The following is a 69,767-nucleotide window of genomic DNA, read 5'->3' as shown; positions in this document are numbered from 1 at the left end:
GCGAGGTTGTGTTGAAGCTCTGCACTTAATTAAATTGCAGCGAATAGATCTTCCATTTGGGCCATGTATGCCACCAGCTCTTCTCCGTCAGCTCAGTGTTTCTTTGATCTTGCTATAATGGAGCTTGTCTTCCTTTTCTTTCAGTCTGGGGAGGTTGCTAAATAGCTAGCCATTTTTCATTGACCACTTACTGCGTCACAATCTGAATTATGCATGTGCACCAGGCTTGGAAGCACAAATATCTTACCATAGTAACCTGAAATACAGGTTGGGAAAATTGGGAATTCATTTTTGAACCTATAATATACGATTATAATATTAATTACTAATATTAAATAATCACAACAACAGGAGCACATCAGGGCAAAGTGAATATTGATAAGTCACTGCTTATCATCACCCAGTGTGCAGGTCAATGTTCTCTCTTTGGTAGTGCAAATTATACCATAATATTCTTTCAGTAACTGAAGTGTCCTGGTCAGAGACACAGTGGATCCGGGAACTACAGGGCATGATGCTTGTAAAGCTATCGCAGGACACCATGCACACTCACACAATGCACACAATTTACCTTCTAATTCAATTCATACTTCTAGTTTTTGGGAGGTGGAAAGATAAAGAATAGGAAAGAGGATGAGTGTGAGAACTTTAATATATGGTTTATGCTAGTTCTTGAAGGAAACTGGAAAGTTTCAGGAACATAAAAAAAAGTAGAATTTTGGGTTGTGAATGTATGCATGCATCTAAGAACTAAGCTGCATTATACTGCATTATAATATGCTCTCTTGATGGGCCCCAATACCATAGGCTCTTTTTTTAACCCCTATTTCTACCAAGCACTAACCATATTTATTTTCAATACACACTCACAGAGCAGTTTATTAGGAACACCTGTACACCTACACATTTAGGCAATTATCTAATTAGCCAATCATGTGGCAGCAGTGCAATGCATAACATCGTGCAGATACTGTACGGGCCAGCAGTTTTGGGTAATGTTCACATCAACCACCAGAATGTGGAAAAACATGTGATCTGAGTGATGAGTGAGGCATGGTTGTTGGTGTCAGATGGGCTCGTTTGCTGATCCAGTCACTGGATCCACCAGAACAGTTGGTCACCATCACAGGCAACTGTGTATTGTTTATTAAAATGGCCAAGGGATAACTTACCAAGGACGGGGAATAAAAGAAGGTTTCCATGACCTGGAAATCGATGCTTCCCATCTTTCTCACTGTATTTTGTTAAAGCTTTTGCATTGACTAAAGAAAAAAATGGTTTGTACGGAGAGAGAGAGAGAGAGAGAGAGAGAGAGAGAGAGAGAGAGAGAGAGAGAGAGAGAGAGAGAGAGAGAGAGAGAGATGATCTCTAACATATGTATATTTGTTTTTTACCTCCTGCCCTCCAGCCCATACATTTACTATCAGATCTATAAATAAGGATCAGAAGAGACGATAAAACAGAAGAATTGTCTTTCTTTTATCAGATGAAAACTGCTGATAAGTCAAGAAGCTCAGAGCACTTTAAGGACTGCGGGCAGGTTGGGCACATGACGTCATTCAGTAGGGCTTCTGTTCGGCGTTGACTCTATGCTGCAGGAGCTGAATGAAGTTGACAGGCAGCCAGTGTTCAGTGTTCAGTGTTCAACCTTCACGGTGGTGTTAAACAGCGCTGTGTCTCATTTCTTATCATGCTCACACGGATGAGATCCGCCGTTTCCAACATGATCGGCGGCATCATGGCTTCTGGTGGTGGTGGTGTTGGTGGTGTTGGTGCAAACCAGGAGAATGACGACGTGGGCAATGAGCTACCGCTGAGATTCCCGTACTCTCGACCCGAGTTCCTCGACCTGTGTGTGGATGAGCTGCAGTGCGCCACTGACCACATCACCAGACCGATCGTGAACGCCAAGGAGAGCAGCCGACTGCCCTGGTCCACTGGCTACGCAGAGTAAGCAGACGCGTTCTCTTTCCTTCAGCATTCCAGGTTGTAATGTTTTGTCTGCAGTGCACCTTACGCTAACGAAGATGATGATGATGATGATGGTTAGCACGTTTGTCTCGTATCTCCGGGATTTTGATTACCGGCTCCACCCAGTGCGCATGGAGCATGGAGTTGGCATGATCTTCCTGTGCTTTTAGTGTTTTTCCTAGGTTCAGAGACATCTTGTGTGTGTGTGTGTGTGTGTGTGTGTGTGTGTGTGTGTGTGTGTGTGTGTGTCCTGCTATGGGTTGGGACCCTGAGCACCAAATTCCCTGAGATAGTCTCCAGGCTATCTGCCATCCAAGATAAAGTGGTTCTGGATGATGATCCTTGATTATTATTATTATTATTATTATTATTATTATTATTATTATTAAAATGTGCTCCAGCTTGTATTGATTCTATATGCAGGTTGTTCAGGCCTGGTGCCCATTGTTGTGCTTTGCTTACTTTGTTATTCACACACACACACACACACACACACACACACACACACACACACACACACACACACACACACACACAGATATCCCCTATGACTTTGTTTACTTGTTATCATAATCTAGTCTTTATTTTTATTTTTTTTTTACATTCAGATTTTTACCTATTGATACACGTGACAGGTCGAAGTTTAGAGATCTGAGCTTACATTTACTGCACATGGCTACATGGTGTTAGTCTGCATCGCGGTTAAGAGGCTATACATCAGACGAACATGCCATTGCATGCGTTCTCAGCTTGTAAGCAGCTGTTCTCTCTGCCACACCAAAACCCCATGTGGGTGGAGAATATCTCTACTACAAACGCCACGTTGCTTTAATAGAGCCATTAGTGGATGGAACGATCAATATATTGACAGACTTGATGCTAGCAAATCCTTAAAAGCTACAAATGCATACATACTGAAGCATTTTTTAGAAAGGGGTGGTGGTGGGGGTGGGGGCGGATGGGTGTTGGATTAATAATAAAAAAAATAGATAAAATTTAACTGTAAAGAGTCACTGCAAAGCTAACACTACATAGTATAGTTAGTGCTCTCTTCCGGAATGACATAGCACTGAACCAAAGGCCACGAATGTCCGTTAGATTGTCTAACGAGTCTCAACCCAGTAGAAGACCTGATATTTTAGACACTTTATATTGTTTTTTCCTTTAATTTGTCACCCATTTCTATGCTAGCAGCTTTCTCAGTCACACGTGGTTGGTCCAGTTTACTGTTTATGTAACGTGTCAACACCAAAAAACACAGTTAAAATTTTAATAACAAAATCCTCCTTCACACTGGATTCGTACAATGTTTATGTGATGCAATATGTTCATGTCTTCAGTCTCATCCTTCGCTCCAGTCTGGAGCCAAGAAAGCTTTAGATCTTTAGTCGGTTATGTAATCTGACCTGCGTTGCCAGTAATAATGAAATCAAGATGAGTTTGTAAAGTGAAGAGAGCCTAGTCAATAGGGTTTTTTTTTCTCCTTCAGGGTCCTAAGAGATGGGGGCTTTTATGCATTACTCCAAAGTAACTGGGTCATTGATCGATGAACGGTTAGGGGGAGGAATAGCTCTAGTTCCGTTCCGGTGTAAGTCGGATATACTGTAAAAGAACAGAAGATGTTTGTAGAATGTAAAGAATCGGATAAACAAATCAGATCAGCTTTGTCTATTATTATTATTATTATTATTATTATTATTATTATTATTATTATTATTATTATTATTATTATTTAATATTTTAATTAAACACAATAGATGTTATTAACAGTTATTAAGCACTACCTCTACATAAAAGGGGTGCCCATATATTTTTTTCATAGCTGATACATTAATAGATTTAATTAAATACACATTATCACAGTATTTTGAAGTGGACATTAAATAATGATGGGGTTGGGGTCAGTGTACAGGGTCAGTGCTGGGGCTTGTACACACAACCTCCTGAGAAATAACCCAGAACCTTATTAGTTTAGATGCCACTGCATCTTTGAAGGTGTGGTCAGAGAAATAAAATGGCTTTTGGATTTGACCTAAATTTGTTAGCACCATAATCTAGGACTGTAAGTCGGAAGGAATTATTGAAAAGATTTGGTTTATTATATTTCTGTAGTGAAGCTGTGGGAAGGTTCTCATCTCTGTCTGCTAGCTGCTTTTGGACCTGGGGCTTTATGGGCACACCTGACTTTAAAACAACCAAGTTTTAAACTCTTATTTTAATTTATGAGCATAAAGGAATAACCAACTCATTTTAATGAAAGATAATTTGTAAAACTCGGTCCTAATGACAGAAACACAGAATTACTGGAACTATTACGTTGCAGGTATCGATCATGATATTATAACTGCAAAAAAACCCCACAATGTCAATGTGCTGTGTTCCTGGTAGTTATTGTTGTATCTGTTTAGGGTGATTAATGCTGGTAAAAGTGCTCTGAATGAAGACCAGGCCTGCTGTGAGGTGGTGGAGCTGAGGAAAAGACCTGCGGATCCCGCTAGCCCAAGCTACACTCCCACCAGCAGGAGGCGAGCTTCACTACCAACCAGAGAATCTCTGGAGTCTACAGAGGACTCTGTCATTCAGGAGAGCTCAGTGAGTGGCTTAGTCGCCTCGGCTCCATCGGTATTACACCTACTCTCTTCCAGCATGCAACAAGTTAACATAAACTTTTCTTTTTAGTTAATCCCATCATAAGTGAAAACCAAGCCAGAAGTGAAGACACACATAATGCTTCGATTAATGATAAAAAAAAATGATAGAATTATACACTGCTGAATCATCTATTCATTTTAATTAATGATTTCATATCGAATAATTACATCTTATTATAATTTATTACATTATTAGATTTTAAATATCTTAAATGTATGGGTTTGTGACAAGGCTAAACCAGAATTTTTATTTTTATTTATTTTATTTTTTATTTTTAACAAAGATTTTGAACATCTAAACCTCACAACACTCAGTAAAGTACACTTGGGAAATCCTGACGTCCCTTACATAGTCACTGAGTCGTCTTTTTCTAGTGCAGGGATTTAAGACGTTTGGTTAGCAGAAATATCGGCTGTGTTTAAATATACTGCAGATCTGACTTAAATAATAAGGTAAAGGATGGAAGCTAAAGCGACGGGCCGAGGATTGTACACTAAACACACACAGGTGTGATGGTGACAAAATCTGGCTCTTGATTATCTGGGACACGTTTATAAGACTCTGGAAGGTCAGTCGAGATGTTATTGTGCTGGAATAAGATAGAATGGATGTTGGATGTTCCTCTATGTAAAAGTGAACCAAGCTAAATATACAGTAAAGGGGAAAGTTATTTAGAGACATATAAATTCCTTGAATGCTGCAACTGCTGCTATAATCATCACTGATCACACTATAAACCTGTCTTTAGCTTCCATGTATCTTTTACTCCTTTCTTGTATATTACAATTATTATCTTGAGACCTGCGGCGTATTTTATAAAGGTATATAAGTGACGTGACATACGGCTAAGTACAGTGACCCAGAGTCAGAGTTAGTTCTCTGCATTTAACCCATCCAAAGTACACACACACACACACACACACACACACACACACACACACACACACACAGCAGTGAACACACACACACACACACACACACAGCAGTGAACACACAGCAGTGAACACACACACACACACACACACACACACACACACACACACACACACACACAGCAGTGAACACACACACACACACACAAACACACACACACACACACACACACACAGCAGTGAACATATACATACATACACACACACACACACACACACACACACACACAGCAGTGAACACACACACACACACACACAAACACACACACAGCAGTGAACACACACACACACACACACACACACACACACACACACACACACACACACACACACTTTCACAGTACAATACAGAACAACCAACAGGACCGTATACCTTTGATGAGTGTTGGATATAGACATATTTCACCGTATGTATTAATATATGTGTTTACGTTCTTGTATTAAGCATGAAGAGGAAGAGCTGTATTTTCACTACTGGGCACTTTTTGATGGCCACGCTGGCTCCGGTGCTGCCGTCTTTGCGTCTAAGCTCCTGCACCTGCACGTCGAGGAACAGCTGCAGAGTGTGCTGGAAATCCTTCAAAAGCCTTCACTGCAGCCTCCTACATGTCTCGGCGAGGAGAGCAGCTTGCATGTTCGCCCGTCAGCCTCATCACAGCGAGCGCTATCCAGAGCCGCATCACTGAGGGGTGCTGCAGGAGCTCCAGGTTCACCCAACACACCAACACCACGCTTCTTCATGGAGAAGAAAGTGAAGCAGGAGAGTTTGGTGATCGGTGCAATTGAGAATGCTTTCAAAGAGATGGTAAGTTTTGAAGGAACGGACAGACCTACTGTAAGGTCACGGACAACGTGGAGGTGTTTAAATGTTGGTTAAGAACATTATGAGGAATTACTACTGTATATACCAGCAGCCACTAGATGGTAGACATACTGTAGTCTGCAAAGAATTTTGCTAGAACTGTAGTATTAACTAATATTTTTACTTTTATTATATTTTGTACCTACAGGACAAACATATCGGCAGAGAGAGAAGTGTGTATGATATCTCTGGAGGGTGCACAGCTTTAGTGGTGATCTGCTTGTTGGGAAAGCTTTATGTGGCCAATGCAGGAGACAGCAGGTAAATCTCTGATCTCTGATCTGAGACCAGTAAAATCTAACGCATTGCTTCATGCAATCCTGAGAGATTTGTTCAAATTTGTTAGTCCTTTCATACGTCAGTGACAAGCATGAAGCCAAATGATAGTAAACTCCATCGTAGCAACTGCTGACATGTTTAGCTACAATAATCGCATGATATTGCAAGGTGTGGAGACTGAAACACTCATTCGTGTACACATTCTCATCCTGTACAGTACATCATGCACCACATGATGTTACCACATGACCTTGATTTATTTATTTATCTCAGTTTACCACGAGCCAGAGTAAGCGGTCGGGTGTCGTAGAAGTCGAGCTAGTCCTATGTCACAATACTCACACACACATACACTCAGAGTAGGAAAGGAACATCCAGATGTTCAACGTTCAGTTCTCACTCACACTAAAGTAGGTTGAGTGACCTTTCAGATGAAGCTTTTAAATGTTCCCCAAGGCACAGTTGTGTTTTCTGTTTTCTCTGCCAGGGCCATAATTCTGCGTAGTGGGGAAATCATCCCAATGTCAAGTGCCTTCACTCCAGAGTCAGAGAGACAGAGACTTCAGTGTTTGGTAAGACTGAAAGAGAAGTCAGATGTTATAAGACACAGTAATGTACTTTGTGGGATTTGATTGTCTTTTCTTTATACCACTAGTAATAGGAAGCTTTGAATAAACCTTAGAATGGTAAGATTTTTATTTTTTATTTTAATTTACTTTTATTTACTTACCGCTTTAAATAATGGAAATCGCCACTAAGTGGATTTACTTAAATATATAAATAAAGTCACAACAGAAATAATAATTACATATAAGTGTCTTATACTGAAAATATTACAACCAAACACATCTGTTCCCATTGACCTAAACTAGTCTCAGTCCCACAACTAGTTCGTAGATTAATGCAAATTTGTCTGTCTGACAACAAGAGAAGATAACAATCCATGACTTTTATGCTTTTATATACTTTTCCCATTCAGGCTTATATGCAGCCTCACTTGTTGGGAAATGAGTTCACGCATTTGGAGTTCCCTAGAACGGTTTGCAAGAAGGAGGTGGGGAAGAGGATGTTGTACAGAGACTACAGCATGAAAGGCTGGTAAGAGGAAATGTCTGTGGAAACCTGGATGCTTTCAGTGTCTTTATTGTTTTAATGAATATATTACGTGTATATCGGGCGACCGGACGGTCGGTCGGCTTTACGTAACAAACGTACCGATTTCTAACGATATTTTAAAGACGTTTAAATCTGGATCTGACGAGAAGACGTCGGCTTTGTTTAAAGTTTAATGGCGAGATACTACAGATAAAAACTCACTCAGCACAATCTATTCATATCCTTGTAAAGCTTGTTTTCTAAAAATATGCTGATAAATCGGCCAGATTATACTTATTAGTGTAAGAAACGTTTGCCTCGCACCTCTGGGGAGGGTGGTTTGATTTTTGCCTCCGGACACAGAGTTTGCGTGTTCTCCCCATGCCTTGATGGTTTCCTCTTTGTACCCTGGTGACCTCCATCCAGTCCAAAGTCATGCGCTGTAGGCTGATTGCAATCTCTCATTTGTGCTCTGTGATGGGAGTCTGTCCCCTGTCTTTTGCCTCAGTAGTGCCCTGGGATAGGCTCTGGATTTTCAGAGACCCTGTGAAGGATAAGCAGTTCAGAAAATGAATGAATCAGTGGGTGGAATTTCAATTAGATTTGTGAAGGATTTTATGCTAAAACTGTCCACAGCCTTATACATTCCACATCGAGTCGACCAGAGTGCTTCATGTACAACTGTTAGCACTTAATAGACGTGTAACGTCATGTCCGGCTGAAAGGCCATATTCTAGGGACAGCCTGAGTAGTAGGTCACTGTGGGGTCTGTATGCAGCACAGAACATCTTATTAAAATAGCAAAATAAGGATGCAAGGGAAAGACAGATGGATATGCTGCTTATACTGACAAAATATCTCTGCTTAATGCAAATATAACATGTAAGTTATAAGTAAGCATATAGTATATAAGTCATTTAGCTTTTTAGCTTTAAATGTTATGGTGTTATGTCAACACATTATCCTGTGCACTGGCAGCCAAGTGCTCTCAATAAAGTGCTCTTTCTTTGTGTAGGGCATATAAAACTCTACAGGAGGAGGACCTGAGGTTTCCACTGGTTTTTGGAGAAGGGAAGAAGGTATGAGACGTATTTATGACAAATCTATAGATCTGTACTTGTATTAAATCAAAAATATGGATCTAATAACAGGGACATGAATTAACTGCATGTCTGAATGAGATTGTCCTGGAACTATACAGTAGCTAGACCTACTGTAAAGCTGGAACTATAGCTGGAACTATAGCTAGACCTACTGTAAAGCTGGAACTATAGCTAGACCTACTGTAAAGCAGGAACTATAGCTGGAACTATAGCTAGACCTACTGTAAAGCTGGAACTATAGCTAGACCTACTGTAAAGCTGGAACTATAGCTGGAACTATAGCTAGACCTACTGTAAAGCTGGAACTATAGCTAGACCTACTGTAAAGCAGGAACTACAGCTGGAACTATACAGTAGCTAGACCTACTGTAAAGCTGGAACTATAGCTGGAACTATAGCTAGACCTACTGTAAAGCTGGAACTATAGCTGGACCTACTGTAAAGCTGGAACTACAGCTGGAACTATAGCTAGACCTACTGCAAAGCTGGAACTATAGCTGGAACTATAGCTAGACCTACTGTAAAGCTGGAACTATAGCTAGACCTACTGTAAAGCTGGAACTATAGCTGGAACTATAGCTAGACCTACTGTAAAGCTGGAACTATAGCTAGACCTACTGTAAAGCAGGAACTACAGCTGGAACTATAGCTAGACCTACTGTAAAGCAGGAACTACAGCTGGAACTATACAGTAGCTAGACCTACTGTAAAGCTGGAACTATAGCTGGAACTATAGCTAGACCTACTGTAAAGCTGGAACTATAGCTGGACCTACTGTAAAGCTGGAACTACAGCTGGAACTATAGCTAGACCTACTGCAAAGCTGGAACTATAGCTGGAACTATAGCTAGACCTACTGTAAAGCTGGAACTATAGCTAGACCTACTGTAAAGCTGGAACTACAACTGGAACTATAGCTAGACCTACTGTAAAGCTGGAACTACAGCTGGAACTATAGCTAGACCTACTGTAAAGCTGGAACTATAGCTGGAACTATAGCTAGACCTACTGTAAAGCAGGAACTACAGCTGGAACTATACAGTAGCTAGACCTACTGTAAAGCTGGAACTATAGCTGGAACTATAGCTAGACCTACTGTAAAGCTGGAACTATAGCTGGACCTACTGTAAAGCTGGAACTACAGCTGGAACTATAGCTAGACCTACTGCAAAGCTGGAACTATAGCTGGAACTATAGCTAGACCTACTGTAAAGCTGGAACTATAGCTAGACCTACTGTAAAGCTGGAACTATAGCTGGAACTATAGCTAGACCTACTGTAAAGCTGGAACTATAGCTAGACCTACTGTAAAGCAGGAACTACAGCTGGAACTATAGCTAGACCTACTGTAAAGCAGGAACTACAGCTGGAACTATACAGTAGCTAGACCTACTGTAAAGCTGGAACTATAGCTGGAACTATAGCTAGACCTACTGTAAAGCTGGAACTATAGCTGGACCTACTGTAAAGCTGGAACTACAGCTGGAACTATAGCTAGACCTACTGCAAAGCTGGAACTATAGCTGGAACTATAGCTAGACCTACTGTAAAGCTGGAACTATAGCTAGACCTACTGTAAAGCTGGAACTACAACTGGAACTATAGCTAGACCTACTGTAAAGCTGGAACTACAGCTGGAACTATAGCTAGACCTACTGTAAAGCTGGAACTATAGCTGGAACTATAGCTAGACCTACTGTAAAGCTGGAACTATAGCTAGACCTACTGTAAAGCTGGAACTACAACTGGAACTATAGCTAGACCTACTGTAAAGCTGGAACTATAGCTGGAACTATAGCTAGACCTACTGTAAAGCTGGAACTATAGCTGGAACTATAGCTAGACCTACTGTAAAGCTGGAACTATAGCTGGAACTATAGCTAGACCTAATGTAAAGCTGGAACTATAGCTAGACCTACTGTAAAGCTGGAACTACAGCTGGAACTATAGCTAGACCTACTGTAAAGCTGGAACTACAGCTGGAACTATAGCTAGACCTACTGCAAAGCTGGAACTATAGCTGGAACTATAGCTAGACCTACTGTAAAGCTGGAACTATAGCTAGACCTACTGTAAAGCTGGAACTACAGCTGGAACTATAGCTAGACCTACTGTAAAGCTGGAACTATAGCTGGAACTATAGCTAGACCTACTGTAAAGCTGGAACTATAGCTGGAACTATAGCTAGACCTACTGTAAAGCTGGAACTATAGCTGGAACTATAGCTAGACCTACTGTAAAGCTGGAACTATAGCTAGACCTACTGTAAAGCTGGAACTATAGCTGGAACTATAGCTAGACCTACTGTAAAGCTGGAACTATAGCTGGACCTACTGTAAAGCTGGAACTATAGCTGGACCTACTGTAAAGCTGGAACTATAGCTGGAACTATAGCTAGACCTACTGTAAAGCTGGAACTACAGCTGGAACTATAGCTAGACCTACTGTAAAGCTGGAACTATAGCTGGACCTACTGTAAAGCTGGAACTATAGCTGGAACTATAGCTAGACCTACTGTAAAGCTGGAACTACAGCTGGAACTATAGCTAGACCTACTGCAAAGCTGGAACTATAGCTGGAACTATAGCTAGACCTACTGTAAAGCTGGAACTATAGCTGGACCTACTGTAAAGCTGGAACTATAGCTGGACCTACTGTAAAGCTGGAACTATAGCTGGAACTATAGCTAGACCTACTGTAAAGCTGGAACTATAGCTGGACCTACTGTAAAGCTGGAACTATAGCTGGAACTATAGCTGAATTTATAGCTGGATCTATAGTTATTGCATTTGTAATGCAGCAGAGAAGGTAGATGAATATTCTAGATATAAAAAGCACAACTGCAAAAAAATATATGTTCTTATTAACTTAAGAACATCTCCTAGAATGGAACATCAGGTTTAATCTGACCATTCACAAACTACACGTTCTTCTGCCTGAGACTGCCGAAATTTATATCATTATATTACTCAAAGTTGTCAAGAAGTCATAAGACATTAGATTAGATTAGATTAGATTAGATTAGATTCAACCTTATTGTCATTGTTCAAGGTACATGTACAGAGCCAATGAAATGCAGTTAGCATCTAACCAGAAGCGTCGGTCAGTCAGCTATAGACAAGCCGGTCAGAGCCAGGTGAAACCTCAGACATTCAGTGCCAAAGTCTTATGAATGGTACGAACTAATGAGTTGCATTTTACTAGTTATAACATAATGTAATAACATAATGTACTGTATATAATATACTGTATGTGTATCTTCTACTAGAGATTTAGAGGTAATGTTAGTTCATTTGCATAAATCTAAATGATGTAAATCGCAGGACAGTGATGTTGAGTTGAATTGTGAGCGTTCTTCTGGTGTCGCAGGCCCGGGTGATGGCCACTATCGGAGTGACCAGAGGACTCGGTGATCATGACCTGAAGGTGCATGGCACTGATATCTGCATTAAACCTTTTCTCTCCTGCAGTCCAGAGGTAATTACTTTACCTTTAATACACTCAATACTGAACATAATATATGAGATAAGATACGTTAATCCATCTAAAATGAATGCTAAGTATATTTCTGTACTTTTCATAGTCTGTTGGTAACCAGGAAGTCAGAATTATGTCCTTGATAACATTGAGATCTTTTTTTTTTTTTTAATGCCTTTGAAACACATTTAATTTTAAGCAGATGTGAACCTAACCGTGAGAAGCTGGACTTCTCTGGAGGCGCTGTAGTTCCTGACAGCATGGTGTACTCTCTGTTCTCCGCTCGCACTGTCTGTCTATCTGAATAGCTTTTGATCTTCCAATTGCAAATGGGCATGAGTTCAACCAAAGTTCATCTCCACAAACACAAGCAAGACTCAGATTCTGTGCTTCTGTGATTCTGCCTGTTAGCCTGGGCTAAAACTATGCATGGAAAAATACTCACTTGATACCACGTTTATCTTGCATTGGGGTTGTGCGATGGAATTTGAAACTAACTTTGATTTTGATATGAGAGCTTTTTTGTGTTTGCTCTCAACCTGCGACCATGACCATAATACATCTAAAGACGATCGAGCGACTGAATCTTTGGCCAAACAGCCCTGAGAAAATTGCAGGAGAAGCGCAACGCGTGAACCTTTTAGAAGTGTCTGAGCCTCGTATTTAAAAACGAGTTACAGCTGATTATAGACTTGCATTTCCATCTTGACAGAAAGCTTGACACAAACCTGACGTGTTGTTTCCAGGTCAGAATGTACAACTTGGAGCAGTTTGAGCATGGGGCTGATGATGTCATGATTTTGGCTACAGATGGCTTATGGGATGTTCTCTCTAACAAGGAAGTGGCTGAGGCAGTTACTAGTTTCCTTGGAAACTGTGACCCTGACAACCATTACAGGCAAGTTCTCCAGTATGGCAAACCATGCTTAAGTAACAGGCAAGAACAAGCAATACATCTGCCTTTGGTGTCTATAAGTAGCTACTAGGCAACTGGGTATAGTTATTACTGTGAATATGATGAATGATTAGTTATTATAGTTTGCCGGATGTCTTTCATCTTAAAATGCTTCATCTGCAGAATTTCCTCAGCCACTAACTCACAGTTCTGCTCGTGTTTCCACACTGTATTCAAATCATCAGTTCATTAGAAATCTTAAGGATAGGAAAATTAACGAACCGGGATGTAAATGATATATGATTTATGATATACAATGGATTGGCTGGAATGGGATAATATTTCTGAATTATGGGACAAGCTACAATAAAATGTGGTTTATCGTTATAGTTAGGAAATCATTAATGAATGACACAATGCATGCTAGTAGTTTTGTCTTGACAAACAGCTAAAAACAGATTTTCTCTAAATAATACTACTTGTTATTCCCTGCTGATGTGTGACAGCTTGTCTGCATCTTTCTGGTTGTTAAGGTACACGCTGGCAGCTCAGGAGTTGGTGATGAAAGCTCGAGGTGTACTTACTGAACAAGGCTGGAGGACACCGATCGGTAGACTGGGATCTGGGGATGACATATCTGTTTACATCATTCCTCTAATGTTCGGAAACAGACAGCCACAGTCAAGGTGACCCACAGAGAGACCCGGATCTAAGAACATTTAAATGAGGTTTAAACCATTTAAAAGCTTTCGCTGGCAGAATCGAGACTTACGACCGAATGACAGGAGTTTACTTTTAATCAGACATCATTTTGAAACAACACAGACGACAAACGTCCGAGTTCTACGTAAACTAAACGTAGAACTAAATCAAGTCTTCCTCTTGCCTTCTGTTGACTAATTGCTTTAACACAGGTGATTGTTTTTACTTTTATTTTTCTCTTGTCCATTCTGTGAATGGAAATGAAAGTGAATCTTTGGAATGGATAATTTTGGTTTATTTGTGCATATGTCTATTAATATACTAAGAATTGTATTTGAAAAACTGCCTATCCAAGGTGCTCTCTTACAGACACTCTGAGGCTCGATTTCTCGACGTTTTACAGTAGCACAACGCTGAACAGCATTTTTGTACTTACCGTATAGGCAGCATGACGACCTCCAACAGCTAAAACAATGGCTTTTTTTTGACATTAAATTGTTAAGGGACTGAACTTATTCTGCTTTGGTGTGATTTATTCTTTTCTTTCACCTACGTTCTATGAAATCAGTGCTACACTTTTACAAAAAAACTGAAGCCAAGAAAATTGAATCGTCAGAATTTTATTAGCGTTATATAATCTTTAAAAACTAGTCGGCATTTTCATGTTAAAAAATATTACCTTAACATTTCCCGCGCTTCAGGACGGTTTGATAAAATACATTATATTTAATTATATAATCGCACTTTAAATCCCAAAGTTTAAATTTGGACGTTACATGATTTCAAAAATAAAAGTTGTGCTACAAAAACACCAAGAAAGAAGTAACTGCAATAAACCTAACAAGTATTGCTAAAAATCTACCTTTAGGTTTTAAAAACTAAAGAGGAAAATACATGACAATCTTGTCACTGGATTTTTTAAAAATAATAAACAATAAAATATGTTTTTTAAAACCTGTAATGCACTGCCTTCATCTCCATCCCCTTTATAACCTGTCCTAGTCTTCAGCTGTACACTAGAGTGATTGCATTGGTGATTTTTAGTGTATATGATTTGCTGGGCAGCACCAAAACCCTCCCGACAGAGAGGCCATCTGGTCATCCGAACATCGGTGCGACCGGGAAAACTGGTTTGGGAAGCCGATCTCTTGGGGAGTGTGTTGGTGCTGCACAGCAAATCACATAAGGCTCATTTGGTAAGACCTGAGGTTATGTTCACAGTGGATTCTTCTTTCCTTTCATCCATCTATCTATCTATCTATCTATCTATCTATCTATCTATCTATCTATCTATCTATCTATCTATCTATCTATCTATCCACCCCTCACTCTCACTCACTCACCCACACTCACTCACCCACACACACCCCCCCCCCACCCCCCCACACACAGTAAGCTCGGTAATCACACTGAGCACTAAGTGTAGGAGGATGGAACTTCAAGGTCACCCACATGCTCACTGGCGTGATGCCCAAAGGAGGGGCTCTAGGAGAAACCCTGTGGAAAATGGACCCTTTTGGTTAGAAGGACTCACATTGTAAATATGTGGATAGTTAAAATGAGACAACTTTTAATGACGTTTTCTTCTATGGTTAGAGCACCATGATGAGGGTTTGGGATGTCAGCTGATTAGACCAGGAGCAAGAAAATAAATTCACTGTATAAACCCAGATAGATGGATGGATGGATAAATACTGTAGATAGATAGATAGATAGATAGATAGATAGATAGATAGATAGATAGATAGATAGATAGATAAACGGTATGTATAGATAGATACATAGATACATAGATAGATAGATAGATAAATAGATAGATAGATAGATAGACAGACAGACAGATAGAGAGACAGACAGACAGAAAGATATAGAGACAGACAGACAGACAGAAAGATAGAGAGTGAGAGACAGACAGACAGGCAAATAGATAGAGTGAGATAGACAAACAGATAGAGAGACAGACAGACAGACAGAAATATAGAGAGTGAGACTGACAGACACAGACAGACAGACAGATAGAGTGAGACAGACAGACAGACAGATAGATAGACAGACAGACAGAGAGAAAGATAGAGTGAGACAGACAGACAGGCAAATAGATAGAGTGAGACAGACAGACAGACAGAAAGAGAGTGAGACCGACAGACAGACAAACCGACTGATAGATAGACAGATAGACAGAAAGATAGAGAGTGAGACAGACAGACAGACAGACAGACAGACTGATAGATAGGTAAATAGATAGACCGACAGACAGACTGATAGATAGATAGATATTTTTAATGTCCCGTGTGCTGTCGGTTCTTCCCTAATGTCCCCATAATAACCGCGTCATCATCGAGTGAATCGGATAAAATCAGACATAACGTGTGCATTTCTTTTCTTTTCTTTTCTTCATTTAAAACAAATCACATTACTGATAAAAACCAAAAATCCCCCAAATACCTTAAATTCTAGCAAACAACAAGCGCGTTATTCAGTTAAACGTCATCACGTCCTCTTTAAAGAAAAGCCGAATCATCGGTCCATGAACACCATCAGAACAAACATCACACATTAGACACGTTCAGTCTGCTCCACAAAAACCTGCTCCCATGGTGACACTTTGGAGAGATCCAGTGGATCCTGTGGAATCTGGAGTTAATGACCAGCTCTAGCAAGGCAGTAGATTGCGCAGTCACCTCCATAAGTGGGCAATCTCACATCCCATCCAACAGCACAAACTACTACCTCAGCTAGGACATGGCATGGACATCCGACCACCAGCAGTCTGCACAGGAGCTGAGGAGAAGCGCAGGAGTTGACGGATCTGTTTGCGCACAGATCTGCTCAGACACGCCGGAGAGTTGTAGATCTGCGTAAGCAGTTGTAGAGCGGACTACGCGCTTTCAGGCGCGCCATTGGCTCAGCGGACAGCCAATGAGATGAAAGAAATCCCCGCCCACTAGATCTCGTCATACTCGAGTCCAGAGACTAATTCAAGCACAGAGTGCAGAAAATTCAGCTGATGAAGCCATTCAGTTTTACTTTCTGTCATGCACTTTAGGTCATTCTGGGCCTGGACTTTAATCACACAGCTATAAACATCTGCACAGCTGGATAGAGAATGTGTTCATGTGCTGCAGCTGTTACACTTATTCTGTTCCACTGTGTATTACTCATCTTTAGTTATATCAGTGGAACCCTAGTACATTGTGTACACACGCATACACATTTACACACACGTGTACACACACATACACACACGTATACACACACACATTTACTGTACACACACACAAACACATTTACACACATGTATACACACATACACATTTACACACACACACACACACGTGTACACACACACACACAGACATACATATTCTCACACACACACACATTTACACACACACACACACGTATACACACACACAGACATACACATTTACACACACGTATACACACACACACACACACATACATATATACACAGACATACACATTTACACACACACGTATACACACACACACACACACATACATATATACACAGACATACACATTTACACACACACACACAAATACATACACATACACAGACATACACATTTACACACACGTATACACACATACATACACATGTATATACACACATGTACACAGACATACACATACGCATGCGCACACAAACACAGGCACACACAAACTCCACCCCTTTATATACACACACACTTTGGTGGCATTTAAATTAGCCAGTTTTCCTACTGGCATGTCGTAGTGATGAGGGAGGAAACCGGAGAGGTCACGATCGATGCATCACTACGTCACCAGTGAAGATAAAACACGTGCCCACTGCAGTGAAGCAATGCTACAGCAGTTAAAATGTAAATAAATAAACAAATAAATACGTAAATTTGGTGTTCATAGAACTGTACCATTTATTTTACACACACAGGGTTACATCCCTTCTCCAGCTCACTAGAGATGACATGGAATGTTACAATCAGATCTTTGCATAAAATCTTTTTTGCAGTTGAGAAAATGTCACAAAAAGACCAATTTTATTAATCGTCGTATTTTCTAAAACCATTCGTTAATGTTCAATAAATGATTCTTTGTAACGTCATTAACACTATCACCACACTGTATATTAACTCCTGGCATGGTAAAGAAAGGGGCTTATTGGGGGTTGGGGTAGGGTGGGGTTTTTGGGGTGGGAGGGTTGAAGGGGTGAAGAGGAAATCAAGAAGAAAAAACAATGAACACTGCAAATGTTATATAGCAAAAAATGCATTATTACTGTTCAGCCAGCCGGTTATAATGCCAATTGATTATTGTTAGAAGAAGCTGAGAACAGTGACGCTTGGTTTCCATGAAAACAGCCAATAAAATATGTGCTGGGGCAAAAACAAGTCCGTATGTGTGTGTGTGTGTGTGTGTGTGTGTGTGTGACATTCACAGTTCTGGTTGGATTAAGAAGCTTGTGGGACGTAATGAATCATGATTCTCCGTTCTGCACCTTGGATGCTGGTGGCTGCATGAAGTCTTTAAAAGGCCCCAGAGCCTCCTTCAGAGCAGAGCTGACCTCAGGAGATGAACAAGTGATACATTCTACTAGTGTGGGGTAGAGAGCGATCACCTGAGCCCAGGTATTCCCATCCACTGTAAATGTACATGCAAGCCACACAACATGAGGTATGGGAATGCAGTATGAGAGAGAGAGGGAGGGGGGGGGGGCACGAGAAGAAAGAGAGACAATGAGCACGAGAGAGAGAGAGAAGAAGAAGAGAGAGACAATGAGCATGAGAAGAAAAAGAGAGAGTGAGCATGAGAAGGGAGAGAGAGAGAGTGAGGAAAAGAGAGAGGAAGAGGGAGAGGGACAGTGAGCACAAGAAGAAAGAGAGAGAGAGACAAAGAGCACGAGAGAGAGAGAGAGAGAAGAGAGACAATGAGCATGAGAAGAAAAAGAGAAAGAGAGAGAGAGAGAGAGAAAGAGAGAGAGAGAGAAAGAGAGAGAGACAATGAGCACGGGAGAGAGAGAGAGAGAGAAAGAGAGAGAGACAATGAGCACAAGAGAGAGAGAGAGAAACAATGAGCACAAGAGAGAGAGAGAGAGAGAGAGAGAGAGAGAGAGAGAGAAAGAGAGAGAGACAATGAGCACAAGAGAGAGAGAGAGAAACAATGAGCACAAGAGAGAGAGAGAGAGAGAGAGAGAGAGAGAGAGAGAGAAGAGAGACAATGAGCATGAGAAGAAAGAGAGAGAGAGAGAGAGAGAGAGAGAGAGAGAGAGAGAGAGAGGAAAGGTAAAAAAGGTTAAACATGAAAATAGTCCAAATGTAAAAAAGAGCAATAAGGAATCAGCATTAAAACATTAAAGCATTAAAGCTATTAACATAAAAATAAACCTAAAAGATTAAAGTTCTCTAAATTAAACACTCCCACAGTCCGAGGCTCTAAAACGTCGTCTAACAAATCCGGACTGGGACATGAGCGTAGACACGACGTGTGTTAATAACGTGTTAATGATGCGCATGTACTCACCGTTCTCAGGCTGCGTCTTCTTCAGCGAGTCCATCAGCGTGCTAACGGCTTTCAGGACAAAAATGATTTCTGTCACTTGTTGCCTAGAGAGAAGGAAATCAAACAAAACCATCAGTGTGCCACATGTCAACAGATATACGTGTGTGTGTGTGTGTGTGTGTGTGTGTGTGTGTGTGTGTGTGTGTGTGTGTGTGTGTGTGTGTGTGTGTGTGTGAGTGTGTGATCACCTGGGGAGGGGGCAGCGGCCGCTGAGCCTCTCGTCTTCTACGTATCGTCGCAGGACGTCTTGGGCTCTGTGCAGCAGCACTGACAGGGCCATGCGAGAGATGTAGCCCTCCTGCGGTGTGCTCACTTTATTACTGAAGGAGAACTGGAGCAGGGTCTCGAAACACACCTTGGAGAACTCCTCCCTCATACGGATATCAATCTCTGCTTCTACAACCACCGCGTACAGCACCAGAGTACGTTGAGTCAGACATAATAAAGAAAGAATCGGATATAATGATATAATTAAAGAATAAATCTACCTGTAAAAGAAGAGGGCTGAGAATGGATGGACCCTCTGTTGAGCATGGCCATGATCTGACCTACAAACTCTTTGGGAAGGAAATTGGCGTATGGCAAAATCTCTGTACTGATCAACTGCACCACCTAGTGGACAAAAAAACAACGACACCAAATCAACAAAATCAGAATGTTACTAAACCAAAATAAATCAAATAAACTCAAATTTTATTAGGTCCCTGTATAAATCCACAATACAATGAACACTACATGGCCATGAAATATAAGGTGTGGCCTTATAAAATAAATTGAAGAGATAAATATTCCTTCGTTGGTTTAAAAATGATTTTCCCAGAAATGAAAATTTCAGATCTTACCTCAACATCGATGGCTTCGTTTTTCTGGAACTCCTGAATGGACAGGTTATCAGGAGGTGTACTAGAGACGAATAATGTTGCCAGGTTACGTTTTTTTTTATTAACCACAAAATAATGATTATTATTTGTTGGTGAAGATTCAGGTTTCTGTCACCTAGTCATTCTGGTCATCTAGACACAAGGAGCTGAACGTATACCTTTTAGTAAAGAGGAAGTCCTGAAAGGCGTTCGCAAGCTCAGGCCACATGGTGTCGAATTTTCCCGAGGAGGCATGTTGCCGGGCAACCGGAAGGCCGATGGAAAGGACTTTGAGCAGAGAAGAGACCGAAAGCTTCCACGTGCTTTCGGCAGGACATGCGTACTTCAGGCCTAAAGGTATCCTCAGCGTCTACGGCAACGGTCACACACACAAACCTGCGTTTAGCTTTAGGACGAAACCTTCGTGGAACGGCTGCACCGTGCAAAGCTGTAAGGTTCAGACTGTGTGGTACAGTAATTGGTGCATAAGCAACCGTAATTACCTTAATGATGCTCTCTAAGACCTTCTCAGTGATAACAGCTTTGTGACAAGCGGTTTTATGGTACAGGTCTCCCACCACCTCCAGAGACCTCTCGGCAAACGGCACATAATTTAAGGCCACCCACTCCGCCTGGAAAAAAGACATGGAGTACGTGGATGGGTCACTACATAAATACACATAAGTACGACACATCCTGAGCATATAATCTGTGTGACATTAATAAAAACAAAGGATAAAGACACACACACACACACACACACAACTCCACCCGAAATCCTACGATACACCACCCTACAGTGGGACAGAGCTGTACAGCACCAACCCGTTAAAATATTATGAGCTGTTCAGACTGCACACACAAAAAGCTTCGCTGGTAAAATAAAGGGACGAACAGAAAGAATGAGAGTAAACTGTGGTAATGAGACAACAAGACAAGAGGAAGGGACAAAGAAGGCTGGTAGAAACTCACCGGCGCAAACAGTTGGATCTATATAGTGGATCCGTATGATAAGTACGTATAGATATAAAGAAAACAAAAAAAAAAAACAGAATGAGAGAAAACTGGTCAAATATTAACCGTTTCACATGGCAGCAAAGTTTAATGACAGAACAAACACACAGAAGGACGAGATGGTAACAGTATCAGAGGAAGGGACGTCAAGTGAACGAGTCAAGGCCCAGAATACGAGCGAGAGCGTTAACGAGACGGACGAGACTTATAAAAAGATGTAGGAGAGAAAGAAGACGAGTACGAAAAATATCGGAGAGAGAGAGAGAGAGAGAGAGAGAGAGAGAGATAGAGATAGAGAGAGATAGAGAGAGAGATTCAGGTAACAGATACCGATCATAACGTCCCAGTCTGAACCCGTTCTGTTACAGATGATCGACACATTCAGGTTAATCCATGAGACAAAAACACACTGACCTGGTTATACTTAGCATTAGCCACATGCTTGGTTTCCATTTTGCCGTACTGAGGTGGCTTACAGGAAAACTCGACAAAGTGCAGGAGCTGCTCAAAAATGGCAGGGTACATCACCTGTAGGGTCTCAGGGCCCACACATATCGCCTGGAAAGAGATAACACGTACATGTGTGTGTGCGCAGGCATTTAACACATGTTCACATGCGATTTCACCCCCTCTCTCTCAAACACACACACACGCACTCACACATACACACACGCACTCACATACATATTCATACACACACACACACACAGACATTCACACAAACACACTCACACACACACACACACACACATATATATATATATACACACATATATACATACACACACACACATATTTTGTGTGTGTGTGTATAATTTTATATATATATATATATATATAATACACACAAACACAATATATATTATACACACACACAAAAAATATAAATATTATACACACACACAAACACAATATATATATATATTATACATACACACACACAAACAAACACACACACAAACAAACACACAAACCCACACACACACACACACAAAATATATACACACACACACTATCGATATACACAAGTCTAATCGCTCTGGCACAATATCCGCTTCAAGCGCTCCTCACCTTCTGTAACACGTCGAGCGCTGTGAGAACAGCCTCCTGCAGACTGGTGAGCACTGCCTCCGTGTAGGAAGGCAGAATAAACGGCGAAGCGTCCGAGCTGATGGGTACCGACACTGCACCGTGTAGTATAACACCCAGCTTCTGCAAATCCTCCATGCTAAAGCCACCCGCTATGTGCTGGTACAGAGCCGGGAAGATCTGGATCAGCGCCGTCAGAAACGGCTGACTGGGCACGAACGCCAGTTTGTCAGCACTGCCGTTTGGAGGCCGTGTGCACTCCGTGCCCATTCGGTACCACGTGCTCCAAGCTGACCACCAAAGTGCAGAATCATCCAACTCTTCACCAGGAAGAGGAGGCTGAGGCTGGGCATTGTAACGCTGAGCCAGACGCTCTGCTACAGAGTCTGAACGAGTCAGGGGTCTCCCAGGGCCTGAGGATGTAAGAGAGTCCACCATGGGGACAGGGGGAAGGTCGACGGAACCCAAAGAGTCGGGTTTTTCCACATCTTTAACAGGAGTCACTAGCTGAAGGATTTCCTGAAAACTCTTGAGAGCAGCCAGAGAGACTTCGTTATTTTTGCTGAGAGCTGCAGACTGGATGTGGTCCAACAGCACCTCCCATGCTTTGAAGAAATCCCCTTTGTAGAAAGGATTAGACAAAAGAACCCATATTCAATAAACATAAGACAACGTTGACCTCATTCTCATCAAGGATTCATTCCACTAAAATGCCATTGGTCTGAAAATATCCTGATACCAAAGGATAAGACTGAAACTTCTATTCAGTTGTCATTTCTCACCCAGTTGCTGCAACAGGTATCTCCTTGTGTTAAAGATCCGTGCTACGCCAGCCAGGGTCAGGACCCAAGTCTCCGCCCACTGCTTCTCTGCGGTGTCACGTGAATGGTGAATAAGGATGTTCCCGCCCCCCGACTCGATCTTCTCCTTATCTGCAGTGGTGGACGACTTCCTCACGCAGGCCAGTAAGTGAAAAAGCACCTGCAGGTCACAACATCGTACCAAGGCATGTTCTTAGATGTGGCTTGTAAACGTTTTCTAATGTTAAAATGATATTTGTAATATTCTGACTGCGATGATGATGGCTGTCATCGGTCTCTTAAAGGTGGGGTCTCCGTTGTTTGAGAAATGCTTCAGAAAACTGGAGAGAACTGAACGTCGTCTTCCGCGTGAAACGGAGCTAAACCTTTCACGCTACAACACACAGTACTACAAACACACCGTAGTATTACTCATTGTGTTCATTTACTGATAAAAATATCCAGCCGCCCCAGCAGGTTCCGTCATAATAGTCGCCTGGGTTACGTATGTATGTGTGGGCGGAGTTATCAATACAGGGGTGACACCCATTTGGGTTAGGGGTGTGTTTGTTTTGGTGATTTCAAATGTCAACATTGGCTTTCAAACAACGGAGACCCCACCTTTAAGTGTGAACCTATTATGATCACTAATAACCGCCAGACTGGTTTCAATAAACATCGGTTCTGAGCCATAGTCCTAAACCTAAAACATTCAAAAACCTTATAACGCTTCACAACAAGTATTCCATCAGCAGGGTAACAGGGTACCTTCCACACTACTATGTGCCATGTTGGTTGCTGTAGCAGAGTCCCGTGAGCAGCGATCGTTGAGAACATTGTTTGGCCCGCACTTTTCCTGACAGCCGGCCGAGGGTCGACGCAAAGCTCTCCCAGTTTGGCGTACAGACACAACCACAGACAGTCAAACGGCGGTGCAGGATGAAAGGGTCTGTTCAGAGACTCCCGTTTTTCACGGGCCTGTTTTATCAGAACAGCTTCCTCTCTCTCCAGCTCCTCTGTAATTTTCTCTCCCCTTTGGAAGAAATAGTCTGCGATGTTCCACTAAATAAATAATAAATGAGAGAGATGTGGCTGTTAATAACGGATCTTTGGCCTAACACACGTTCTGTGTTTATTCTAACGGCTTTGAAATCTTTCGCTCCGGATATTTTGATTCTTGAGCGGTTTAGAAAAGAAGCAGATGGTAGAAGAGTTCTCACCAAAAGGCCTATCGAGGTCAGGCTAATGTTCAGTTCCTGGTTTTGAAGACCGAAGCTGCCGGCTACGTCGACGACGATCTGGAGGCACGTGCAAGGCATAGTGGGAAGGAAGTCTGTCACCACCAGTTGCAGGCACTGGAAGGCTGTTCTGATTAAAGATTCACTAGAACCCAAAGCAAACAGAACTTAATGTTGACTTAATGAGGCATCTCACACTTTCAGGATCGACTTGTTTCTACAAACGTTTGCACAGACTCATCCTTAGACAGCTAAGAACACCTGCCCTGTCACCAACGTTCTCTAATCAGTACTCTGGCAGCAGACTAATACACAAGATCATGCAGATACGGGTCAGGAGCTCGAGTTAGTGTTCACATCTACCACCAGAATGAAGTGGCGTAGTTGATGGTGTCGGTAGTGGTGGTTTGAGTAGATCAGAAACACACGACAGTCTCCAGACCCTGGGGTTTATACGGACTGGAGTATCGAAGCTGAAAGTCTGCGAGCTGATGCGTCACTCAAGAATGTTTCGAGCTGACAGGAAGTCTGTAGTCACTCGAGAAAACAACCGCGGCGAGCTGAAAAGCATCTCAGAACACACGAGACATCAAACCCGGAGTTGGAGGAGCTACAACAGCAGAAGAGCACATCAGGTTCTACCGGACCGCTGAAGACAGTCTTTCCAATCCTGTCCAGTTGTGGAGACTCTGTGAGACACAGAGTCCTGTTCTTCACTAGCAGGAGTGTGACCTGATGTGGCCTTTTGCTGTTGTAGCTCATCCACCTTTAGGTTTAATGTTTTCTGCTCATCGTGGTGGTAAAGAGTGAATGTTCGAGTTATTATATCTTTCCTGGCATCCTTCCTAGTCATCTTGGTCTTCTTCTGACCTTTCTTATCAACAATGGGTTTCCACCCACAGAGCTGTTGCTCACTCAGTTTTTTTTTTGTTTAGTTTTTCACAAGTGAAATTCCCAATCAGACTTTTCTGAGATACTCAAACCAGCCGGTCTGATACAAACAACCATGCCGCACTTTTTCCTTCATATTGACATTGGAAGTCAATTTTAACTGAAGTTCTTATCTGCATGATTTTATCTGCTGCCACAATACTGGTTGATTAGGTAACTCCATGAAGGTGTCCCTTATAAAGTGGCCAGTGTGTGTGTGTGTGTGTGTGTGTGTCTCACCCTTGATCGTTGCGAATGGCTCCGATGACCCCCAGCACTAAAGGCCAACCTGGGCCGAGGCTGTCTCCTTGACTCTGCAAAATCTGCAGCACACACTCAAGCTGCTTCTGCCTGATATCAGCGTGTAAGATGTTTGAAAGCTCCTTCAGAGGGTTCAACAACAGGAGCTGCAGTCTCTGTGAACATAAAACCACTAGATCGAGACATGCATCCGATCCATCTATGTGATCAGATCACCACCGTGTTCACAGCTGAAGCTGCTGATGTGCTTTGCGTCCTATTAGACATAAAGAGTCATCGCAAAGCAAAGTTATTCTGATCAGGGCTCGGATTCATAACGGTTCTAAGAATGATCTCAGAGAGCTCCTTAAGTCAGATGCAAAATATCTAACTATGAATCTTATCTTAAGAGAGAATCCGGTCCAGAGCAACTCTGAGCAAGGACAATACGACGACTTTTATCTTAGAGAGGGGGCGGAGCTAAACCTGTTCCTACGTACGCAGATGAAATACTGCAACACGACCACCACTCAAGGATAAATTCCTACCATGACCTTGGAGCCCGTGTGCAGGGAAAAGTTTGCCACTATCCTTTTATAAAGGCTTTCTGAACTTCATGCCAAGTCACAGTGACCCATTTTTGCTGACTCGAAGAGTCTTAGGTTTGGGTTTTCCTTTATCGTCTGTCTGTAACATTTTCCTGAAGGTGTAGATACCTGGTTCTGTGACAGAGGAGGGTCGTGTCTGTAAGCGAGTCCGGCTTTGATCAGAGATGTGACCGCTTCAGCTCCCCATTCCCTCATACGTGTGTTAGGGTGCTGGCAAACCTGACAGAAACAAAACCATAAGAAAGATGTAACCTCATATACACTATAATATACACACAATCTGTTGACCTTAAATCTGTCTCGGTACTAAATATGGAACAAACCACACAGAGGAAACACACAGAGCTGATCAAAGTGCAGGCAATACGGTACTGACAGGAAGGACACGACAACATGCCAGGCGTCATCTAGTACGATTAAAGGTGCCACCAGTTAAAGTCCGAACCCAAGAATAATAACCACAGAGTTACGATGATCTCCCAAATACCCTTCAGACAAAGAGACGCCCGATACTCAGGAAAAACAAGCAAGTAGAACGGACGGACCTGCGGTTTGTAGATTCTCTCATTCGTGTGATTAATATTTCACAACTATTGATGATGGAGTTAAAAAGCCAAAACCAGTATATGCTGGAAATATTTATTTTAGGACGTTATTGGTTCGGCCCATGCATCCGATTCCCGATGTGTTTAGCTCGGGTTCTGTTAAAACGATCGAGAACGGTGTATAAGTGAAAATAGGAGATTAGGAGCTTACCTTCTGCAAAACAGACATGATGCAAGAAGTGAGAGATGAGAGACAGAGACGGACAGATTGAGAGAAATAACAGAAAAAACAGAAATATATGAAAAGTAGGACACAGAAAGAAAGAAGTATTCTGACTTTGACTACAACACGAGACTACGGGGGGGGGGGGTGTTTGGTTAGAGAAAGGCACGTGAGACTAGGGCTGGGCGATAGGACTGAAAACCGTATCACGATATCGGTGTTTCGTATCGGTCGATATCGATAATTATTGATGTTTATGACCCATTTAAAATAAGGACCAGGAGAAAAATAGATTTATTGTAAACTTCACCTTCCTCTGATCAGAAGCCCCTCAGTTATTAAGGCAGAAACGTCACCAAGCAGGAAACCTCCAATAATTATAATGTAAACATGAGTCTAAAGTCACAATGAACACTTAACTATTATCTCTTAACATTTAAGGTGAGAAATGACAGAAAATGTAAGAAATGCTTAATAAAGTGTAATAAAATAGTGTAAAGTGTTAAATATAAACGGGGACGACGGTCTTGCGTAATTAGCAGACGACGTCATTGTGACTACGGACAGATTTATAATATCCAATAAACTGCCGTAACGCTGCGCTGAATTTTCCTCTTTTATTTACAATTCTCTCGCTCGCCGCGGCTCATTTCCTGCTCATCAGTCGCCGGTTACTGAAGAGGAACCCAGCAGACCGGCACGAGACGACTGCAGGTACTTATTTCCATGGATTTCAGTACAGCGTAACAGATATTCAATCATCGGGTGGGCGTGGCCTATTTGATAATCTAACCCTAACCGTAGTTTTTGGTTGTTTATTTGTTTTCTAAAATAAATAAATCTTCCTGCATGACTGTTTTGTCCTTCGTAGTACATGGAAACACGCCCACTTTACGTCGTGGTAACGAAACCCCTGGAATTTAGTGAATGCCACGAGACGATGATATGGTACAACCAAATGTGATACTGTTACATGACTGGCTGTTAGCGTGTCACTCCCTACGTTGCTAGGTTACCAGCGAGCGAGTGCCTTTGTTAATGCAACCAAACTTGCTTCACAACCTGTTTGAACACAGTTTTTATTGATATCGATCACGTGTCTATCACGATACATATCGTTATCGTTTTATCGCCCAGCCCTACATGAGACTACACGCAGAGAGAGTAGATTAAGATGATGAGAGGCTGTGTGGCGTAACACAACAGCATCCTTATACTACACTCAACTCCAGAATTGTCCCCCTTTAGGGAAACGAGACAAAAACCGTCGCTAAAGAGTAAAAGAGTCGCATTAATTCTCCAAATGTCTCTACTGTCTGTCTTTTTATTTATTTGTTTGTTGCCATTTTCTTAAAGGGTCCAAAATTCTGGAGTGCCCACAGTCAGAAATGTTTCATTACTTCCATAATCTAAGCTTATTATTTTTTTTGCTACGTCAGCAGGCTTTCTCCAGCTACCTCTAAAAGGTGTGCAGTAAGAGGTCTCCATAAGATTTCGATGCGGTCCATATTCACCAGGCCCGTCTCCAACAGCTTAGCGACCGCAAACAGAGATGGTTCCTGTTGACCAGATGTGAAGAAATGTTAGAAATCGTCAAACGTCATGCGTCGTATGTAAGTACTCACCTATTGAGTAAAAAACTACACATCCGGAAAAGACAGAAACCTACGTAGAAGGGACGTTATTTATAATAACCCCCTCTGGTGTTTATAACAGTTTCTAAATCACACCATCCAGTGGCACATAAATGAGGATGAGGTTCACTTTTGAGTCTGGTTCCTCTTGAGGTTTCTTCCTCTTCCATCTAAGGGAGTTTTTCCTCACTACAGTCACTGTATACGTGTCACGTTACACAGCGACGTTAGCGCAGCAGCGACAAACACAAACATGTTGGATGTTACTTTACTGTTAATGCTCGTGTCTTTGTGAACCTACATTAACACCCAAACGCGGCGATTCCGACGTGTACGTGCGGCTCCGTGTAATCTGTATAAACGGTGGTTGTGATCGAGAAAGTACATAACGTTATTTTATCATTAACACAGAAAAAAGTTAGCATTAGCATGTAGCTACCTACTATCATGTGTGCTGATAATGTATCATATCGCGGTGAAGTAAAAGTGTATTAAACATTAGTATACTTAAGGTACATTATCAAATGTGATAACAGTAGCCCCGCCCACAGCTCCTGACGCAAGCGGTTCTTAAGTGTAGACCAGAGACGTTTTGGTGCTACTTAAGAACCACTTTTCCTGGTTCAGAGCCGGTGCTTTGGCGGTCGAAACAGAAAGAACTGGTTCTAAATTAGGCTCCGAACCTGCACTCAAACTGCCTCGGGGTAAAAGGGCATTTGTGCCATTCGATTACAATTAAATGCCCGTTTTCCTGAGAGTGAAGACTGTATAATGTATAATGTATGTTTCTCACTTAAATAATTATTTCTGCGGACTTAACGGTTACTGAAAATAAATTCATACTAGTGAAAATAAATTGGTATTGACGTCAGGACCATGATAAGGTGTTATAAATAAGCCACATCAGTGATTGTTGTATTCATAGCTAATACACGTGTCTATATAACTAACGTAACGCAACAAAGGGCTGAACGTGTTAGCATGGCTGTGAACTCCAGCGTTTGAGACGGACCTTGTTATTGCCGTAAGCCATCTCCATCGCTTCCATGGACAGGGAACACAAGGCATTAATCAGATGATGAAGAGAGACGTCATCCAGGTACCTGAGGGCACAAAAACGGTTAATACGCCAATGATCCGACGGTCGGTGACGCGCGACATGATTACACCCAACTTACTGGGAGCTTTCAAAGAGTCTGGAGAGGATATTGGAGATGACCGGAAGGTCCGTCATTACGGCAGTCGTTAGAACCTGTGAGAGAAATAAACGCTGTTAAGGGCTTATCTGTGTGTGTAAATAAAATATATAAGATGGACTTGACTGAAGCTGGTTAAACATACAGTGCTGGGACCCTCTGCTGCTCTCCCAGGCTTCAGCGCTCCACCGAACCCTGGCTTCAGCCCCAAAATCCACACCAGGTGCTGAGGGAAAACAGGAGAGATTTGTAGGGAATAAAAAAATATATTTAAATATTCATCACAGCATCGACACAAGGTAATAAATCAACGTCACTGTTACTCGTCTCCCTCAGGCACCGGACGATACGTTTTTGGTGCCGATGCGGCAGTTTTTATTTTTTTGTATAAATAATGTAAGTTTTCTTTAAAAAAAAAAGGCATGAAAGTGCAAACAACCCGTTAGTGGCTAACTGGTCTGTAGTCCACATACACACAACAACATGGCTGTATGTACATCACTTCACTCCACGTTTACAAAAAGCACCGGTAATGAACTTGTTTTATGGATTTCTTTCTTTCTTTTTTTTTAAACAGAGAATATAAACGTGTGCTCCAAGGTTTACACACCGACCGTATGGCAAACAAATGGATCTGCAAACGGGGTGTTATTACCTGCAGGGTAGCAAGCACTAGCTGCCAAGAGGTTCCCAGCACAGCTCCGTGACAATGAGCTAGACTCAACAGAGTCCGCATACACTGGATGTTTTTGGCTGTGAGCTAAAATGAAGAGAAACAGAGAGTTTATTTACGAGGAGGGGGGAGGGTGAAATGGGCTGGTTAGGGGTGTGGTGGGGGGTATTTTTGTCTTACCACCACTGTGCCCTGGGGTTGTGCACTGAGCGGTTGCCCTACAGCCACCACCTGCTGATGAGACTCACTGGATGGACTGATGATCTGTACATTCTGGCCTTGAATAGAGTATGCTACAACATACACACACACACACACACACACACACACACACACACACACACACACACACACACACACATTCTAAATGGCTGCAAACACCCACCAACCGACATGTGAATACCGACTCTCCCATACAGAATGACTCACTTTTGTTGGAGAGGCTCACTGCGTTGCTGCTGAGTACCGTAAGAGCGTAGTGTGGGGGAAGTGAAGCTTTACAGATAGCAGTGATGAAAGCATCTCGAGGGGTCACAAGGCCGAGACGACCGCATAAAGACGCCATAGTCAATTCGGCCTTTAGTATGTTCTCCGTGGCCGTCTCGTCCGTACTGTACCGTACACACACACACACACACACACACACACACACACACACACACACACACACACACACACACTCGAAAATGACTCTCTCTGTATCGGATCCTATGTGTTCTGGCAGTCTGACTGAATGACATCTGCTAGAAGGCTCCACTCACCTGGCGTCTAGTAGAAGAGAAAGAGCTGCTAGAAGACCACACCAGCATGCACTCACCATCTCTTCCCACACCTGCTGGGGTTCTGTAACAAACACACATTTTTAAACAATACAAACAAAAAAAAAGCCAAAGACTGAACATCTTTCATACTATTTCAAAAAAAGACTTAAGGGATGAACGATAGCTTACGTGGATCCTGAGGACTTCCTTCGCTCTGCGGTGGGGCACTAAGCTTCGTCTCTTCTCTGGCAGCAGCCTCCTCTTCGTCCTTGGCCAGCTCTTTCTCGATGACAGAGGTGATGCTTCGTACGAGGTCGAGTAGGGCGCTGAATGCCACGGACATCGCGTAGCCCTCAGGAATGGAAGGCGGTTCGACTTTATCCAACATCTCCAGACTAGTGAAGAGGAACCAAGGAGATGCTCAGAGAAAATCCCAAGCTGCATGTTCTGATTTGTGTAAACTTGTGACGGCACGTATGGTTTTACTGACTAGGTGGCCTTGGCGCTGCCCTGCACGCTGACGCTCATTAGGGGGATCCACATGCCACGGTATTCGAATGCAGCCTGCGTGTTCAGACCTCCAGGGCCACCTGCTGCTCCTGGACCTCCCTGAGCTGCGGTCTGGGCACCTGATACTGAACCACCTGAAAGGAAGCAAGAAAGGATCAGGAGGAAGAGAGTGCATGCAGGAATAGAAAGAAGACATGTAAAGAGAGGCATTCTTTATGAAGTGTGCGTGTGACATAATGTGTGTGTGTGTGTGTGTGTGTGTGTGAGAAAGAGAGAGAGAGAGAGAGAGGGAGAGAGAGAGACCTGCAGGTGTGTTAGCAGAGACATTTCCTGTGCTGGGTACAATGAAAAGAGACTGGATGAAAGAACCGAGTGCATTGACGATGTCTCGGAATACTTTGGTTGAGTGCTGCTTCATGTCATAAGACTGGCAAAAAGACCTACACGTAGCACAGACACACACACAGCGAAGGGATAAGAGCCAGAGTAGAGAAGCACCATCAAGAGCTGATCATCATTTAAAAAACAGAGCGTCTGTTTCGTAAGTTCTCACCGAAGTAAATGTGGCTGCACACAAAGCCTGTGTACAGACTCCACAGCCACGGCTCGGAGCCACTGAGGCTTCTCACCATCCAGAAACTTCACCAAGAGAGACAGGAAGATCTCACACTCGGTCACCTGCGCAATCATCAACAATACAGGGGCAATTAGGTCGACATGAGAAACATCTGCTGCGAAACATCTGCATGTCGGCTTTCCTGACGCTGTTATGTGGAGCTGTAAAGTGTAACGTAATGTAAGATTCTGTTTCTCACCAGTAAGCTGTAGAAATGCTTGATCAGTACGGAGACGACCCGCAGCAGACGCATGCAGATGGGGAAATAGGGTTTCTCGACCGGGGCAGGTGACGCAGCGCTGCTGCTGCTGCTGCCCTGACGGAACTTAATGTTGGGCGAGAAAAGCTTGATCACCAGCGGACACACGCGCTCCTTCAGCAGGAAGGCGAACTCCTGGTGCTGAGATGGGATATCGGGCATATTGTTTCACAAAGTGGTTACACTCACACGGGATAATAAAAAGATTTTGCATGTACAGCGAGTTTGTTTAAACTAAATATCTAAACCAGGTTAAGAAGGACGCGTCCGCTTACCTGTATAAAAACTCCAGGGAAATCGTTTAAAACGGACTCCAGAAGTTCCAGCCCGAACGTCCGAGTCATCTCCGTCATTCCCACCAGCCAGTAGGGGGCGTCAGCGTTCACCAACTGACACAAGTCCTAGATCGTAAGGATGAATGATGAGTGACGCAGAACCTCCATATGGCATCAAACTGACAATTATCTACAACCAGAACGTTTCCTGAAATCATCTTTTAGCTTTCTTTTTTTTTATTTTTACTTCTGGCCTTAAAGGAGCGGTGCACGATGTCTGAAAGCCAATGTTGACATTTGAAATCACCAAAACAAACACGCCCCTAACCCAAATGGGTCCCACCCCTGTATTGATAGCTCCGCCCACACATACAGACGTAACCCAGGCAACTATTATAGCAGAACCTGCTGGGGCGGCCGGCCGAGGGGATATCTTTATCAATAGATGAACACAATGAGTAATACTACGGTAATACAGATGTGTTTTTGTAGTACTGTGTGTACTGTAAAGGTTTAGCTCCGTTTCACGTGGAAGACGACGTATTGACAAGACACGCCCCTTTCTGCTCATCGGCTACACGTTGGTTTTGTTTGTCGGCCCGACTCAGTTATCTGAAGCATTTCTCAAACATCGTGCACCGCACCTTTAACTTAAAATATGATCCTTAGGACCTAATGATCAGCAAACGGATAAAGCGCTTATATACAGATCTGCTAAAGAGGAGGTGATGGAACTGTGTGTGAGAACTGTGTGTTATATCCGTACCTGAAATAGCATGTAGGCATCTTTAGCGCTTGGTCTGAGCGTGCTCACAGACCTGCGGTTACTGTTAGCTTGAATAACAGGAGGCTGCTCCGCCATGCCTGAAAGGAAAGACAAATAAGTGACGTGTTGAACCGAGTACTGAAATTCTTAAGAAACAGAATAAAATCGATCTAAAAACGTACCAGAGTTATTTACAGCGTTTGGAACACACTCATATCCAGAGTGACTTACATGTGTGTCATTTAGTAGAACAGAACAATACGAACACATTAAGCTTTCGCTCGGTCGTGCTGGGTGAAAGATCCTGCTTTAGTTTGCTTTAGTTAAGTCATAAGTGACTACATGAGCTCCAACATACTGTGTCATTTCACAATGGCTGGCCACCAGCACTCCTCCCAAACATGGGTTACATCAGATTCCTCTATACTTTCTCCATCACCTTTATATCTGTCGTCCTCCGCGACCATCCTTTCGAACACCACGGTGACGACCTGCCTGACCGTCGCCGCTGCCGTGTTGTTGGTGATGTTGTCTTTAGTGAAGTGGAGACGGAAGCACAGCACGATGGCCTGGAAGAAGAACAGGAAACAACCGTGTTACAAAACGTCTTCTACGACATGGTATTTAGATAAGACGTAACATGACTGTTATGACACGTGTTTTATACGCTTGGTACCTTCGAGAGGACTTCGTCGTGTACTACTGTGTTGGTAGTAAGCAGCACTAGCACTGTTTGCAGGAGCTTTAGTTCCTCTAGGCCGTTCTCCATCAGCTGCCACAACATATTAATAATGTTTCCTGCTGCTGCCTGAAAAAACACACATTACAGAATTACACACAAGAGCTGAGGCACATGTGGAAGCTTCCATCAAATATATTTAACCCCATGCCATGATGTTTATTTATTTATTTATTTATTTATATATGACTGAAGTGACAGGTTAGACTGGGTATTTACTGTGTTTTTACTCCCATGTGCTTATATCAAGCCTTTTATATCGTCACATATACATTACAGCACACTGAAATTTTTTGGAGGTTGGGATCAGAACGTAAGGTCAGAGGTCATGATACAGCACCACTGGAGCGGTAAGGGCCCAAGGGCCCAATAGTGGCAGCTTAGCAGATAAAGCACATGTTACAAGGTGAAAAAGTGATAAAGGTGAAAGGGAAAAAAAAACAACAACAAAAATTTACACAGTTTTGATGCATCAGTTCTTTCTTGAAAAATTCTTCATCTTCATTAAAGCGATAGCTTACCTTAAACCAGGTGTGTGTGTGTGTGTGGGGGGGGGGGGGTTTACAAGGGGGCCACATGAGAAACCTGAACTGTGTCAGAGGGCCACACCGACGATGTCAGAGGGCCACACCGACGATGTCAGAGGGCCACACCGACGATGTCAGAGGGCCACACCGACGATGTCAGAGGGCCACACCGACGATGTCAGAGGGCCACACCGACGATGTCAGAGGGCCACACCGACGATGTCAGAGGGCCACACCGACGATGTCAGAGGGCCACACCGACGATAACCTGAACTTCATTCTGCTCAAATTTCTTCCATTGTAAAATGCACTAAATGATATATTTTGAATAGCTGGTACTGATAATCTGAAGCATAAAACTATTCTGTAAATATTTCTATTAGACAATGTGACTGTGCTGTTTACTGTAGGTCAAATAAGACAACAACTAATTACTGAATCACTTTATTTTTAACTTGTTAATCTCTCTGGCTTGCGTCACTTATCGCTGTTCACCCTCACGATCGACAGGTTGGTGCCCACTGATCTAAGGAAATCGATTCCATGATTTTTTGTGTTATGCCTTTTGCCTTTGCACCATCACTGGGAAACTTTCTTGCCTTTTCAAAACCGTCCGCTACAGACAGCGTGGGCGCTGCTCGCTGCTCGGATTGACGTTTCTTTGCTGCGCCGCATTCTTCTCATATTTAAAATGTCAATCGGGATGCTTGGATTTCAGGTGATAAATGAAACCCGACGTGGAGAGACTCTTTGCAGATACAAACACCCCCTCCCCCACCACGCACACACACACACACACACACACACACACACACACACACCCCACAGACATGTTGGCTCTTATCCAGATAACCGTGTACCGGCTGCGCTTCTTAATTGCATCATTACACTTGTGTCTCTGACGTGTTGTTTCGCTGATGTAGGTATTTTGGCCGAAAACATTCAGTGCATCCCTATAATTAATGATTGTCCTTAAGCTGGCAGGACAGGGATGTGCAAAGGGCCGTAGTTTGCCCGAGTCTGCCTTAAACTGTGCTGTTTAGAACGGGACTATTATTTATTTACAGTATTTTTGAATGTTTGTTTATTTGTTTATTTATTTATTTATAATTGTTGTTATTATTAATCTGCCAAAGTAATATTCAAGAGTAACCAATGACATAGAACCTTCTTTTCATTATAAGAAAATTCTAAAATAATTGCAAAAAAAATAATATATATATATTAAAAAATATATATATATTAATATATATAAAAATATAAATTTCCTCGTTTGAGGAAAAAAAATGAATCAAGATATATTAATATTTTTTGGCATTCTAAACTGAGATCTAATGGAATTAGAGAGATCCCCGTCCCTGTATTTGGGGCTTTGTCTATAAATGACCACAGTAAAAAGTTTGAAAGTGCTTTACATCCTTATATCGTGCATCATTCGGTCAGGCGTTTATTTACGTCACGGTTTTTCCTTGGACATAAACAGCATCTCAGTTCGGATGGAAGGACAAAGTGTAGAGAAAAATGTGTTTCAGATTTATCTGGAGTAACGTAGACGTGACCGGAGGGGTATTGGGAAGCTTATGGGTTCTAATAGAAGGCTCTAGGAAAAAAAAAAAGTAATAAACATAAAAAAAAAAAAAAAAAAGTAAAAAAATTCCATAGGTTCTGGTATTTTTCATAATAATAATTTAAAAAGTTTCCTATATAGTTTCCTACTATACTGACACTCTGCTCCACATATAAGCACAAAACATTCAATAAAAAGACACAAATAAATAAATCAATCATATTAATCCAATTAAATAATTCGAAAAATTAAATAAAACTATAAAATAAAATAAAATTACACTAAGACTAAATTTTAAGTTATTATGCTTCTCTTTTATTCTGAGGATCTTTACTTTAGCCAGACTTCAGTAGATACTAAACGGAGCCCATTCCACAAGTCCGGCGTCGTCCTGAGAGTCGAGCGGCTTGACGTCGTCCAGACAGCCAGACTTATTCGTTCCCACGTTGTCAAACCCCATCTTTGTGCTGCTTTATCTGACACCGACCCGATCGTATAACTGACCCTTCTGAGACCGAGCTGCAAATCAGATCCTCTCAGATCTGTAGTGCTAAAGACAACGTGGTGCTGGCAGGTTACAGCAGGGTATAAACCAGGAAGTGGATAAAACGACTGGGGCTATTTTTAACATCCTGTTTTTTCAACACGGTAGTGAAGTGAAACAAAGGGATCAGATTTGTACGTGTTAAGATATTATAGAAGTCTGTGGTAAGCTGCTGCACGAGCGATGGTGGCTGAAATAGTGTTTTACAAATAAAATCTAGGGGGCGTGGCCAGACAATCACACCGTGAGCACGCACGTGTGTGCGTGTGTGTGTGTATACAGTACAGTCTTTATAACCGTGATGCCTAACCCTAACCCTAATCCTAATCCCTAACCCCAACCTTAAACCCTAACCCTTAACCCTAACACCAACCCTAATCCTAAACCCTAATGCCAACCCTAACCCCAACCCCAACCCTAACCCTTAACCCCAACCCTAAACCCAACCCTAACCCAAACCCTAAGCTACTGGCTCACATTTAAAATCTAATTAAATGTCTAATTAGTGTACAGTGAATGATGTAGAGCGAGAGTGATCAATTTAGCACAGTATTAACGTAAACATTGTGAAATCTCAGGAGTAGTACACTACTGACTTTAGGCGATTAAAAATACACGATACGATAGCGCAGTGGTTATACGTGTGTGTGTGTGTGTGTGTGTGTGTGTGTGTGTGTGTGTGTTGCAAAACTCCAGGACTTGTATTCATAAAGTTTGTAAGAATAATCTCACAGAGCTCCTTAATTCAGCTGCAAAATATCTAACTAGGAATCTTATCTCTAGAGAGAATCAGGACCGAGCTCAGAAAAACTTAGAAATACCTAAGTTTATCTTAGAGAGGGGGCGGAGCTAAACCTGTTACTAGGTGACCCATTCTTTTGAAGACTGTGATTGGTTGTCCAATAAAATGAAATAAAATAGGAGCGCTTTTAAAATCTGCTCTATTACAAAGCTTCACTTTAAGATATTTGAGGTTATACGGTGTAAGGATGACGTTGGTGAGCGATCGTATTAGAGATGTTCTAACATCTGTATGTTAGAAATGTAATAAATATAATGTAAATGTAAACGACACGGAGCAGAAACGTCAGAGAGACAAATGATATGGTTTCTGCCTCTGGGGCATTTCAGCTCTGTTTCAGAGATGTTAGAGTCTCACTAAATGACATACTGACAGAATATATATAAAGTCTGAGATGTGATCTCTAATATGAGGTCACAACAATAATCCCTACACCATCTAATCTGTATCATAAAGAAACTCTTCATCCTCTTAAAAGTCCTCCTCACTTCTCTTAACACTTTTACACCTTATGAGCTCTTTTAAGGGTTAAGATGCTTTATGAAGGACTTTTATCTCTACTCGGATCTCCTCTTTAATTTGAAGGGCAAATGCCAACATTTCGAAGAATTTCCTTAGAATGTCATCACTAGGAGAAACTCTATACACTAAGAATCATCTACATTACGAATACGTGCCCAGAATTGTGGGCTCCTGCCTAAGTTCAAAGTTCAGGGCTTTATGTATCTTCATAAATAATGCGGTGTAGCGTCTTTTTGTCTGTGAACCCCAGCGATTATGGCGGAGCACCGAGCATCCGGTGAACCCAGGGGGTGCGACAACAGAAATAAAAGAGCGTCTGAGTTACTCTTTAAATACTTAATGATGCGTATAAGCCACCGCATGACACTGTGAATGTGTATGAGGAGCAGGATTGAGACGTGTGAAGACGTGTGAAGACGTGCACACCTCCGACACCACCTCGTGGGACATGAGTCTCTGAATGGCGGCGAGACACAGCTGGGTGATTTTGGGCTCTTTGGTTCCGCAGCCCATCAGGAACGGCTGCACCACCTCGGAGCTGTTCTCTTTCAGAGCTGAGGAGAACATGAGAAAAGAGAGAGAACGTCAGCAAACGAAAACAAGGTCCTGCGTCGATCTCGAACGGGAAAAACACAGACACGTGTACGGAAGTAACAAGGTGTCTAAGCATCGTCAATAGTCTGATAATAAAACTGAAGAACATCGAGAGTAGGATCTGAAATATCTTCGTATCATTCCCAAAAACATTTAAAACCACTGGACGGATTTACCGGCAAGGATGTCCGTGTTTCTTGCAGCTATGGTCTTGATCTTGACGATGCCGGATTCTGCAGCCTGAAAACAAAATAAAAGGAGACACTCAGCGAGCGCCGTAACAGGTATAACAGTCATTTAGCTCTGATCGGTTCATTTGTTCCCTAAGCAGGGGGTCTCCAGTTTACCAAACCTGCTCTGGTGTTGGAGGAAACGATGAAAACTCTCAATCCTGCAGTTACGTGGGTGTTAATAGCGGCGATAAACAAGAGGAACCGGTGCTTTCTACAAAGCGAGCGCTGTGCAGCGAGAGAACTTCTGCCTGGACCAAACTGAACCGTCTACACTCTCTAATGCAAATTCCTTTATTAACACGTCTTTTAGAGCACCACAGTCAGCGAAGTACATTAAAAACCTAATCGACATTAACACCTCTTATATGGGACTTTTACTTGAAGCGATACGTTTTAATTAGAAAAATGTCTGCAGCTGATGTTAAGCTGATTTCCGAATGAAGTGCTAAATGTTGTGAAAAGTCCTCGAATAGACATCATCTGTTTTAGTCGTTAAAAAAAACTAAGGGTGATTTGTGACCGTGATTAGTGGTTAACACAACACGGGTTCATTAGGATGTCTACGGCGTCCGCGGTAACTCGCGTTACATTCGTCCAAACGATATTGCGTCATTTGTTGTTGATTCCGCTTAAACTTCCTCCAAACTCCCTGACGACAGATTTTTTTTTCCTCCTGGCACGAACACAAACTGTCTACGCAGCCCAAAGCTGTACTCGCTATGGACTTCTTTTTCATATCCGCCAAAACTCAAACTACTTACTCAGCCAAATTCATCTTTATTACTTCTGTGTGTGTGTGTGTGTGTGTGTGTGTGTGTGTGTGTGTGTGTGTGTGTGTGATGAGAGAATGAACGTTGATTACCATTCTAATAACGCAAAGATCGAAGGAGCTCCTAAGAGACGCTTTGGTTTTCACGCAGCCTTGCCGACTTCGTGCGAGCGTTTGCTATACGACCAAAAGTTTGCGGACACCTGACCGTCACTCACATACGTGCTTTCAGCTGCAAGAGCTTTGATGAGATCAGGTACTGATGTTGGATGAGGAGGTCAAGTGGTCCAGTTGGATGAGGTTAGACCTCTGTGCAGGACACTCAGAATCTAACTTGATCTTCATGGAGCTCAGTTTGTGCACAGGAACATCAGGCCTCTTTAACGTCAGGCCTCTTTAACGTCAGGCCTCTTTAACGTCAGGCCTCTTAGTACTGATTCGGTTCTCGTTCTATCGGCAGACTGTGCTAATAATTTTAAGCATCTACTTCTAGAAGAAAGCAAAAGAATCAGCAAATAGAAGAATATAATGTAAAAATGACTAGAAATAGGGTCGATATTCTATTCTAGTGGTCAATTGTAATCTTATAAAAGGAAATATTTCTTTATAAATATTTTTTGCTGTGTGTTTAGTTTGGATGGAGGACGACACGACGGAGATTAAAAAAATAAATATCTATTTTTAATCTGTAAGATTTATTTAATTACCTCAGAAAAAGCAAAAAAAAAAATTAATTGATTAATCAGCTGAGTAATCGTTAGGTATCCATGGCAACATAAAATCAGCTTATTTCTTAATTTCTAAGAGATGTTATAGAATGATGTAATGTCTAAGATACAATTGAAAGCTTTGACTGTTACAGGTGGGACGATGCTGTGTGTTTGGGAGCGATGCTGTACACGTCACCCGTCAAAGGTACCGACCATGAGACGCAGAAGGTCTGGAAGCTTCTACATTGTGCACATTTAGAGCTAAAGCGTTAGGGTTAGTTAAATACTACACTGTTTGTTAAACCAAGATTACTTTAGTGGACTGATGGAGAAGCCATGACAGTGTTTAAAGAACAAAATCACATTACAAAATAAAATAAAAAAAAAACATTGAAGCAAACTTACAAATTTCTCAAAATAAATAAAACACAGCTTAAAGCTAGTTGGAGGAGGTAACGAGAGTGGACATGAAGACACACAGCTACAAACACACACACCGATGCTCACGAGCTGCTACTGAAGAGCAAGACCCGACTGCTGGGGGCAGGACCTAAACTTTCTTCTGACGAGCACAGGACTGCTACGGGGAAGTCGATAAAGTCAGAACGTTAAAAAGAATTTTTTATTGCTAGATTTGCTACGGTAACGGTGTCCATAGTACTGATGTACAGGCTCCTAATGTGCTACAACACTGATTTAGATTTTTAAAGCTACAAGGACAACATCTATTTAACCTTCTACCATCTGGGAGACACTTCAGGTCCATCACATCCCCCACAAACAGTTCCTAGTTCTTATCTAGATATTTTTGTTTATTTATTCCTAAACACAAATCTTTATGGAACACACTGAACATTTAAATACCTTAATATTCGTTCATTCATTCATTCATTCCCTACCGCTTATCCGAGCGTCTCGGGTCACAGGGAGCCTGTGCCTATCTCAGGCGTCATCGGGCATCGAGGCAGGATACACCCTGGACGGAGTGCCAACCCATCACAGGGCACACACACACTCTCATTCACTCACACACACACACTCTCATTCACTCACACACTCACACACACTACGGACAATTTCCCAGAGATGCCAATCAACCTACCATGCATGTCTTTGGACCAGGGGAGGAAACCGGAGTACCCGGAGGAAACCCCCGAGGCACGGGGAGAACATGCAAACTCCACACACACGAGGCGGAGGCGGGAATCGAACCCCTGACCCTGGAGGTGTGAGGCGAACGTGCTAACCATTAAGCCACCGTGACCCCCTACCTTAATATTATTTAAACCTTTAAAACTTTATTTAAAACTTTGACATGTATCTCAGCCCCCATTTTTTCCTTATTGACAAACTGCATAAATGTCTGTTATTGTGGGTGTTGAAATCTTAAACAGACCCCTAAAGACGGACCCTTTCTATGGGACTAGACCTCTACAGCTGTAGACATTTCTGCTAAAGACAACAGTATATTTCTATAAATATTTTAATTCTATGGGACTAGAAATCTTTAGCTCTAGATATTTCTGCTGAAGTCATAAGTATATTATCATAAATGTTAGATTTCTACAGACCCACAGCATATAGACCCTTTGTGTCGTCATTTTGAGACTCAGCCTTAACTTAAACCTAGTTTATTAAATCACTGTTAATGTTTACATTTTTGTGTATATAATATTTCAAGGGTTTTGTGTATTGTGTGTACATTTTTTCTTCTTCTTGACAAACTGCACAGATGTGTGTTATTGTGTTGTAACCTTCACCAGAGCCCTAAAGCCTGATCCTGGATCAGACATGAAGTTTAAACACCTTCACCAGAGCCCTAAAGCCTGACCCTGGATCAGACAGAGATGTAGTTTAAACACCTTCACCAGAGCCCTAAAGCCTGATCCTGGATCAGACATGAAGTTTAAACCCCTTCACCAGAGCCCTAAAGCCTGATCCTGGATCAGACATGAAGTTTAAACACCTTCACCAGAGCCCTAAAGCCTGACCCAGGATCAGACATGAAGTTTAAACACCTTCACCAGAGCCCTAAAGCCTGATCCTGGATCAGACATGAAGTTTAAACACCTTCACCAGAGCCCTAAAGCCTGATCCTGGATCAGAGATGTAGTAAACACCTTCACCAGAGCCCTAAAGCCTGATCCTGGATCAGAGATGTAGTAAACACCTTCACCAGAGCCCTAAAGCCTGACCCTGGATCAGACATGAAGTTTAAACACCTTCATCAAAGCCCTAAAGCCTGACCCTGGATCAGACATGAAGTTTAAACACCTTCACCAGAGCCCTAAAGCCTGATCCTGGATCAGACATGAAGTTTAAACACCTTCACCAGAGCCCTAAAGCCTGATCCTGGATCAGACATGAAGTTTAAACACCTTCACCAGAGCCCTAAAGCCTGATCCTGGATCAGAGATGTAGTAAACACCTTCACCAGAGCCCTAAAGCCTGATCCTGGATCAGACATGAAGTTTAAACCCCTTCACCAGAGCCCTAAAGCCTGATCCTGGATCAGACATGAAGTTTAAACACCTTCACCAGAGCCCTAAAGCCTGACCCTGGATCAGAGATGTAGTAACACCTTCATCGAGCCTAAGCCTGACCCTGGATCAGACATGAAGTTTAAACACCTTCACCAGAGCCCTAAAGCCTGACCCTGGATCAGACATGAAGTTTAAACACCTTCATCAAAGCCCTAAAGCCTGATCCTGGATCAGACATGAAGTTTAAACACCTTCACCAGAGCCCTAAAGCCTGATCCTGGATCAGAGATGTAGTAAACACCTTCACCAGAGCCCTAAAGCCTGATCCTGGATCAGAGATGTAGTAAACACCTTCACCAGAGCCCTAAAGCCTGACCCTGGATCAGACATGAAGTTTAAACACCTTCATCAAAGCCCTAAAGCCTGATCCTGGATCAGACAGAGATGTAGTTTAAACACCTTCACCAGAGCCCTAAAGCCTGATCCTGGATCAGACATGAAGTTTAAACACCTTCACCAGAGCCCTAAAGCCTGATCCTGGATCAGACATGAAGTTTAAACACCTTCACCAGAGCCCTAAAGCCTGATCCTGGATCAGAGATGTAGTAAACACCTTCACCAGAGCCCTAAAGCCTGATCCTGGATCAGAGATGTAGTAAACACCTTCACCAGAGCCCTAAAGCCTGACCCTGGATCAGACATGAAGTTTAAACACCTTCATCAAAGCCCTAAAGCCTGATCCTGGATCAGACATGAAGTTGAAGCTCTTACCTCTTTGACAGGAGGGAATTTCTTCTTGCACTCCATGGACAGAGAGCGCAGATCCGTCTGCATGTTCTCCAGCAGTTTCTTCACCGCTTCTGGACTCGTGGTCGCGGACATGTTTCCTTTCTCTCAACTCTCAACAAAAACCGTAAACGGAAAACAAATATTTAGTTGGTGTAAAATTCCGACAAAAAAAAGGCCTAAATCTTCTGAGGCACACAAACGTCCATTGACACCAATGTTCTCACTGCTTGTGTGGAGAATCGATGGCATCCATCCGTGTGTTCACTGAGCTCCTCAGACCTCAGCTACAACACTCAGTACCATCTTTACCACACGGACACGACCCCGGGCTTTAACACACACGCTTTAGTCGCTCATTTCGCTCTAAACTTTAATGTTTGCTGCTTTCTCCATGGCGAGAGCGACGCTTCCGATCCCACAATGCCTGTGTGCTGACTGACACGTCACACCGACTTCCGTAAACAGAGACCGGAGTCTGGGGAGAAAAAGTGTAGCGCCTCCTGGTGGTCACTAAATACTGCTGCGGCGTCAGCGTTATTAGATAAACTGGGGGAGGGGGGTGGGTGGGTTGTGGGGGGTTGGTATAGAATAGAAATAATTATAATAGAAATAATTCTATTGGATTTAGACATCTAGAGCTGTAGACATTTGTGCTGAGGACAGAAGTATATTTCTATAGATATTACAATCCTATGGTATTAGACCTCGACTGCTGTAGACAATTCTGCTGGAGTCAAGATAGATTTTTTATAGATATTACAATTCTATGGGATTGGAAATCTTTAGCTCCAGACATTTCTGCTGGAGTCAGCAGTATATTTCTATAGATATTACAACTCTATGGGACTACTGCTCTATAGCTCTAGACATTCCTGCTCAAGTATATTTCTATACAATTCTATGTTAATAGACCTCTATAGCTGTAGACATTGCCGCTGGAGTCAGCAGTATATTTCTATAGATTTTAGATGTCTATGTTACTAGACCTCTATAGCACTAGACATTTCTGTTGAAGTCAGCAGTATACGTATTTCTATAGATATGACAATTCCGCTAAAGTATATAAGTATATTTTCATAAATGTTAGATTTCTATAGACCCACAGCATATAGACCCTTCGTGTCATCATTTAGATACAACACACCAATACTTATCAAACGTATGCAATAATATTTTGTTCATTTATTGGAATCAAATACAATAACGCCCAAAAGTTTGTGGACACCTTACAGGCGGACACATATGTGGTTCTCTTCATTTCAATGCTGTAGCAATATCTCTGTGCACAGAAGACGCCATATCAGGGTTTTATAATCTGACCATAAAATATATTTACACATGGAGACTGACAGAATACATTAAGTCCAATTATTTACATATTCAGTAGTTATTTAGTTTGTCCAGTCAACTTAGAAATAAATGTTGTCAGCTTACTAACAATGGGTTCTACCACTGTAACATTGTGTGTGTGTGTGTGTGTGTGTGTGTGTGTGTGTGTGTGTGTGTGTGTGTGTGTGTGTGTGTGTGTGTGTGTGTGTGTGTGTTTGGATGTGTGGATGGGCGTGTGTGTGTGTGTGTGTGTGTGTGTGTGTGTGTGTGTGTGTGTGTGTTTGGATGTGTGGATGAGTGTGTGTGTGTGTGTATGTGTGTGTGTGTGTGTGTGTGTGTGTGTGTGTGTGTGTGTGTGTGTGTGAGAGAGAGAGAGAGAGAGAGAGAGAGAGAGAGAGAGAGAGGTATGTCCTACCTTATTTCCCCTTATTTTCTTTCCTCATACATTTTGCATTACATTCTACTTTACAACTCATAAAAATAGCACAAGGAAACAAACTGAAATGAGAAGTTACAAGCTTCAGTTCCTTCAGCACTGTCTTCAGTCTACAGTCATTACAGTAACACCAGGGAGTCGAATAAAGAATTAAACCGATTTAATTGGGGTACTTCAGACTTATTAACAGGAAATGGGACGTACCAAATGTCCTGTGATGTAAATGTAACTATTCTGTACATATTATATACACGTAGACTGGTCATGCTTCATCACATGTTAAAAAGAATAATATAAATAATATAGAAATGTAAAAGTATAAACAGAATATTGAATAATTATCTGAATTGTTGGATTTCCTTACAAAAACCCAACAGACTTCATTTTTATTTAAAAATGGTTATGTGAATAATAACGACAGATAAAACTATACAACAGTACAAAATACAGATAATACAAATACTGAATGAAGGAGAAGGAGAACCGTATTTGTGTAGTTTATCAACTTTAAAATTTGTAAAATTATATCACAAAACAGTCCAGAATTTAACATTTAATTAAAAAAAATAATAAAAAAAAGATAAAAATAAGAAAAATAAGATAAAGATAAAAAAAAAATACCAGAAGGTAGAAAAATGTCCTAATAGACCTGCAGTAATTAAGTAATTCTTGCATATGTTATCTGTCATTTGCTCATAAACCATATTATTATTATTATTATTATTATTATTATTATTATTATTATTATTATTATTATTATTATTATTATTATTATTATATAAATGTTGGGATTAGTTGAGGTTGAGTTTTACTTTCAAAGTATGCACCTTAATTATTTAATTAAATATTTACTTAATAAATTAATAATTCATTTGATTCTGTTCAGTTTACAACGTTGTATAAATGATTTTATATTCTACAACAAATTTTACATTCATTTATAGTGGACTACGTTTTGAGATAACATGAAAATAAATTTATGACTGGCCATTTGGGTCAATTTTTTGCCATTTCCAGTACAACAGAGTGAGTCTAAATCTAACAGGTTTTAGGTGCTCTTTAAGGTTTGCAGTGAATACATAGATGATCCAGGGATCCTTACACACACCCTAAACAGGTCACCATTAACATGGTGCATTCACACATTAACACTCACATGTTCCCATCACATTAACACTCACATGTTCCCATCACATTAACACTCACATGTTCCAGTAATTTAGTATAGCCAAGCCACCTACTGTCATGTTTTTGAAGATAAAATAAAACAAAATAAAAATTTTTTTTTTAAAAACTGGAACTCACAGAAATCTACATGGACTAGCCAATACTTACAGGTTAAAAGTTGCACAGTTTTTGAAGTTGAAAATTTGCACTGCTTACTAATAAGAAAATGGCCCACACTGGCAAAAACAAATGCCCATAGAGGGCGACATTGCCTTCTCCAAAATACGCTGCCAAAAATATTTCCCTTCCCCTCAGTTTGGTGCGATTTGGCAGTCATCAGCAGTGTGAGGTATTAATGTAAAGGCGCCAAGGACCACATTTATAGAAACATAAAGTGCTCCATAGTGTCTCTTGCCAGTGAGGCATTCAGCATTGTGATTCCTTTTCACTGACAGGAAAGTATCCATCCTTAGTAGAAGCTCTTCTCTGTGGAAGATCTTCACCATCAGCAGCAAAGACAACCTGTAGTTTCTCCTGCTCCTGTCGTGTTATAGGCAGATCAGGAGATGGTGTGGTCAGCTCATGGAATCGCTAAGGAGAGAAAGAAGAAGAAAAGAGGTTAAAAAAAACAACAACAAATTATGGCATTGGTATCTTGCATGTTCCAGTAGAGTTCTTACTTCTTTTAGCGTTCCTTTGGAAGTGCACATCTTATACACGATCCATAGAGGGATACAGACCATGGATGACAATGCCAGAAGCCAGCCCAGTGTATAACCCCACCATGGATAGACATACTCATTGTTGTACTTTAGTGGAGTATACTTGATCAAAGAGAAAGCAAAGGTGCCCTAAAGGGACAAACGAATGCACATGGATTAAATCTATTGCAAATTATTGGGAATAAAAAAGTAGCCAGTAGCAACGTATGCTAGTATATAGAGAGAGTTTGTAACAGCATTAGTTAAATAAAAAAATAAAATAAAAAAGACATATCAGGGACACATTAGGGAAACTTACAAAACAGGTGGCTGGAGTCAGGAACAGCCAACAGTACTTAATGTAAGGTCCAGGGCGATAACCGATCATGTCCTCGATATTGTCATAAAAACGTTCAGCACCTAAAAAATAAAAATAAAAAATAATAAATAAATAAATAAATAAACAAACAAACAAATCTCTTTCTCTCACATCTTGAGTAAAAGCAGTGTATTAGAAAAGAAATATTTCTATATTTTGTGTTTGAATACATAAAAAAAAGGTGCATGGTGTAACCTGGAGTCAAAGTCAAGCCAAAATGTCTCATGAGTGACTCGCTGCAGTACAATTATATAAAATAATAATAATAATAATAATAATAATAATAATAATAATAATAATAATTATTATTATTATTATTATTATTGTTGTTATTATTATTATTATTATTATTATTATTATTATTATTATTATTATTTTTAAAAACTTGAATGTATGACCCTGTTCAGGCCATCATATCTCATATCTCATATCTCATATCTCATATCTCTATGGTACACTCAGACACCCAGTGGCCTGGCGTTTTAACATTACAGATACATATACTGTAACATTTTACAGATACAAAGGTAAATTAAAAACCAACAGGGAGAAAATGTTTATAAAAATATTTGTGAACAAATTCTCACCATAAATCCAGGCAATGCAAATAGTCTCAAAAACGCCAACAAAGAGGAGACACATCCCACTGGCTGCATAGTAGTCAAACAGCTGGAAGACATACATTCCACCCTATACATGAGAGAGAGAGAGAGAGAGAGAGAGAGAGAGAGAGAGAGAGAGAGAGAGAGAGAGAGAGAGAGAGAGAGAGAGAGAGAGGGACAGAGAGAGAGAGAGAGACAGAGAGAGAGACAGAGAGAGACAGAGAGAGAGACAGAGAGAGAGGGAAAGAGAGAGAGGGACAGAGAGAGAGAGATAGATTGCCATTTATTTTGTTTTTATTCTTTCCTTGCAGTGCAGTGCGATGGTGCAGTGCGATGGTGCAGTGCGATGGTGCAGTGCGATGGTGCAGTGCGATGGTGCAGTGCGATGGTGCAGTGCGATGGTGCAGTGCGATGGTGCAGTGCGATGGTGCAGTGCGATGGTGCAGTGCGATGGTGCAGTGCGATGGTGCAGTGCGATGGTGCAGTGCGATGGTGCAGTGACAGTGTAACTACATGTAAAATTACACGGTCACTGCCGTACCTCTGTCAGCATGATCAGTCCCATGAGAAACGAAGCACAGGCCACAGCCAGGATGAGAAGTTCACGCCGGTTTTTGCGACGGAACACCGATGGGTGCATGTCAACTACCGCTGTCACCAAACTCTCCACACAGACAAACTGAAAAATCAGATCAGGAGACAAATTAATATTAGATTAGATTATAGAATTACTGAGAAATAAACTGAGAACTTTACAGATGCTTTATGTTATTTATCAGAGCCGGTTTTGTCTATATATATATATATATATATATATATCGGGACAACTAGGGAAACTTCTTATCACCTCTTAGGCCCAAGAGCATTAAAAAGTCTTGATGCAACTGATTGTAATAACTGTTCATACTGCGTTAGTGTGTTACCTGACTGTCCAGGCCGAGCAGCACGATCATAATGAAGAAGAAACAGGCCCACAGCGGAGAGAAAGGCATCATGGACACTGCACGAGGATATGCGATGAAAGCTAATCCAGGGCCTGGATACATAAATGAACAGTTTACACAAATGCACTGTTATCATGGTTGACACACACACACACACACACACACACACACACACACACACACACACACACACACACACACACACACGAAAATAATTTACATATTGTATGACACTCTGTGCCTAGATTTGTTGTCTATTAATGGCTCCGGCGGATGAGGCACTGGGTTGTTGGTTGGAGGATCAGGGTTCAAGCTCCAGAGCTGCCACTGTTGGGCCCTTGAGCACGGCCCTTAACTCTCTCTGCTCCAGTGGTGCTGTATCACGGCTAACCCTGTGCTCTGACCCAAACTTCCAAAGTATATGAAGAAGGTAATGAGTGCACTGGGCTGTAATGATTATATAACAAAATAAAGGCTTCTTTTCTATTACATATTATATATTTATGGCACACACCCTTAACACACTGAAGATGGTTTGCTAGGTTGCAGACTAAAGATACCATGAATCTAAAATTCTGTTGGGATGTAAAATAGCACTCAGGTTTGTTTAGGTGCCAGTTAAAGCTTTTCTATTTCGGTTATATTTAAGTGCCGATTTATTCTCTGTGTTTATGTTGAATGTACAGTAATTGCAGGGATTTTGTTGAAGATACAAATTTTCACTATATACTTTTTTTTCCCAGAACATGATTATACCAAAAGTCCCAAATAAAGACCGATATTTGAAATGCAATACATACCTGATTCTGCTACCTCAGAAATAGGGACGTTCTGCTCGAACGACATGAAACCCAGAATAGAAAAAATAGCAAATCCAGCTACGAAACTTGTTCCACTGTTCAGGAAGCATAAAGCCACACAATCTCTGTGGGTATAAACAAAAAGGTCAAGCAAACTTACAGAGACTGAATGGCACTTTTCACATGTTTAGTTTAAACTGAATTATTTTACCCTTTCAGTGGTCTCACCTGTAGCAGTTATTGTTGTATTTATTGTAGCTGCCCAGTGCTGTTAAGCAGCCCAGACAGATAGCATAAGAAAAAAAAATTTGCGTTCCTGCATCCATCCATACCTGGGAAAGTTCAGAAGAATGAGAATTGATGTAACCTGGGATTTAGTACTCATAAAAATCAAAACCAAATTTTGATCCGAATCAAAATCACGATATGTTTCATCGAAAAGGTTTTGCGCCTCGTTTTACGGACACGCTGACGTCCTCACTCCGTCTTACCACCTCACATGATATCAGTAGAACATTGACAGCTGTTGAGTCAAAGGGATAAATTCAGTGTCAGTTTTAATATTATAAACATCAACTCCACTGATCTTCTTTTTTCTACCCATCCAGAGGCATCTAGAGATTGTACCAGCTCCAGATGTGTTCCATGTCATGCAGATTTTGGACCTTCATTAAGATGAGGATGAGGATGAGTGAGGATCCTGAGGCACCTAGAGATGTACCAGCTCCGTTTGGACTCACGGATGCGTCATGAACTATTCAGACATTCGAAGAGAAGATGCGAACTCCATGTGGTCTTTTAGGACAACAACCGCCTCATAAACAAGACTTTATATTTATAATCACACCCTGCGGTGTCACCCAAATGAGGATGAGGTTCCCCTTTTAAGTCTGGTTGTGCTCAAGGTTTCTTCCTCTTCCATCTAAAGGAGTCACCTCAGGCTTGTTCATTGGGGATAAATACAAAAGCATTTAAATATAAGTCTAATATTAATCTTGAATGTTTGTATTATATTAATCTTTATATAATATCATTTTCTTTTCATAAAATATCATTTTATGTTTCTTATGTTCTGTAAAGCTGCTTTGAGACAATGTCCAATATTAAAAGTGTTAGGAAATGATATCGATTGATTCAGTGAGTTTGACCCCGTTTACACTCGATTGTCTTATTCTATAGAGATTATCCACATCATATAAATTGATGATTTAAAGTTTAGAAAGTCTGAAATCTCATATGCAGATTTTTGATGCTAAATTGTGAAAATTCAGAATAACGTGGGAGGTTAAATACGATAAACTGATTATCATTTTAAAAATAAGACAACAATCGGATTTGAATCTGGATCGATGGAAATGGATTTTGACCACAAATGTAAATGTGTGTTGTTAAAATGTACATTATAGATGAAGTACAGTCTAAACTCTACAATCATTTACACAGACTATAGAATACATTTCCAGCATTTAGCAGATGCCCTTTTCCAGAGCGACTTACATTTGTTCTCATCTGACCAATCGAGGGTCAGAGGCCCAACAGTGGCAGCTTGGTGGACGTGGGAATCGAACTCACAACCTTCCGATTGGTAGCCCAACACCTTAACCACTATTTTCCCACATCCCCACGATACATTCCATTATTCCATTCAGTTCATTTCAATTTATTTGTACAGAGCTTTTAACAATCGTCATTGTCTCAAAGCAGCTTTACACAAGTATAGAAACAGGATGAAGATGAACATTTATCCCTAACGATCAAGTCTGAGGTGACGGTGGTGAGGAAAATCTCCCTGAGAGGATACGAGGAAGAAACCTCGAGATGAATCAGAATCAGAAGTGAACCTCGTCCTCATTTAGGTGACACCAGACAGGAAATGATGTCAATGTAAATAACGTCCTTTCAACAACAGTCTGTAGTCCAGTGGAACTGTGGAACCGAGAGCTCCTGAGGAACCGACAGGTCAGAGGTCATTTGTGAATGTAAACTAATTATATGAACTAAAGAAAAGTCACCGTGCTCACCACAACTAAAACACAGGAAATATTTAAGCAGATAAAACATAAATACTGAATCTTTAAGTCCTTTTTCTCTTTTGAACATTTCCCTGTTTTTCTTCCCATGGGAGATCCCTCATTTTGTACCAGATGGGGAAACAGGGGAAAGGTCAAAGTGCACAGCAGGACACTTCACAGACATGAAACAAACATTGTTTTCATGCAGGGTGACCGGCTTTAGGGGACGAGAAACATCTGGTCAATCCTCTCCTGCGTTGAAGAGAAAGTACAATCTGTACTCTTTCCCTTGAGAAGAACTCATGTCCATGTGTGGTTAGAAAGAAGTCCATAATCAAACAAAAGATAAATGTGTTCATGTGCTCTGAGCCTTTCTAAAAAGATTCTAGATGCTTTATACAATATGTAGAAAGGACATTTGGTTTATACGACGTCACAACATACGTCTACAGAACAACAGGTTTAATATCACGATCGTTATCTAAGTGAAGCTGAATACCTGTGGGTCTGCTAGACGACCCAGGTCAGGGTAAAGGTAGAACCGGATGCCTCGCCATGCCCCGGGCAACGTTATCCCTCTGATTAGAAGAACCAGCAGCATAACATACGGGAAGGTCGCAGTGAAATACACAACCTAGGAAGTCAAAGTTACATAGAAGCATTAAGACTCATGTACTGTATCTATAACCTACTGTACAAGAGTGCAGGGAAAGTTTAGGGTTTTTTTTTTTTATTATTAATTTTAACAGTACGGCTCTTTTAACGTTCTCAGCTCACCTTCCCAGTGGACTTGACCCCTTTCCAAATGCAGAAGTAGCAAAGGATCCAGGCAAAAAGCAGACAAAGGGTCATGTCCCAATGCAGCTCTCCGATCTCATCGATACCCGAAGAGATCCGTAAGACTCTTCTCCTGAACACGAGAGAAACGGTTAAAGTCGAACAGATTAGAGTCAGAAAAAAAGAAATATATTTTTGTTTGAATTTATGAGAATGACATAATTATGTGGTTATTTCTTTGTACAGAAGAGTCTACAGAGTGTACATAAGGGCATAGACCTAAAATTCTACAGCATGCGATTCACAAGGGCCAAAAAAGCCCTGGTTTAGCATCTCATAGCAACCGTTATGTTCTAAACACACTGATGTACCTACTCCCAAACATCTACTTATAAACACTGATGTACTTATAAACACTGATGTACTTACAGTATAAACACTGATGTACTTACAGTATAAACACTGATGTACTTATAAACACTGATGTACTTATAAACACTGATGTACTTACAGTATAAACATATGTACTTATAAATACTGATGTACTTATAAATACTGATGTACTTATAAACACTGATGTACTTACAGTATAAACACTGATGTTCTTATAAACACTGATGTACTTATAAACACTGATGTACTTACAGTATAAACACTGATGTACTTACAGTATAAACACTGATGTACTTATAAACACTGATGTACTTACAGTATAAACACTGATGTACTTATAAACACTGATGTACTTATAAACACTGATGTACTTACAGTATAAACACTGATGTACTTATAAACACTGATGTACTTATAAACACTGATGTACTTACAGTATAAACACTGATGTACTTATAAACACTGATGTACTTATAAACACTGATGTACTTATAAACACTGATGTACTTACAGTATAAACACATGTACTTATAAATACTGATGTACTTATAAATACTGATGTACTTATAAACACTGATGTACTTACAGTATAAACACTGATGTACTTACAGTATAAACACTGATGTACTTATAAACACTGATGTACTTATAAACACTGATGTACTTACAGTATAAACACTGATGTACTTACAGTATAAACACTGATGTACTTATAAACACTGATGTACTTACAGTATAAACACTGATGTACTTATAAACACTGATGTACTTACAGTATAAACACTGATGTACTTATAAACACTGATGTACTTACAGTATAAACACTGATGTACTTATAAACACTGATGTACTTATAAACACTGATGTACTTATAAACACTGATGTACTTACAGTATAAACACATGTACTTATAAATACTGATGTACTTATAAATACTGATGTACTTATAAACACTGATGTACTTACAGTATAAACACTGATGTACTTACAGTATAAACACTGATGTACTTATAAACACTGATGTACTTATAAACACTGATGTACTTACAGTATAAACACTGATGTACTTACAGTATAAACACTGATGTACTTATAAACACTGATGTACTTACAGTATAAACACTGATGTACTTATAAACACTGATGTACTTATAAACACTGATGTACTTACAGTATAAACACTGATGTACTTATAAACACTGATGTACTTATAAACACTGATGTACTTACAGTATAAACACTGATGTACTTACAGTATAAACACTGATGTACTTATAAACACTGATGTACTTACAGTATAAACACTGATGTACTTATAAACACTGATGTACTTTCAGTATAAACACTGATGTACTTATAAACACTGATGTACTTATAAATACTGATGTACCTACAGTATAAACACTGATGTACTTATAAACACTGATGTACTTACAGTATAAACACATGTACTTATAAACACTGATGTACTTATAAATACTGATGTACCTACAGTATATACACTGATGTACTTATAAACACTGATGTACTTACAGTATAAACACTGATGTACTTATAAACACTGATGTACTTATAAACACTGATGTACTTACAGTATAAACACTGATGTACTTACAGTATAAACACTGATGTACTTATAAACACTGATGTACTTACAGTATAAACACTGATGTACTTACAGTATAAACACTGATGTACTTACAGTATAAACACTGATGTACTTATAAACACTGATGTACTTACAGTATAAACACTGATGTACTTACAGTATAAACACTGATGTACTTATAAACACTGATGTACTTATAAACACTGATGTACTTACAGTATAAACACTGATGTACTTACAGTATAAACACTGATGTACTTACAGTATAAACACTGATGTACTTATAAACACTGATGTACTTACAGTATAAACACTGATGTACTTATAAACACTGATGTACCTACAGTATAAACACATGTACTTATAAACACTGATGTACTTATAAATACTGATGTACCTACAGTATAAACACTGATGTACTTATAAACACTGATGTACTTATAAACACTGATGACTTATAAACACTGATGTACTTACTCCCAAAACTCTATAACTGGGGACGTTGCGTTCTCCAGATGACTTTGGTCGATAGAATCGTTTCTTCGCTGAAATTCCACACAAGCATCTAAATGATAAAATTTGCTATTGGTTGCAATCTGAGGCAGATGAAATCTTAAAAGTTCTTTCGAACGACTTAATAAACAAACTAACCTGTGTTCCAGGTGTTATTGCAGGAAGCCCACGGCAGGTCCCAAGAGAAGGAGAAGGACAGATAAAAGATGCCCCAAGCCAAAACGATTATGTAATAGATATTCAACAAGGCTACTATGACTTGGGTGGCATAACCGATGCCTGGATTAAAACAGAAAAGAGAACAGAGGGTATTGAACAACTTGTACACCTGAGACCTAGCAAAGCGCTGATTTTCCTTTCTACCAACATTTCATTATTTAGTAGGAAATAAAGATTCCCAAAAGCTTGTATATATAATTATAAAACTTTTTCTGAAAATATGCTGTGATACAGCGATTTGTGCAGAAAAATCTGACTCAGAATAATGTTCAGAAATACTTTGCTAATCTTTCTTGACCCTAATGCCCAGATGTGGTAAACTAGTTGTTAGCTGTAATAACCTAACTTAAAATATGATCCATCTCCAAGCCAAAAGAACACAAGGCAACATGTTATGTATGTCTCATAATTTAATTAATAGTAGCTAGGCTAATATTTGTGCTGTATAAGCTGTCCGATTTGTATCTCTGGTTAAAAGAAACATTTACAAAAAACTCAGTCTAAGAGCGGCTTATAATGGGAAAAGTTAAAAATCACATCATTCTACACCTTGCAGTAAAAAAAATAAAAAACCTTGGTGGAAATATTTCATTCTTATTTCATTTTCTGTCAGACAATCAACTGTATAACAAAATGACTAAGGATGAAAAGATGTTGTGTGTTTCACATTAACCCTGGTAACTATTCACAATCATTGCTGTGTAAGAGACTGTAATGAGTCTGTCTGTGTTTTTCCTTTGTCTGCTTTTCAATCTCAATGACTTTCAATCTCTGCATGAGCCTGATTTGTGTTTATTTAACCTCATGCATCTTTTTTAAATGACTGTCTTATTAATGATCTATATCATTTGTGTGAAAAAAAAAGCCATCTAATAGCAGCACCAAAGCAGCATGGTTCTATCGAAAGGTGTCTGATCGTTGATACGGTGACGTGTTCTCTTAGGAGACGTTTAAGTAAATAAACGTGACAAATTTTAGTTGTCTTATTAACTCCAAGGCTGGTGAATACTGTTTGGTTACTGGATATTCCGTAACATTACATAGAAGTGTAAATGAACGTGTTTTTATTAGTCGATTAGAGAGACGCAGTGCCAGGAAATGCAATAGACTTCTAACAACATACAAGTAAGAGAAAGGGAAGGAGTTTGGGGAGGACATGCCAGAGATAAGGTCGGCTGCAGGGGCATGGGCATTTGGTGAGGTGTAATACAAGGAGCTGGAAAATAAAGTGGGTTATTGAGTTTTATTGCATTGTATCTCGAATATGATCAGGTCAAAAACATACAGTAGGTTATGTTCTCTTAAGGAGGTCCGTATTTTACCAGTCAGAAAGAAACGCTTCGACGTACATATCGGCTACACAAAGGACCTACTGTACATTTTCAATACAGAGCAATACCCCTGACATCATGTTTATTTTATACAAAAATTATATCTTTAATGCACCATGATATGTCACGTTAGAGTCCTAACCTTCAAACAGCGGGCTGATTTTCCTCCAGCAGGTAACTCCTCCCTCGCTAGTGTACTGACCCAGCGCTGTCTCCAGAAAGAATACAGGGATTCCACAAGTGGCCAGAAAGATCAGGTAAGGGATGAAGAAAGCGCCTGAAAAACATGAACGTAGAGTCAAAGGCGAGTGGTGACAAACTGCATCGTGCAAGAATTAATACAGCAGAAAATAAACAGAAACTTGTTTTGTTTAGAAACACAGAACTAATATTTTCCCAGATGTCTGTCTGCCATGGAAGCATGACACTGATATATCAAGCAACATCTGGGACTGAGTGAGAAAGCTGTGTATCCGTGAACTCCACAGATCAAGAGGTCAGTGACGGAGCAGCGGGCAAACATATAAACATCTCATAGACTTTTAGACAAGTGGAAGCACAGCTGAAACCGAGAGAGGTTATTAGGTTATTACACAGCAAAAGAGAAATGGAACATAACGTCTTACTGTGCTTTAAAATCAAGATCGGGTTATTAAATGCACTTCATTTGTTTATTTGTAAAAATAAATAAATAAATAAATAAATAAATGCCATAAAGCATAATACAGATTTTAAACCCCTAATGAGCAAGAAAAAGCAATGCCAGGGGAAATGTTCTGCAAACTAAATAAGTATAACTATAAAATAGGTTCTGGAAATTTTGGCTTGATAATAAAAGACGTTTACTGGCCAAGCTAACATTGCGTAGTAAAATTAGGTAGACGAGCATTGCTCTGTGTAATTAAACTGAACTGGTTTTTATTTCTAAGCTGGGAATTAATTATGTTAAAGAATGACATTGAGTTTAAAAAAAAATAAAAAATCAGACAAACTTATTCCAATTACCACAAAGCTTTCTTTCAACAAGCAAAATATACGAGCAACAATGCTGCATTTTATTAAACAGATTATTTCGGTCTATTTCTCTATACGTTGCTGAATTGATCCCTTAGCTAAAGCAAACAGAATGAGCCGGAAATACTTTGTGTAAATAAATAAAAAAAAAAATAAAAAAAATAAAGGAAAGACAATTTCTGTCTCTGTCTGTCTGCAAATGAATGAACTCACATTAATATCAGGTTTTTCCTAATGAAGTAGAAGTGTGATGAGCAGTATTTATTTATTTATTTATTTATTTATTTATTTATTTATTCTTTTTTTTTAATGATGGACAATGTAATGAGATGTGCTCATTTTTTTTCTAGTACAAAGCAGTGGATAAACCTCTAAATCTATTTTTTGTCCTTTCTTGGCTTACCTCCTCCATTTTTATAACAGAGGTAAGGAAAGCGCCACACGTTGCCTAGTCCGATGATTTCTCCAGCTACAGAGAGCACAAACTCCAGTTTGTTGCTCCACTGGCCTCTGTCCTTCATCTTCTCATCCGTGTTCGGTACAATATCCAGTGGTCGATTCAGACCGCTAGATGGATCCATTTTGCCCCCGGATTTTTCTTTTCCTGGGACAAAGCACAAAGTTTTTGTGGAAAAGACAAAACAGGCAAAACATATAAACAGCATATACGTAATCACACATATTGCACAGAAAGCGTCAGGTGTCACTTGAATGAAAGATATGAGTTTGGGTTTTTATTCATGCTCAGTATTTTGAATAACAAAGTCTTAAATGTGTATATTGTGTGTGAAATGGATTGTGTAATATTTAGTATGTACCTTAATTAACCCCTAATATGTGTTCCCTAAAAAGAAGTGTTCTTCACTGACATGTAATGAAAGCTGTCTCAGGCACTCTGTATGATGAGATGACTGTAGACCTGGACAAGCTTTTGTCCTGAATAATTTCACTCATTATGTGTATGAGGATGTCTAGATGTTTAGATTTAATTTTATAGCGCATGACTGCAAACATCACACATGCTATCTTCGTATTGGGCTGAACTCATACAAGTCATAGTGATTAAGGCTTTGAGGGATATGGTCGTGACCCAGCACAGGCATGATGAAAGCGTTCTCTCTGTCCCACAAACAGAAAACTCTCTGACCGTGCTCACTCCTGTCAGCTTACATTAACGGCTTCAAGCTTTCCATGCTAATCAGACCCTACAGAGTACTGGTTTGTCCGAAGAGACAAAAAAAATCTCTCTAGAAACCGAATCTAACAAATTAACAAACAGACTGGATAATAAGAGGCTACTCCAAGGTCCGCACACTAAAGGTCCGATGCACAGGGCTCTGAGCAGAGCACATTCCAGACCTCTGTTTCTTTCTCCAGGGGTGATAAAGATAACTGTTCCTTTGACATCGTCGAGGTTTCAAACAACAAACAATGATGGCATCCTGCAGTGCCAGAAGCCTCGAGAATGAGTTCTATCTCTTTCCTTCTCTCTCTCTCTCTCTCTCTCTCTCTCTCTCTCTCTCTCTCTCTCTCTCTCTCTCTCTCTCTCTCTCTCTCTCTCTCTCTCTCTCTGGAGCAGAGAGGCAGACAGCCAGCACCAACTCACCATCCGTCCACTGCAGCTGAGCATTGAAAAGGCAGGGGGTTGGGAGTAAAGACTCTAGCTTTAACAAGGAACTTGTGGGAATGAAGGGTTGGCATTGAGCATTGAGCAGAATTGGCCTGAGGGATGGAGGTCTTTGTGTTTGAAGAGAAACCTCAGTGCCAGGGAGCTTGGTCACCGTATACCTTGGTTTTCACAGGCTTATGAGGCTGACAAAATGGCATAATTACCAAGCAGTGAAAATTCACATCAAGTCCACAGAAAAATGAGACATAAGATGTGCTCTTTGCTGACTAGGTGTGAATTATTCACAATCCGAGTAGCTCTATTTTTGGACGTGGTAGCAGGATGACATAATAGTGGTCGAGATCTGTCGTAGCACAACCAAATACTCGCAGCAAATAAAAATCTACAGGTAAATTGTGACACCGTGGCTACGTAACAGCTATAAATACGACACGCTGCCGTGACGTAGGAAATATTTTTGATGAGATCCGTGTTTGCATACAAAGAAAAGAAGGTTATACATAGCTTCTGTCTTTTTAAATAAAAATATGTTTAATTATATCAAATGATGTAGTCTACATAAAGGAGAAGCTTTTTAGTTAGCTTCATTTCCTTGGATAGGAAATTAAAATTGCTCAATACATTACATAGGTGAGTTAATAATGCCAACAGAACTGGTGGAATAGCCAAAACCAATAAAACATTGCCAGTAAACAAGATCTTTCTATACTTATTTACTTACTAGACATTTACAAATAGAATACCTAAAAAAAAAAAAGCCCTGACCAATATTTTACAAATTCGGTGCTGTGTCTTTTTTTTTTTTTTTTTTTTTAGCTCACACTTAAAGTCTAGGTAAAGGCATAAATTTCATACCAATAAAATCTTATTAAGTGCTTTAAAAAATATTTGGAAATATTAAATAAGGTAACTGTTGAAATGAGTTCAGATAACATTTATAATGTTGATACTCTAAATACAGCTGAAACACACACACACACACACACACACACACACACACACACACACACACACACACACACACACACACACACACACACACACACACAAAAATACACTTGAGTCAAACTCCTTGCTTTTCTAGATTTAAGCCATGTATTTAAGTTCATACCGATAATATAATCATGCATAATTAATTAATGATAAAAATGTTCCCAAACATGCAGATGATCTCACTCACCTGTCATTGGATTGGAGTGTAATGTAGTCATCAACTCAAAGATGTGACCAGTAAATTTAAAGAACTGATTATTTAATACGAGTGGAGGCACAGGACGGATTCCGGTCCATGTCACCATTCAGCCCTCAATGAAGCGATACCAACTCCTCCCCCTGATTTCTTCTTCTTTCATTCATGAAACAGCACATAAGAGGCTTGTGGAGCCTATGAGAGTGACAGAAGTATTACATAACTTTTTGCCCTCCCATTCTGCCCACAAAATGCCTCTGCCATTATCAAGGAACCAAAGACTACGATGAATATGGCACAGGGTCAGAAGACCACCACGGCCAGACCTCACAGACTGAACTAGCACTGAAGCTTTGCAAAAGGCGAATTGACTAAAAGTGTAAAAACAATAAGCTTTATCGATAGTTTACTGCGTTAAAATGATAAATAGTAATAATATCTTACAGTTTTATACACGTTTTTGAATATATAAATATTTCATGGCATACAAGCTTGTGATGTATATCAAAAAACTTTTGTTCTCTAAGTGTAGGATATCCTCAATTAGCTGAGCTCTGCGTCTCAACCCTTCGTTTGTGAATCCCAATAAAGTTTAAAATAAATCCCTAAGTGTCTTTTCATCTTAATGGTTAGCATTAAATTCATAATAGGGACGATAAAGAAAAAAAACAACAACTGGGCCTTAAAAGTAGGACCAGGATTATGATTTTGGTTCATTACTGTCAAGCTGCCGGATTAGTGACTGGTTGTGGCCGTTCCTCCTCTCTTCTATCACCTAAAGCCGTGTCTACTGAGATGTTTTGTCACTACAGTATATTTCCAAGCTGCTGATTTAACCTACATTCCAAATTGATCACCGAGTCTTCATGGCCAGTGGATCAAGGTGTAGTCATAAGGTAGACCCCAAAGTTATTATAAAGGCTTTTTAAAGTCCTTCCTGTTTTGTATTCTAAGGGTGTTACTTCAAGCCAAGCAAAGACAGAACCATTTTCATGGATCAGTAAATCTGTGGGGCCTTTATTTCATCTCCAAATAACCAAAGAACAAAATCAGGCATCCTTTGGGTCTCCTACAGGAACTGTGTGTGGGCTACAGATGGACCTATCCATGGCTAGTGTGAATCATACAGTAGAATCACACTTATATATGATATATGTTTTTGTATGTATGTACAGTACGTATATATTTATATCTGCAAATATACTTTTGGACAAAAAGGATCAGCAAACTGATTTTTTAATAATAATGTCAATATAGACATACCCTTGGTTGTATTCTAGTGCCTCCATGTGGTGGTGATCAGCGTAAGCCTTTGTAGACAGACAACCTTCATCAGTTGTGCAGATTCCCAGATCTTTATATGGCACAGGAACCTTTCATCTTCTTATAGAGACCAGGTGATTATCTACAGCACTTCTGTGACGTGACATACGGCTAAGTACGGTGACCCAGACTCAGAATTTGTTCTCTGCATTTAACCCATCCAAAGTGCACACACACAGCAATGAACACACACACACACACACCGTGAACACACACTCGGAGCAGTGGGCAGCCATTTATGCTGCGGCGCCCGGGGAGCAGTTGCAGGGTTCGGTGCCTTGCTCAAGGGCACCTCAGTCGTGGCCGGCCCGAGACTCGAACCCACAACCTTCGGATTACGAGTCAGACTCTTTACTGGCTGTTGTTAGCTAATAGACAGAAGTGAGGGTGATATTTCTGCCTGAACATCCCGTAAAAGATGTGAGCGATGATCCGTGGTTCCTCATTGGAAAAGCAAGAGCAATGAAAGACATTCTGGAACACAACCTTTGCTCTCTGGAAGGCAGTGGGAAGACCTGGGAAACCAAACTCACCACAGCCACAGGCAGACTAGTAACTAAAAGAGTAGGAACAGTGAAGGAGTACTGTACATGAATTCTGTACAATTGCTGGATGGCTATGTGAGGCTGAGCCATATTATGCCTATGCACCATCTGCCTTTATATATTACACAACTGCTACCAAGAGGCGAGAGTAAAGGCTACCATGAGCGTCTTTTGAGACTGTTTTCAAACGTCTGCTCATGCTATGTCACAGCACAGCAAAACTTTTCTGATGAACTATTTAATTAAAACTATTTATTCTGATAATTCTGAAAGAGTTTTTAAAGGGACGAATCACTTCCTTACTAGGGACATCACATACATATAGAAATCCACTTACAGAATCTTTACCAGATTCACAAGGTGGAAGCACAAATATCCCTTTCCAAGGTCCTAAATCTTAGTGATCTTAGTAATGATGCCCTCACCAGGGTGAATAGATGGTGCGATATGTCCTCACCAGGGTCTCCAACAACCTTCTTGTCCACTGAGGAAAGAAGAACCCTCTTGAATTGTATACTCACCTCAGAACTGGGAACACAAAGCTATACTATACTTATATATAAAAAAATACTATGCTGAAATTATTGGCCATTCCTTCTGTCTTTTTCTAATCCTTCAATTTACTGTCTCTAAAATACACCCAAAGGCTCCCAATTAACACCTAATTATGACAATCGGCCAATCGGGAGCTTCTAAACGTTACTACGTTACTTTATGGAACGTTACAGACTGTTTTGCTTTTCTTTTAGTAGAATTTCTTTTACAGGGAGCATAACTCAGGTAGACAGCATCAGACCATTAAACCAAGCCATGAGTCAAAAGAACCAAGCAAAAAAGCAGTACAGCAAGCAGGAAAAAAAGGAACAAAGGCATTATATACATGCAAACACCAACAATCCTTCGTAAAGGGACAGTAAAACAGCAGGGCTTAATGCACACTGATTAGAGCTGAATCAGGAACTAATCATAAAGCATGTCAAGCCAATAGTGCAGTGAAAAGGCAGCGGTTGAAGATAAGGATGAAAAGAAAACAAAGATTACATGAACGAATGGGGAAATTCATTACAGCTACGTTTCTTCCTTCCACTTCTTCCTTCATTAAATGTAGCACCGCACATTTACCTAAAACAACGTGGAACGAAAATAAGATCTACTTTGCTAGGCTTGTTGTGCTCTTGAAGCTTTCTTGTACCCAATTCCGTTCAATTTGTGCTACCGTAGGTGAAGTCTTGTCAAAAGTAATTGTTACACTTTGTGATGAAAGAAAATGAGGGCCACAAAATGATGTTTTCCTCCTTCACTTTACAGCCTCAAGCTGTTTCGCCCCTTCAGAGGCATTAGACAAAGGCCGAGACTGGACCACATCCGAAGAAGATTCTCTGTCTCCTTTTATTAAAATCACAGACATAACAAGCTTACCAAAGCTTACTGTTAATTATGAGCTTGAACATGTAGTTACAGAGCTACTATTACTGTAAGTGGACCTTTAACTGCTGTTCAGTTGTTCAGAAGACAATATAGTAGTTTTTACAGATGTTAAAAATAACGCAAACTGATCCGATCATAAAACACAGACTTCGGTTGGAGACACATAACACATAACACATAACACAAGTCTGTATGGTTCTAAGTAGTCTTAAAGTAGAGAGGTTTAATGTCAGGAAACAGCACATGGGTAAAAACCGGACCCAAATGCAGGGATAACCAAAACATGATTTATTAACAAAAGAATAACTGAAGGTGGGCACGGTGTCTTAGTGGTTAACACGTTCGCCTCACACCTCCAGGGTCGGGGGTTCGATTCCCGCCTCCGCCTTGTGTGTGTGGAGTTTGCATGATCTCCCCGTGCCTCGGGGGTTTCCTCCGGGTACTCCGGTTTCCTCCCCCGGTCCAAAGACATGCATGGTAGGTTGATTGGCATCTCTGGAAAATTGTCCGTAGTGTGTGTGTGTGAGTGAATGAGAGTGTGTGTGTGCCCTGTGATGGGTTGGCACTCCCGAGGTAGTTCGGATAAAGTGGTAGAAAATGAGTGAGTGAGAGAGAGAATAACTGAAGTCGTCTGTCACACTTACTGTACCCTTCTCACCATGTTGGCACAGTTCGAAGTGTGTTGAGCATCGTTCTTATTTTTGGTTTAAATTCAGTCCACATGCTTTTTGCTTACACTTAACACACGTCTTTGTTTTGACTGAAGTCCATCTGTGACTTTTGCATATAAACATTCGTGTCTGTGGGATATATTCAGAGTTAATAATGAAATCGAGGAGGATTTAGAAACAGACATGACTAAGGACCGAAGCAGTATTCGGTTACGTTCAGACGGTCAGCTGAGAAATCTAGAAAAATGTGGAAACATTTACATAGAGATGTAAACTAAACACGAGTGCTTTACGTATTCCGACTGGCAAACAAAATACTGACTTAACAAGCTGTGTAATGTGTCTATGAGTATGAGTGACTTTCCCCGCTTAACTGCTGGTGTACCTTTTGGATTTAAGATACCAAATGAGTAGGCAACATTTTATTTAGATAGTCTATAAACTGTGAAGAACCAGCTTTGAAGTGAAGAACCAACTGTGAAGAACCAACATTTTATTTAGATAGTCTATAAACTGTGAAGAACCAGCTTTTGAAAGAAAAAAAAAAAACATTTGTATGAATTATCATCAATCGATGAACTAATTCATAGGAATATTTTCCCCCTTGAATTTAGATCTTTAGGTCTTTGTTCTACTCCCCCATTAAATCCATAATATTTCTTTAAATCAACTTTTAAAGATTAACATCATACCCAGCAGATGATTTAGTCAATCTAGAAGACAAGTGTGTTTCCAGATAAAGGGAGTCCCACAATTATTTGCTTTATTAACATTACTGAGCTTCTTCTTCTTCACAATATCTAAACAGTTGGAGGACACTAGAGCAATCCTGGGTCATTCTTCCATGCAGTATATTTCAAGATCCTTTATATACTTGGAATGCTTTCTTTAAATCAGTCAAAAGCTTTTCATTAGGTTTCAAATCCAGAGATGGAGAGAGAGCCATTGCAAACTACTGATTTTGTGTTCTAGTTAAACTAGATAAATATAACTAGTTATAATTTACAAGTTAGATTTACATACCAAGTTGTCTTTATTTCAATTTAACCGGTGCATTGTTTAGGAGGTAACAGTCTCCATTGGGGAAGAATGTAATACACCACTTAAGACACTAGGGGCAGTGGTGATGCTGCGCCTGTTGTTTCTGTTCAACATGAAACACTGTGTGCAGGAAAGTTTATTAAAACTATAAGTAAATGTACCATTCAAACATTTGTCAGTTTGCATTTCCTTATTAATGAGCACGAGAAACAAACAAACTGATTTTCCACACAACATAAAGGGTGCCTGGTTATATTATAATGAGGTAAGAAGCCAAACCAAAAGGGAAAAAAGGGGGTTTCCAGGCCAAGATCAGTTAAACTTCAGCTGAACCTTTAAAAGCACGAAAACAAAAGGAACGGCCATGGTCCTGGAATAAATAACTCAAATGCGGGAATGCTATTACTAAAACACAAACACAGAATGTAAAAGAAATAAACTGTAGAAATAGTGCAGAGGGTTAACAATCACCCAGTCTTGTGCATTGTACTGTAGAATTCACATCATTTCAAAATAATATCTGACATATCGTCAGACTAACAATTAAAGCAAACTGTACCTGAAAAGACCAGATATGTGGGAAAACAGTTTAAGTGTGCCTTAAACTACTTATAACCATGCATTGAGCAGTTTAACCAAACTGGTGAAAGCTTCTACCAATTTTCTACACCAGCTAATAAGCAGTTCTAAGCTGGGGTCGTAGTTCAACCAGCTTTAGATAACTAGGGACAGAGCATTCTGGTGTGTTGGTCCTTTACTATGGAATGACCTTCCGCACTCCGTCAGATCGGCAAAGACACTGGGTGTGTTTAAGGCCTTGTTAAAACCCCATGTATTAGAGGTAGCATGGGGGGCTGTCTGAGGGGGCTTGGCCTTTGGGTTTTACTGTAGCTGGTGATAGAGTTGCTTTCTGTTGTTTTAATGTCTGCTTATTTTTTTATTTTTCTTATACTGTATTGTGGTTGTATGCAACTCTTAATATGACTGTTTGTGAAGCACCTTAGGCAACATCGCTTGTATAATGTGTGCTATATAAATAATAAAAGAAAGAAAGAAAGAAACTTAACCAGTCTAGGATCCAACCTGGTTAAAGCTAGACTTTCCAACAGGACTGCCAATCCTTCATCAATAATTCCCCATTTAACAGTGCAGTATCGCAGTTTTAACATCCAGAACCTGATTTTTCTTAGACCATTTGGTGGAAAACATTCCTGTTCCCATGCCAGACGACTTTAGAGACCTTTCTCCTTCTCACATCTGATCCTTTGCTATGAGGCAGCTTCAGCTGTAAATGTGAAAGTCTAACCCACACACAGTATCCACAAATGCCTCATGCTTTCAATCACAACCGAGTGACATTGTTTTGCATACTGGAGTCCTTTGCCCCAGGAGGTTTACAACCCTCCATATGAACCACATATATCTCCCCAGGAGTCCAGCCACAGGTGAGGAAGTGTGTGTGGAAGAACCAGATGGGATTTATAGCACTCACTGACAGCAGACAGATCTGTCCCAAATGGAGTTACAAGCCATCCGGGTCTGGGCACAATGCATCTTACCATTTGAGGGTCAGTGAGATCCATTTACCAGACACTTACAAAAGTCGAATAAATAACAGTGTAAATGCAGCTGGTCATGCACATTAGCAAAGAGGAGTGTCTGGTGACGTCTTGACATGTACTTAATTAAGTTGTTTAGTCTAGGCTTCCTCACAGTTGTACAGGCTCTTAATGGTACTGGAGTCTGAGACCGGTGTTTTTGTCTGGATCTTGCTAGCTTTAGTTTACTATGGACGAGGAACAATACAGAACATTCTAGTGTTTGGATTAAGAAACAAATGAATACATGACCTCATTGTCACGATACTGATTCAAACAAGCTGTTGTAAAAGTAATAAGTTACGTGTGTGTTATGCTTTGTATAAGTCTACAGCGTCTGCATTACGTCAGTATTAGTTCTCAACAGTTTTTTGGTGACAACACACTGTATTTATTATCTATACGGTCAAGGGAATCTGGATATAAAACACGATTTGATGAAGATACAGAAACTGTTATCTGTTTAGGCAAAATGTCATCATTTTAATCATGGATATTGTTATTAGTGTTGTTGAAAATTCCTGATACGTTTTAATATAGTGCCAGAATATTCCGAGGACGTCTGTACATCTATTTCCATAAACATGGCATACTTCTCATTGTATAAAGCTGGGTAAAGCTGAGAGAGAGAGAGAGAGAGAGAGAGAGAGAGAGAGAGAGAGAGAGAGAGAGAGAGAGAGAGAGAGAGAATGCAATAAACTTGCATCACGAATGAGTAAATGAATGAATCGTAATACAAGAATGAGGAGGATCATGAGGATCATTGCACAGCCCAGGGTTAATTATTACCAAATGGTACTAGCAGAGTCTTGTGCATCAAACTGGGGAAAACAGGAGCGGTTTAAAATATTTTTTTCCACTTCTCACTTTTCCTGATGTCAAAACTAAAGTCCTGAATCATGACTCCACTAATGTCACTGTTATGTACTGTAGGATTCCAGAAAAAAAAAATCTATATCAAGTATAAAGAAATAATGCACCATATAAAATACACCAAGTACATCAACATCGCTATATAAATTCTTCATTGCTTAAGGACATCTTACTCGATTAGATTAATGTGTGTACTGTACAGTATATTTGATCATCTGTGTATCGTATGAATTTTCCATGCTATGCTTGTATTATTTATTAACGCACTGTACAGACGTATAAAACAAATCCAGATTTCATTGTAATTCTGATGGGCATTTTGAGCATCATAATAATTTACAATTATATGTTTTTTTTTCCTTTAAACAGTCACAGACTAGTTAATGCTGAGCCTGTAGGTAACGTGAGACAGTGGTGTAGATCTATAGGCCTTTAATTTAGGCATGAGTGGGTAAAGGCCCTATTAGGGGCCATTCTGAAAGGATGCTTGTCGTTAGTGGCCCACTGCTGAGTAACACAATCATGACAGGATGGAGCTACTTCGAGTTCAAAAGAAAATCAATGCCCTCTGGAAGATTATGGTCATTTAAAATGCCCTCTGTACTGGTAATTTCCTTCGCCTGACAGCAGTGAGATTGCTTTCTGCTGTTTCTTGTTAAGCCCTCAAGAAAAAGGGGAACCAGCAGAGCAAAATCAGAGATACCCAGGAAGAGCATTCTGACGGAGAAAGAGCTGCATAAGGTCCATCTTAGATATAAGGATAGATATCGTGTCAGAAAGCTACAGTAAGCATTAAGTCTGCTCCTAATTACAGGCCATTTTATGAGATTTTTTACAGCCTTATAAGTAGTGGTGTCTGCAGTCGACCGTTACCTCACACATGCACCATTACTAGGCAGAAAAAGCAAAAAAACAAACAGACACACTGTAAAACGTGATAGAGCGATTCAGTTAACTTGCAAACTTATTTCTTGTCTTTAACTCCAATCGTCATGATAAAGACTGGATGTTTAACTCAAGTTTGTACGTTTTGAAAAATTAAACTTAAACTAATTCGTTGTTTTAACTACATTTGAGTTAAAACAACTTCAAGATGAGTTTACTCACATTTGTAAGGCAGCAGGTTAACTTTCATTTCTAAGTGTTTTAAAATGTTTTACTCTCTACATTCAATTCAATTCAAATTTATTTCTATAG

At 40.5% G+C, this 69,767-nt stretch overlaps 3 protein-coding genes and 1 long non-coding RNA gene across 8 annotated transcripts; 1 reads left to right on the top strand and 3 right to left on the bottom strand.

Annotated features, from left to right (window-relative positions):
* Positions 1-1,360: 1,360 nt before the first annotated feature.
* ppm1h (protein phosphatase, Mg2+/Mn2+ dependent, 1H) lies at positions 1,361-13,956 on the top strand. Of its 2 annotated transcripts, none has more exons than XM_027140845.2 (10): positions 1,361-1,950; positions 4,380-4,593; positions 6,001-6,360; positions 6,566-6,678; positions 7,184-7,268; positions 7,676-7,794; positions 8,807-8,870; positions 12,264-12,371; positions 13,118-13,269; positions 13,800-13,956. In XM_027140845.2, the coding sequence occupies exons 1-10, from the start codon at positions 1,691-1,693 to the stop codon at positions 13,954-13,956; spliced, it is 1,632 nt and encodes a 543-aa protein (XP_026996646.1). In that variant the 5' UTR covers positions 1,361-1,690. The 2 variants fall into 2 exon arrangements, with proteins under 2 accessions (XP_026996646.1, XP_026996647.1); XM_027140846.2 differs by having other exon boundaries at positions 1,362-1,950; positions 4,380-4,563.
* LOC113639137 lies at positions 6,610-13,983 on the bottom strand. The gene is made up of 3 exons (XR_003439774.2): positions 13,851-13,983; positions 8,116-8,335; positions 6,610-7,274 (listed from the first exon to the last, which is right to left on the bottom strand). It is a non-coding gene; the product is annotated as an uncharacterized LOC113639137 (long non-coding RNA).
* Positions 13,984-17,863: 3,880 nt separating this feature from the next.
* Positions 17,864-44,502, bottom strand: mon2 (MON2 homolog, regulator of endosome-to-Golgi trafficking). Of its 4 annotated transcripts, XM_027140866.2 has the most exons (36): positions 44,029-44,502; positions 39,239-39,302; positions 38,895-39,022; positions 34,444-34,575; positions 34,207-34,336; positions 33,768-33,865; positions 33,002-33,127; positions 32,667-32,867; positions 32,405-32,529; positions 32,155-32,291; positions 31,832-31,985; positions 31,531-31,736; positions 31,342-31,423; positions 31,010-31,191; positions 30,761-30,873; positions 30,563-30,667; positions 30,053-30,133; positions 29,890-29,963; positions 29,724-29,814; positions 28,535-28,636; positions 27,066-27,068; positions 26,418-26,528; positions 25,702-25,877; positions 24,514-24,676; positions 24,062-24,355; positions 23,276-23,474; positions 22,476-23,113; positions 21,819-21,962; positions 21,363-21,380; positions 20,894-21,022; positions 20,570-20,760; positions 20,373-20,433; positions 20,019-20,142; positions 19,719-19,926; positions 19,492-19,574; positions 17,864-18,612 (listed from the first exon to the last, which is right to left on the bottom strand). In XM_027140866.2, exons 1-36 carry the CDS (start codon positions 44,137-44,139, stop codon positions 18,449-18,451), a joined length of 5,148 nt encoding a protein of 1,715 aa, XP_026996667.2. In that variant the 5' UTR covers positions 44,140-44,502; the 3' UTR covers positions 17,864-18,448. The 4 variants fall into 4 exon arrangements, with proteins under 4 accessions (XP_026996667.2, XP_026996670.2, XP_026996668.2 ...); XM_027140869.2 differs by lacking the exon at positions 21,363-21,380; XM_027140867.2 differs by lacking the exon at positions 27,066-27,068.
* A 2,077-nt stretch (positions 44,503-46,579) lies between these two features.
* slc6a13 (solute carrier family 6 member 13) lies at positions 46,580-61,269 on the bottom strand. Its single transcript, XM_047819373.1, has 15 exons — positions 61,083-61,269; positions 58,676-58,876; positions 57,401-57,535; positions 55,847-55,987; positions 55,673-55,760; positions 53,194-53,326; positions 52,916-53,050; positions 50,633-50,736; positions 50,405-50,529; positions 49,584-49,696; positions 49,202-49,339; positions 48,646-48,748; positions 47,999-48,099; positions 47,659-47,829; positions 46,580-47,569 (listed from the first exon to the last, which is right to left on the bottom strand). The coding sequence occupies exons 1-15, from the start codon at positions 61,198-61,200 to the stop codon at positions 47,405-47,407; spliced, it is 1,971 nt and encodes a 656-aa protein (XP_047675329.1). The 5' UTR covers positions 61,201-61,269; the 3' UTR covers positions 46,580-47,404.
* Positions 61,270-69,767: the final 8,498 nt, after the last annotated feature.

Source organism: Tachysurus fulvidraco, chromosome 10, assembly GCF_022655615.1.
Source record: "Tachysurus fulvidraco isolate hzauxx_2018 chromosome 10, HZAU_PFXX_2.0, whole genome shotgun sequence".
Classification (NCBI taxonomy): Eukaryota; Metazoa; Chordata; class Actinopteri; order Siluriformes; family Bagridae; genus Tachysurus; species Tachysurus fulvidraco.
The sequence above is the reverse complement of the archived record's forward strand: the minus strand, read 5'-3'. Positions and strand labels throughout refer to the sequence as shown.

What these genes read in the sequence shown, in the direction of transcription:
- ppm1h (XM_027140845.2), top strand. Translation starts at nt 1,691, where the DNA reads ATGCTCACACGGATGAGATCCGCCGTTTCCAACATGATCGGCGGCATC. An exon ending in GACAGAGACTTCAGTGTTTG is followed by an intron (nt 7,269 to 7,675) that starts GTAAGACTGAAA and finishes TTTCCCATTCAG; the next exon opens with GCTTATATGCAGCCTCACTT. An exon ending in GACTACAGCATGAAAGGCTG is followed by an intron (nt 7,795 to 8,806) that starts GTAAGAGGAAAT and finishes TTCTTTGTGTAG; the next exon opens with GGCATATAAAACTCTACAGG.
- mon2 (XM_027140866.2), bottom strand. Translation starts at nt 44,139, where the DNA reads ATGTCCGCGACCACGAGTCCAGAAGCGGTGAAGAAACTGCTGGAGAAC. An exon ending in AATTCCCTCCTGTCAAAGAG is followed by an intron (nt 39,303 to 44,028) that starts GTAAGAGCTTCA and finishes TTTTGTTTTCAG; the next exon opens with GCTGCAGAATCCGGCATCGT. An exon ending in CCCACGAGGTGGTGTCGGAG is followed by an intron (nt 34,576 to 38,894) that starts GTGTGCACGTCT and finishes GTGTTTTTTCAG; the next exon opens with GCAGCAGCAGGAAACATTAT.
- slc6a13 (XM_047819373.1), bottom strand. Translation starts at nt 61,200, where the DNA reads ATGGTGACATGGACCGGAATCCGTCCTGTGCCTCCACTCGTATTAAAT. An exon ending in CCAGTTATAGAGTTTTGGGA is followed by an intron (nt 53,327 to 55,672) that starts GTAAGTACATCA and finishes TCTCGTGTTCAG; the next exon opens with GAGAAGAGTCTTACGGATCT. An exon ending in TTCTGAGGTAGCAGAATCAG is followed by an intron (nt 49,697 to 50,404) that starts GTATGTATTGCA and finishes TTATGTATCCAG; the next exon opens with GCCCTGGATTAGCTTTCATC.